Source organism: Pseudoliparis swirei, chromosome 13 (assembly GCF_029220125.1).
Source record: "Pseudoliparis swirei isolate HS2019 ecotype Mariana Trench chromosome 13, NWPU_hadal_v1, whole genome shotgun sequence".
Lineage (NCBI taxonomy): Eukaryota > Metazoa > Chordata > Actinopteri > Perciformes > Liparidae > Pseudoliparis > Pseudoliparis swirei.
Window position 1 is genome coordinate 1,584,381 of NC_079400.1, and position 60,948 is coordinate 1,645,328.

The 60,948-nt window shown below is 43.0% G+C and overlaps 4 protein-coding genes across 6 annotated transcripts; 3 read left to right on the forward strand and 1 right to left on the reverse strand.

Moving 5' to 3' along the window:
- Nucleotides 1-4,659: 4,659 nt before the first annotated feature.
- On the reverse strand, nucleotides 4,660-6,337 carry LOC130204035 (stonustoxin subunit beta-like). Its single transcript, XM_056430518.1, has 5 exons — nucleotides 6,264-6,337; nucleotides 6,010-6,042; nucleotides 5,784-5,846; nucleotides 5,558-5,700; nucleotides 4,660-5,466 (listed from the first exon to the last, which is right to left on the reverse strand). Exons 1-5 carry the CDS (start codon nucleotides 6,310-6,312, stop codon nucleotides 5,053-5,055), a joined length of 702 nt encoding a protein of 233 aa, XP_056286493.1. The 5' UTR covers nucleotides 6,313-6,337; the 3' UTR covers nucleotides 4,660-5,052.
- A 4,539-nt stretch (nucleotides 6,338-10,876) lies between these two features.
- Nucleotides 10,877-14,650, forward strand: LOC130203871 (tripartite motif-containing protein 16-like). Its single transcript, XM_056430310.1, has 5 exons — nucleotides 10,877-10,965; nucleotides 13,034-13,060; nucleotides 13,170-13,232; nucleotides 13,325-13,467; nucleotides 13,772-14,650. The coding sequence occupies exons 1-5, from the start codon at nucleotides 10,932-10,934 to the stop codon at nucleotides 14,198-14,200; spliced, it is 696 nt and encodes a 231-aa protein (XP_056286285.1). The 5' UTR covers nucleotides 10,877-10,931; the 3' UTR covers nucleotides 14,201-14,650.
- A 4,723-nt stretch (nucleotides 14,651-19,373) lies between these two features.
- Nucleotides 19,374-32,721, forward strand: si:ch211-234p6.5 (uncharacterized). Its single transcript, XM_056430536.1, has 24 exons — nucleotides 19,374-19,573; nucleotides 23,293-23,362; nucleotides 23,450-23,548; nucleotides 23,656-23,728; nucleotides 23,830-23,930; nucleotides 24,689-24,807; nucleotides 24,900-25,115; nucleotides 25,231-25,516; nucleotides 25,686-25,745; nucleotides 25,868-26,011; nucleotides 26,708-26,767; nucleotides 26,877-26,957; nucleotides 27,069-27,221; nucleotides 27,398-27,496; nucleotides 27,625-27,733; nucleotides 27,964-28,028; nucleotides 28,518-28,622; nucleotides 28,703-28,772; nucleotides 29,000-29,049; nucleotides 29,535-29,654; nucleotides 29,744-30,100; nucleotides 30,442-30,563; nucleotides 30,676-30,785; nucleotides 30,901-32,721. The coding sequence occupies exons 1-24, from the start codon at nucleotides 19,530-19,532 to the stop codon at nucleotides 32,100-32,102; spliced, it is 3,915 nt and encodes a 1,304-aa protein (XP_056286511.1). The 5' UTR covers nucleotides 19,374-19,529; the 3' UTR covers nucleotides 32,103-32,721.
- A 5,315-nt stretch (nucleotides 32,722-38,036) lies between these two features.
- Nucleotides 38,037-60,030, forward strand: LOC130204023 (liprin-alpha-3-like). Of its 3 annotated transcripts, none has more exons than XM_056430504.1 (31): nucleotides 38,037-38,668; nucleotides 45,037-45,138; nucleotides 45,540-45,704; nucleotides 46,658-46,732; nucleotides 46,836-46,895; nucleotides 47,058-47,186; nucleotides 48,198-48,290; nucleotides 48,643-48,695; nucleotides 49,329-49,422; nucleotides 49,619-49,753; nucleotides 50,000-50,083; nucleotides 50,186-50,317; nucleotides 50,407-50,469; nucleotides 51,224-51,306; nucleotides 51,680-51,860; nucleotides 51,951-52,138; nucleotides 52,251-52,491; nucleotides 52,580-52,719; nucleotides 52,835-52,983; nucleotides 53,122-53,218; nucleotides 53,808-53,889; nucleotides 54,096-54,296; nucleotides 54,408-54,470; nucleotides 54,976-55,002; nucleotides 56,109-56,284; nucleotides 56,372-56,469; nucleotides 56,579-56,754; nucleotides 56,885-56,953; nucleotides 57,842-58,004; nucleotides 58,802-58,864; nucleotides 58,984-60,030. In XM_056430504.1, exons 1-30 carry the CDS (start codon nucleotides 38,342-38,344, stop codon nucleotides 58,846-58,848), a joined length of 3,693 nt encoding a protein of 1,230 aa, XP_056286479.1. In that variant the 5' UTR covers nucleotides 38,037-38,341; the 3' UTR covers nucleotides 58,849-58,864; nucleotides 58,984-60,030. The 3 variants fall into 3 exon arrangements, with proteins under 3 accessions (XP_056286479.1, XP_056286480.1, XP_056286481.1); XM_056430505.1 differs by having other exon boundaries at nucleotides 58,805-58,864; XM_056430506.1 differs by lacking the exons at nucleotides 56,109-56,284; nucleotides 56,372-56,469; nucleotides 56,579-56,754; ... (2 more) ...; nucleotides 58,802-58,864; nucleotides 58,984-60,030 and having other exon boundaries at nucleotides 54,703-56,073.
- Nucleotides 60,031-60,948: the final 918 nt, after the last annotated feature.

The following is a 60,948-nucleotide window of genomic DNA, read 5'->3' on the forward strand; positions in this document are numbered from 1 at the left end:
CTTCCTCATAATGACTACTTTTAGTTTAGCTAAAATTAAATAAATACTGTACTTTTACTAATAGTTTGTATGTAGGGCTTGTACCTATAACGGATTATCGTCATAGTGTATTATTGCAGAATATACTTGTTCCACCACCTCTGCTGTTGTCACGTGTGTGCCGACCATCTCCTTGGTGGCGTGGCAGAGGGTCATCAGCAGAGTGGAAACACCTGAGCCTCCTGAGGTAATTAGCAGCAGTGACAACACCTGGGCCAGTGCACGCTGCTATAAGGCCCTCTCGTCTCAGTGTCTTTCTCTCTGTCTTGAGACCCCGCTAGGTGTCCCGACATTATACAACATTAGAAACACTTTCCACTCATGCACTCACCTCCACGACTGAAACTACTGACTCCACACGCCTCTCTGAGACTAAGTTAAATAAACTATCTTTATTAAACTACTTGCTTGTGTGTGTATCCCCTTTTATGTCATGGCCGTGCCGCCGGGTTCGTGAGACGTGTGATGCTCAAAGCCAGGGGTCCCCAAACTGTTTCCTGTGAAGGCCACATAACTTTTCTCTTCTCTGATGGAGGTCAGTTTGTAACAGAAACAGTGTGACGATCACAGGGTGCCTAAATGTAAACATTTATTGTTTTCCAGAAAGCCACATAACCAAATATTAATAACCCTTTCCGGGATCTTCACACGTTTTATTTGACAGCGGCTAGTCTAGGATGTGCGTGGCCAGACTAAAAAAGAAATGTTAATGTGTCTCTGGTATTGTTCGGCGGGCCAAATGTGGAGGCGGGCCTTAGTTTGGGGACCACTGCTCAAAGCTAACTATCGATCTAAATCAATGTTTAACCCCGCCCATATTAGAGAGTTTAACCAATGAAATCACAGTGGGTGGGATTAAGCATTCGCCGTTGAACCTCCCCCCGCCTTCCAGGCCTCAGACAGGGCCGGGTTGGAGGGAAGGGTCATGCAGCTTGTTATGCTGAGGGCCGTCGCTGGGGGAGACAAATACACGGTTGTATTTACTCAGATGATGAGTGTGGCTCATATCTCTATCACAGGATTACAGACTGTCAGTGACTCTCAATCTCAACCCACAGTTGCATTCTTGTTTCCAACAATAATTTAATACATGGAAACATACATGCATCCGTTTTTAGTGGGAGCCAAAAGCTCAAAGTTATGCTTCAGCTGACATTTTCACAAGCCAGATAACTTCTGTGATTCAAAATAACTCATATACACACTAGTGTGGTTTATGAAAAAATATACAAGACAGAAATGATGCTGAGTATTATGGTCCAAATGAATGTGGCTCGTGTGGGATGTTAACAGTGCTAGCAAAAAAAATGCCCAGGTAAGCCAGAGTAATGTACTGTGTTTGTGCACAGTAGAGTATGGTGTTCTATTTCCTAGTAGAATACAGTATTACATTGAAAATAATCGGGATCAGATGTATGTGGGAATCACAGTAGGGATAACATCCTCAGCAGCACTGTGTCTGCAGTGGAGACCTTCAGGTTTCTGGGATCCATAATCTCCCAGGACCTGAAGTGGGCCTCCAACATCAACACCATCCGGAAAACAAGCCCAGAGGTTGTACTTCCTGCACGAGCTCGGGAAGTACGACCGGCTCAGGAGCTGCTGACCCGGTTCTACTCCGCCACCACCCAGTCTGTTCTCTGCTCTTCCATCACTGAGTGGTTTGGATCCAGCACCACTCCCATAACGCCAAGTCCTGAGGGGGCACCAAAAAATAGGCAACTAAAAAAATCATCATAGTTAGATAATTATAATGCCGATATTATTTCAGTATAGAAATATTAGGCACCTTTTAGGCATGTATATCACAAAACAGGCAGAACAAGAGATATATTTAATTGCTCCAAGTTACGATGGTGCCCCCCCCAAAAAAAAAAAACAAATACACATTCAACTTCCCAAGCTTGCCGTGGGTGCCCTTTCCTATCTCAGGGGGACACCCAGCATAACTTGGTGCCCTAAATTATGCTTAGGGCACCAAAATGGCGAGCAGCGGCACTGTTTGGATCGGCCACCAAACAAGACGGAGACAGACGACAACGGGGAGTCAGGTCTGCAGAGAGAACTATTGGCTCCAGCCTGCCCTCCATCCTGGACTTGCTCACCTCTAGAGTCCGGAAACGGGCTGGAAACATCACTGCAGACCTTCAGCACACCCGCTGTTACACCTCCTCCCCCCCTGGGGGCGCTGCAGAGCACCGTACACCCAAACCACCAGACACAGGAACAGCTTCTTTCCACTGGCCGTCACTCTGATGAGCAGGTAGTCAGACAACTCCATCTGCACTACTTGCTTTATCACCCCTTTCTGCACTAACATCCCCAATGTATTGTCATTGCTTTTTATATTGTATATATTTGAGTCAAATTCCAATAAAGCTGATTCTTATTCTGATTAATTACTGTGAATTAAGGCAATACTTCCTTTGTTGTGTGTTGTGGCTTTATGTTCTGTAGGTTCGCCGTTGTTGATTATATTCAACATGCATCTTGATCCCAACGATGTGGTTGATGTTGACTTGATGCTAAGAAGCTCCATTTGACATCATCAGAGAGACTTTAAGGTCAGGCGGTTCTGGTTGCCCTCATGACGAGGTGGAACATTCTCAACAAATCCTTTGACTGGACACGATTTATCAGCACACGTCCTAAAATGTGCAAAAAACGTAATCGTATTCCTTTGCATTTTGCAATTCATATTAACTCTTTCCCCTCTGTTCACTAACAATATTTTCTTCAGGGTGGGAGTCACTATTTGTTGTTTTAGTCCACCGAGGGGCTCAAGTATAGAAAGTAATAAACCTCAACACACACCAAGGTACATCCCTCGAAGCTCACTATTTAGTATCGGCCACCAATTAATTATTCAACACAACAGAGGTCGCTCAAGGTGAAAACATGTGTATTCAACAAGTCATGTGCATACACAACAATACGCATAGTGGGTTTTTAAATAATTCAAAGTCCATTCCGCAATTAAATTAAAATCATTGTCTTTCTGGTGCAGTTGTGTTCAATTCACACGAGAAGGTGGAACACAACATGAGTGTCGGTAAAAAACAACACGTCTGAATTCTCATCAATGACCTGAGCATTGACTTCAGTCAGGCATCTGCAGGATTATATTCCATCAACTCTCCTCCTCACATGAACCCTCATTGGCATCACGTGGGCTCACGTGAACTTGTCGATGGGTTTGCAGGATCGGCTTTCATGTCACCAGTTTAATCCTCTGGACCACCCCCCCCCCCCCCCCACACACACACACACATACACACACCAGCCCCCCTCCGCTCAGCGTTAACAGGGCAAGGCAAAGGATGAAAGGCCCAGCCCAGAGCAGCTGAAGGTACGGTCGAGTTTGAATCCGTCACATGACGGCGATGGATTAATTTTGCTGCGCCGTGAGCTTGTATTTATAAATCAAAACTTATCGCCTGACGCTTATACTGCAAAGCAATGCAGCGCCGCTTGATCTCTCTTCACAAACATTTGTCACGAACACTCGGTCTGTTTATTTGTCCGTCTCTCAATATCATCTGTTTCTTCTGCTCTGTTCTCTCATACACACTTTCATATTTAATACTCTCTGTGGCGGTGGGTTTTTGGTATATTTGAGATGTTGTAATAGCACTTATCAAGCGACTCAGTACTCCTGAAAACATAAAGAGTTTGTGGATGTTGAGGTTCCCTAGATTTTTAGATGCTTACCCTGATTTGTGTTTGGTTGCAAACATCAAACAGACTGAAATCATGGTGTCGTATCTTCTCGTCGACCGGAGGTGGTTGAAGAAATTGATGATGAAGAATAATCTCGAGTGACACAGCACTTAATAATACTCAGTTTATTCTTTACAAGTACATGTTAAAAACAGGCGCCTGCAGGAAGCCTGGAAACTTTCAGGAGCCGAATTGAGAAAGTCTGCCGATAATGCATTTTACCACAAGTTTTATACACAACAAACAAGGAGGTGTTCATTATTCCCGGCCTTTGTGGTCCAATCACACGCAGGCATAATGACCTCAGTCTGGGACTGATCTCCTACCCCCCCCCCCCCTGCGCCCAGGTGCTAATCTACACATAGGGACGTGGATTTGGACTTTCAGAGGTTCCAACCCAAATCGAGGCACGTCACATAGATTCTCGAACCTTGAGCTCTGACTTGCATGTTTTAGTTAATCTGACATTATATAGTAGATGAAATTACACGACAATGGACTAGTTCATTGTGAAATGTTTTGTAAATGAAGGAAATTCGTTGTAATTTGGGGCAGCATGGTGGTGTCGTGGCTCTCAGAGCAAGAGGGCCGGGGGTCGATCCCCGATCCCGGGCGGTCCTTCTGTGTGTATTGGCACATTCTCCTCGTGGCAGTGTGGGTTCCCTCCGGGTTCTCCGGTTTCCTCCCACAGTCCAAAGTCACGCGGGACTCTGAAGCGCCCGGCCTGTAGGTGTGAATATGAGCGTGAATTTTTGTCAGTCTCTGTATGTGGCCTGCGATAAAACTTGCAACCTTTCTAAATTCGCCTAATGTCAGCTGGGATCGCCTCCAGCCTCCCGCCACCCTGAACAGGTACGGATGATGGAATGGAAAACAGTTTGAATTTAAAAAGTCATTTATTGAAAAAAGATAGGTACAAATTAATGTTCAACACACTCATTTAAAATAATATGACAGTCAGTAAGTTCACATCTGACCTGATGTCTCTTACCATCTCCACTGTTTAATGGAGAATGGCACAACAATTCACACTTCTTTTTTTAAATATTCAGTGTGTTTATTCTATTAAAAAACAGCCGGGTGTTGACAAATTGAACACGTTAATGATCCACAAACACTTAAACAAATAGCAGCTTCTTGATGATAAATGTGTTTCTTGATACAGATATTTCTATTTCGAATAGTTTGTCTAACATTATCCCAAAATGTGCATTGCAGAAACATGCAGGCATATCTCAAGTTTTAGACATGAATTGTAAATGACGTATTCATGGAAATCACACACAATGTACTTTACTCCTCTATTTTAACTATTAAACATGAGGACTTTTCTCCCACCCAGAAACCTGGCAACATGCTCCCCTTGAAGCAGCTCTTAATCCTCCGAAGCAAGCGGATCTCCTTCTCTCCCTCTTCTGTTTTTTCTACTCCGTAAAAATTGAGTACGCCAGCCGGATGGTCAAGGTAGACCCCGAATGTGGTGTACTGGGGAATATTCCAGATGTCTGTATTGATGCCATTGAACCACAGCTGGTAGTGGGATCCACCCCACCCAATACCCCAGGACTGTTCATTTTCTCCCAGCCCACACTGTCCGTCGCATGCCCTCCTCCCAGCCCGTTCATAGGCGACTCCGGCGAACACCCATCCTGAGCTGTTCACCTCCCAGTAAGCTCGGAAGCCCGAGATGCCTTCTTTGCAAAGAACCTTGGAGAACAAAGACGACGGTTGGGTTTAGTTTAGCATAGGAAACAAGTATTATCTATCTCAAATGAACTGTGTCTTGTTTAGAACCTACCTGGGGGGCATGCTCATATCTTTCTGGCGTTTCCAGGACGGGACATGTGATATCATCGGTGATGCGTGACGCCTTGGATCCATCCTCTGTGATCCACAGAGATTTATTGGCTGTCTTGTCATCCAGGGAAATGTTAATCCAGTCTGTGGGATGTGTACAATGTGCCATTCAGGATAATAAACTATACGTCACGAGAGTGAGGAATTTTTTTTGTGTCCGCTCTTACATTTCAGAAGATCAGCTCTGCATGTGGGCTCAGGGATGTTGGGCTCGTAGTCTGGGTGACTTCCTGAGTGATGGGAACAGTTACAATGTGGGTAGAAGATGATAGAATAACAAGCAGAAGCAGAGGCATTGTCCTTAAAAGTCAATTTACACCTTTCAACGATCCCCAGTGAGTTCACAGTGGGAGTTATATTCTGTGTTTTCTGTGGTTTACTTTAACATCTTACCTGCAGGAGTAGCCAGACCATTAGATTGTGTACCTGTAAGTACAAAACCAATATAACTGCCAGCTCTATTTGTTTTATTTGGTTCACTAATAAAAAACGTATACTAACAATATGCTAAATGCTAAATAAGTTTTCATCCTGGCTCATCTTCCGATAAACTTCCCAACACAAAGTGATCCTCCTGTCTGAAGAAGCTGCAGCATTCTCAATGAGCGAGCATCATCTGCCGAGGACAAGAAAGGGAGTTTACTCACCGGGCCCGGAGGCTGGCATCGTCCTTATATCGGGAGCACTGATTGGCATCTTTATGGTGTTGAGGTTTCCTGAATGTTGCCATGTATCAGTGGTGTGCTGCTGCAGCGATGCGAACGGCTGCTTTATATAACCCCAGGAATGGGGGTAGGCGCTAAAGGTTTTGGGGGGCACCGGGGAACTTTTAAGAGAAGTTTTAGGTCAGGTATGTAGAGATAATGAGCTTACTAATTGGCCACAAGCCTTTCAAAGCAGTCAGGCATCTGAACCGCTACCCCATATCTATTAGTTCTGCATTTGCTTTGACGATTTACCTCGTCATCTCTCTGTATCGGTCGTCGATACAGGAATGAGGTCATCCTGTAGAGGTGAAGTTCGGCCGGAAAAAAAGAAGCTTACGGGCAAAAAGAAACCTGGTTCAATGGAGTTCCATCTGGGGAAGAGTTCCTTTGTCTGTGCACTTTAATAAATAAGTAGTTTTAGTAATGTACCTGATCTTGACTGTTATGTTCTTTAATTCTTCTTGTAATAGATGTGTGATTCCTGACTGCAGGGCTTCTGTGTTCCTGAGCATATCAACATACTGCATACTGCCATCTGCCTTTCTGTCGGCACTCATCCTGCTCAAATAAAGTGAATCTGTCATTTACTCTCATTCAGTGTTTATTGATTAGTAAAAGTGTCCTAAAACGGTTTCATTTCAATATTACATTTTCAGCTAAGTACAAAATATGCTTTATTTTTAACTTGCAGTTGACTTTACATTTGGTGTTATAAACTGTATTGTCATGTTACTACAGGTACACACATTACAAATGAAATACAACTTGACAACTTTAAGTATTAAAGCCATTTAAGCCCTTCTAGGAATTTAGGAGCAGTTGGCTGCTATGGACCCGGGGAACAACATAAAGTTTAATGTCTCACTCAAGGAAACCTCGACTTGAGGACAGGAGAAGCTGGCAAAAAAAGAATCTAAAAGAAAATCTAAAAAGTTAGAAACAAGACTTAAAGAACATAAAAGTCCTGCCCATCCCCATGCAGAGCAGCCTCAGGGCCACAGCTCAGTCCTGGCCTTTATGGCGGAGATCAGTTCTCGGTCAGCAATGTTTTGGAAGTCTGTTGCCCCTGGTTTCTGATCGTCGCATGAGAGGAGACTGGAAGAACTCAGATAACCCATAAATCACACTCCCCTTTTTATTTTTAATAAATCCCATTGGCTATGGGATTCCATCACTACCCCTGGTATTTACTGTTGTGAATGTTGGATGCATCCTAGTCACGGCCTCGCTCAGTCATCTGCTTGGGCAGGCAGCAACACAAGAAGGACGGGACAGCCTTGACTAAAGGATCGGCACGGTCTGCTCAGAGCTGTTAACGCCTGAGACACGCCGCTCACAGGCGAGGGCGTACGAGGGTTAACGGACAGGGACGTACTTTTTCTTTCAACCCGGGCAACGGGCGTGAAGGCACTTGTGATCGTGAATGGTTGATATGATAATGGAGGTCAGGTGTGTTGCTCAACCTGATGTGATGAACCCACATCCCTCCAGTCCAGTGACTTGCGGTCGGCATGTTATGTCTTGGATTAGGTTGTTCTCTGTGATATTTGTATACAGTGTGAATTCGGACGTTGCTTGTTAGATTCCCTAAATGTCCTTTCAAAAGTATGATCATCAGATGTGATATGGCTCACCTCATGACAATGTCCTGTGAGTAAATGTAGACAGTAGATTCAAATGTATTCATTTAGTTGTGTCTGTTTACACACGTGTGCAGTTCTATAGATGTCGCTTTTATTGTGAAATCAATTAGAAAACTGCTGAATTATAGTAACCTATTGTCTTTAAAAGAAAGATTTACACTTTGATGTGATTAATTAAAGATGCAGGCTTCATGATTAGAATCATTCCAATTAACTCTCAACGGCTCTTAATATTTTGGCGGCAAGTCGGCGGCTCGTAGCTAACAGCGCTAATAACGCTAACTTTGCAAACTCCCGTTTACCTGAGGGGGGGTCGGAGGGTCTTCAGCGCCGATGCCGTCTGTCGAGATTATAAGCCGTGACCGCCATATGAGCGCAGTGCGGCGCGGCGCCCGTGAGCTAACCGTTGGAGCACGCGGCTATGGCAACACAGCAACGAGAAGCTCTGACAACAACGCGCGCAGATGGAGAGTGACTTCATTCTGTGATCAGCAGGCATTACTCCGCTCTATCTTTACAAAAGAAATGTGTGTGTGCTGCTATATTCATGTTCAGAATGTTAAATGCAGCTCACCTTTTAACTGGTTCTGAAACTATGACCCACATCAGCGAGAAGATATTTGGTAATGCTTGTCGTTGGTGCCGTTGTGTCAGATTCCTTCAACTCAGACTGCAGCTGGGCCTCTGACAGCTAGCAGACATACCCAAACCGGGTTTGCTGCCAAAAAAAGTATTCACCCCATATATATATTTATTATATATATGAGAATCTTTTCTCATATAAATATTTTTTTATATACAGGACTGTCTCAGAAAATTAGAATATTGTGATAAAGTTCTTTATTTTCTGTAATGCAATTAAAAAAACAAAAATGTCATGCATTCTGGATTCATTACAAATCAACTGAAATATTGCAAGCCTTTTATTCTTTTAATATTGCTGATTATGGCTTACAGCTTAAGAAAACTCTAAAATCCTATCTCATAAAATTTGAATATTTCCTCAGACCAAGTAAAAAAAAAGATTTATAACAGCAAAACAAAATCAAACACACTGGATTTCAAGCAACTTGGATTTTGCGCCTCTCCAGCCTTTCTCCAGACTCTGGCGCCTTGACTTCCAAATGAAATACAACACTTGCTTTCGTCTGAAAAGAGGACTTTGGACCACTCTGCAACTGTCCAGTGCTTCTTTTCCATAGCCCAAGTCAGACGCTTCTTCCGTTGTCTTGAGTTCAGAAGTGGCTTGACCATGGGAATACGGCTATTGTAGCCCATTTGCCGGAAACGTCTGTGAACAGTGGCTTTTGATACCTGGACTCCAGCTTCAGTCCACTGTCTTTGAAGCTCCCCCAAATTCTGGAAGCGACTCTTCTTCACAATGCTGTTAAGGCTGCGGTCATCTCTCTTGGTTGTGCAGCGTTTCCTGCCACATTTCCCCCTTCCAACAGACTTTTGTGGATGTGCTTTGAAACTGCACTCTGTGAACAGCTTGCTCTTTGAGAAACTTCTTTTTGTGTCTTACCCTCCTGATGGAGGGTGTCAATGATGGTCCTCTGGACAGCAGTCAGATCAGCAGTCTTCCCCATACTTGTGATTTAGTTTACTGAACCAAGCTGAGTGTTTTCAAGGCTCAGGAAACCCTTGCAGGTGTTTCGAGTTAATTAGACGATTCAAGTGATTTGTTTAATACCCTACTAGTATACTTTTTCATGATATTCTAATATTTAGAGATAGGATATTTGAGTTTTCTTAAGCTGTAAGCCATAATCAGCAATATTAAAAGAATAAAAGGCTTGCAATATTTCAGTTGATTTGTAATGAATCCAGAATGCATGACATTGTTTTTTTAATTGCATTACAGAAAATAAAGAACTTTATCACAATATTCTAATTTTCTGAGACAGTCCTGTACATATATATATTTATATATATTTATATATATATATATATAAATATATATTTATATATATATATAAATATATTTCTATGAGAAAATATAGATCCCATATATAAAAAAAGAATTTATCCCATATATATATATATTTATATATGAGGATCTTTTCTCATATATTTATATTTATATATATATAAATATATGTCTATGTGAAAAGATAGATCCCATAAATAAATAAAGTATTCATTCCATATATATATATATAAATATATATATATATATATATATATAAATATATGAATAAATATATATGTATATATACTGTATATATATATATATGTGTATACATATATGTGTATATATATGTATATATATACACACATATATATATGTATATAATATATACAGAATATATGTACTGTATATATATATGGGATGCATTATTTTATTTATTTTTACATTTGAGTGTTCAATGTAAGAATAAGACAAACCGGTAAATGCAGTCTTTTTATATTTTTCTGCAAGAGGAAAATCATTATTTATCACTTCACAATGATAAAGCTCCAGCGTAGACAAAGTGATATTCATACTTGTTCGATATGTTACACATGTGTGCCTGTTGAACCTTAAACTGCTCGATGCCAAACACCAGGATGTACGTTGTATACATTTCCAAGCCGCATACTTGTTTCTGGATGAGTGTGTGTTTGCATACACCGATCCCCCCTTCAGTGCATTAGTGCTGTCACTGTGCAATGTGGCAAGATCAGCGGGAGTGATGTCGAGGGTAGGGGGTGTTGTTCAGATGGTACTGGGGGGTGTCACATATATATTCCCTCTAAGGAAAAGCACTGCTTCAATTACAAGCCTCCTGCCCCCCCGTCTCTTCTATTGGCAAGTTTGATCTCACACTTAAGTCCACGCCACCGACTCTCAATCCCTCACGCCTGTCCTGCAATAAAGGTATAAGAGTGGCATTCGGCTGTCACACAGTGGAGCCAACAGAGAGACCGGTCACATCCGGGCTGAGCCGGGCTCAATTCAGCAGCTTAAACAGCCGGTATCCAGATGCCTGCTTCCGTCACCCAGATGTCACATAAAGGTGAACTTCATTTTTTATATATTTTACACCATTTAGAATAATTAAGTTGAATATATATTTTAAGAATTTAAGAGTGTTCTTAACATGTGTGAACACCTCCATCTAAATGTGGTGTCAAATTAAGCCTGTCAAGAATATTACAGCATATATTAGTCGGTGCATACAGGAATTATAATCGGCAATAGTTTCGATCAACTGATTCCATAACCCCAGCCGGTCAGTGTTGCAGCAGTTGTTATTGTCCTTTGAGGCAGATCCTGGATTAATGGGTCACTAGAGTTAACGTCTGTGTGGAAAGAGAAATTTTACTCTGGCCGATGCCATGCTTGTCGTCATTAGGGGCGCATAAGGGTCGGCAAGTATCATTATCATATGCACTCGAAAGCATTTTTCATGCCGTATGCATTTACATGCTGTAATTGCATCTTGAAAATGTATGACATTCAGCCGGTTTATAGCTAATCGATGTCTACGGTCCACATATCATGGCATGAAGGATAACATATTTAATGATAAGAATCCAGCTTCTTGCATGTGAAACAGAGCTATGTAGTCCTCGTAAAAACGTTCTTAATCACACTCTTGCATTTAACCATATCACCATGGAAACAGATGCAGTGAGGAGACGATAATGTCAGATCCCGTCCCTTGACTAACAAGCCCTCTGCAGAGGCGTGATTGACCTTAAGTTATTTTGTATGGTCCTGTTGTAATGAGGCCAGAAAAAAGGCAGTTATTTTCATCACCATGTGCGATATATCCAGACAGGTGGCTCATCGCTCTCACACCGTCTCTCTCTAGCTGCCGGCAACGGATCAGCTCATTGAGACGTGGTCCTCTTACAGCGGGGCCTTTGAATATCATAACCATTCAATTCACTTCAGTTTATTTGTTGAGCCCATTTTTACAAATTATAAATTCCCCTCAGAGTGCTTTACAATCTGTACACATAGACATCCCTGACCTTTGACCTTTGACCTCACATGGGATCAGGAACAACTCCCAAACAACCCTTCAGGGTAAAAGGTCAGAACCCTTGAGGAGAGAACAGAGGAGGATCCCTCTCCAGGATGGACAGGTGTCATAGATGTCATGTGACCAGAAGGAATCATTACACACATTAAAACACAGGAACAACACAATGAAGATGACAGAGTGGATGAAGAGTTGGTAGTCGGCATATTCCACCATCCAGACCTCCACCATCCATCAGGTGGAGGTGATACCCGTAAATACCTGTAGAACCTAACGTTTTACTTGTTCTGCTCGACAAGATAAGCTCCTTAACGCTCTGACCTGATGTCGATCAGTTCAGTCATTTTGGATATAAATAAAAACACATCACTTATGATAGTCAACGCTGGCCCCCGAACGCTGTGGGGATCCGGTGTCTCATCTTGTAAATCCTCGTCCTTAACAACAAACTGGATGGTGCATGCTTCCATGAGTATGAGTTACAAAAGCTGGCATCACGACAGAGCTACTTATATTACTGTGATTTATGACTTCAAGGACAGTTATGACATAATACTGCTGCCTGTGATCAAGTTTAATTTGGAATCTGAATACGAGCAGACTTAATTAATTAATCTGTCTGTATTATAAGATCCTCTGATTATTAAATATAGGGATAAAGCCCATGTTACACTTCATTATCTTCACATTAACTCTATTTGAGTGACACAATTCAAATGCAATTAGTAATATTTTGGCTGCTTTTACTCAACTCTCCTGAATATAATGTACCTCAATAAACAAATGTTGGATATACATCCCCAATTTATCAGACTTGTGCGTGCAGGTTTTTTTTGTGAAACGACATGAGCTTTATGAGGACATGTGAGGTGTCTTGTTAATTCCAACTGCATGGCATGACCCAACCACTGGCTCCAGAAGGCATGCCGTTGCTTATGTGATAATCTGACAGAAGCAGATGGTTTTCTAATTATACATCATCATCACCTGTTGAGTCATACCTGACACATACTGTATCTCTGCCTAACAGCTGAATATGCCGATCCTAATATAAGTTGCTCTGGTGCTAAAATGTTTTATTTTATTCCTTTAGCAAAAAAAAACAATAATGCAACCACAGGTAAGACAGCCACCGTATTACGGGCTTTTGCTTTTTACAGCGAAGTACAAATCTGATCTGTCTCCAGTTCCCCTGACCTCGTCTGACCTTGTTGTCTCTCACTCCTCAGAGAAGACCCCGGCCTACGAGCCAAACATCCCGGAGCCAAAATGCAGAAATGATCTAATCAAATGTAGGATTTCCTTTCTCTTAAAAAAACTACACATATTTGATCCAAACATAATTTATTATTGAATCGTTGTTTATCTTTGTCATTTCTTTCAGATTGGTTCAACATTTCCCTGGATGACAAGACAGCCAATAAGATGCTGTGGATCGGAGAGAATGGTACTAAGGTCGCCCGGAGGACCGACGATGTCAAGTGTCCTGTCCTGGATCGACCCGAGCGATACGAGTATTCTCCACAGGTACAGGTTGAAGACGCAGTCACATTATTTCAGACTGACACAATGCTATCTATATGTATTTTATCATGTTAATCAATTATGTAATAAAAAGAGAGAGCCATGAAGTTGTCATGGGCAAGAGATATTTGGAACCAGAGGGCTGTACCCCGGCTTGTATTTAAATCCTGAGGCAGCTAGTTTGGCATTGCAAGTCGGAGAAAGTGACGCCGCTCTAAATCCTCCGCAGTGGCAGCTGTAAAATCCCATTAATCCCAGTTTTATGTGGGACAGCCTCTCAATAACACTCCCATCCATGTTCCAAAAGGTCCTATGCAAAGAAGCCATCTACGGCTTCCGGGGCTACTGGGAGGTGGAGTACTCCGGCTGGATCGTGGTCGGGGTCGCCTACGAGCGAGCGGGGAGGAGGAACAGCGATGGTTCCTGCGGCCTCGGGGAGAATGAGGAGTCCTGGTGTCTTGGCTGGAGTGGCTCCAGATACCATGCCTGGCACAAAGGCCACATTTTAGAGATCATGGAGATTCCTCAGTACAACACGATCGGCGTGTACCTCGACCAGCCGGCTGGCATCCTGAATTTCTATGGTGTGGATGAGGCGAAGGGGGAAGAGGAGTGCACCGGAGGAAAGGAGGTTCATATTCTGCAGCAGTATAGGAGCACCTTTAAGCAGAAGATGAAACCAGGTTTCTGGTTGGCTCCGCAGTCCCACTGTCTGATCGTGAAGAAGGAGGAATAAAGCACTGAATCCACATTTCAATCTCATATCTGGAACGCAGTGATTATGAACAGAACTAAGAAAAGATTGACGCTATCTCGTCTTTTTTTTAATCAAGTTTCAATCATAACACTAATTAGGTCACGTTGACATTGTGCTCCATAACTCTTATGCATGTGACAACACAATGCACATCAGATGTATTCCTTACATATAGCAGCTGTGATGTAGATATACAGTTCTTAGGTTTGCACATTTAAATGCAATCGGGTTGCAGTTCAGCTGGGATTCACTTTTGAGCTTCTGCTCCATATGGACTTTTGTGAAACCACTGGACCACTTACGGTTTATATATTGATAATTATATGTCTTGTTATTCCTCCTTTATTATTGTTTTCTGACATAAAGATAATCCCAGTTTGGTGTGCAGAGTGTAAAGTTTAAATATATAATAAAACACTGAGTGAGACACGTGTTGTTCTGTCTGTTATTCCAAATATCGACGCATGAGAGAAAACATATGAAATACTAAATGTAGGTCTGCACGTGAATTCATTTCCTTTACTGGATAATTTATGAACTACAATGATAACTCTCCCTTTTCCCAGCAGCCATTTTGACCCGTCATGGCACAGCCCGGTTACACTAAATGGTTACGACCCATTAACAATGCGATATGTGTTGGTGTGCACAAAATGTGTTGAAAGTACACTTCAGCTGCACAAAGACAATGGAAAGTCAATTATGATCCATTTTCATGAGAGAATCACAAATTAAATGCATATACACGTAACTAGTTGTTAGGTTGTAATAGTTTATTTTGATTCTTGAGCTTTAAATTAATACATATAGAAAGATATTATAAGAGGAAATATTAGGGAGAATATTGATATTGTTATTAATCTATTATGAAGCATAGGGGGACAGTTTACTCTATGCAAATGTAAATGGCAAGAATTAATATATGTTGCATGAGAGTGAATGTTCGTGAGTATTTCAGATTGTGGAAGCCGGTTGAAGCCGTGAAGTGACTTTAATGCGGACAATAACAGACAGGACTATTATTGTGAAAATACTTGTTTAGCAACTTGACCGGAAGTGACGATTTCACCCGGGGGTCGTGACCTTTGACCCCTCCATTCTGATAGCGGGACTTTGAGCCAACAGGAAGGTGTTAGAGGCTGAACTACCTTTGAGAGGAGCTGATTGGCTGATTCTGGGACTAAGACTCTGGACTGGGGGAACATGGTTCTCTTTGGTCTTGACCCGGGTCCTTCAGGCTGGTTCCTGTTGAGCCCGGATCACCACGGATCCGTGCTGCCTTCCTGAACGAGCTGTCCTTGGGGGGTCGGGTGTCCGTGACTCATCCGTCAAAGTCAAGTGCATTTCCTCACTTGAACCCCGAGACTTGCTGAGCACCTGGTGCCCTGAGTTCAACTCCGCTTTCAGACACTCAAGCCTCCGCTTCATCTTACCTGATGGGGTAAAAGTCATGGAGTACAAAGACTTGGGACTTTTACTCACCAAAGGACTTTGAAGCATCTGGACGTAGATTATTGGCACTTCCAATCAAGTTCATTTATCAGGGACAATGCATGGCACAACTATTTTAGCTAAATAGCTCATTTGCATCTGCAGAAAGATCTTAAGAAACAATCCTAGTGTAAACAATACAAATAATAGAAAAAAAACCATGGAGACTACGTAATGTATTTTTTTCTATGACATTCTCAGATAAACAGTTTTTTTAAGTTTTACAAACTGTTTTATTTTCCCTTCTTTTTTTCTCAATTATTTGTATGGTGCAGGATTGTTTTTCAACATCTTTTTGCCCGGGGACCGCAGATGCAAATAAGCTATTTTGCTAGAATGGTTGTGTTATGCATTGTCCCTAATAAATTAACTAATAATGCGGGGGAATAATATTTAGAATAAACCATAAAGATGACTTTACTATATACAATACAAAGCTTTCCTTTGGATTAAACTGCAGCAGTATAACAATAATTGGGTATTTGTAGATTCACGTCAATACATTCTGGATGCTGCTTTGACAAATGCAAATCGTTTTTCTGGGATTATTGGTCACCTGTGAACAACTACGTGGTCGCGAGCGTTCTTCATTCCACGAGACAACAGCACCACCTGCTGTTCACATTGAGTCGCTGCAGGCAAGACATGCACGCTGGCATCTGAAGAGTGAATATTCTGCTACTACGTAGATATTGTAAGAGCCATTTTGTTTGTTGATATAATTGGACCTCCGACCAGTAGGGGGCGCAGGGCCACTATCAATTAAGACAGAGGCCAATATAATCAGGGGGAGCGCGAGGGTCAGGTGTTGCTGTTTGGCTGGAGCACAGTGTTTGGACCGTGGAGGTGACAACGTGTTCGGATTTGTTGCATTTTTTGGAATAGACGAATGGGTTTGGACAAGGAGCGTATGTGTTGGTTTGTGTTGCAAGCCAAACAACTCTAGAAATACACAACCTCTACATTGCATCTGTTTATTGCACGCATCGGAAAAAAACCTCCAAGCAGCCAGGTGACCTCTTCTGAGAGGCAACGGGTCACGTCAGATATCCTGCCATTATAAAGAATGTCTGTATTTGAGCCACATTTTATATCGACAATACTTATTGATTTGAGTACTTATTGTGAACCTGTCGGTAGGTAAACTATTAGTCATTAAACAGCGCCACCTGCTGGATTCTTGTTGTATCATACAACAACAAGCCACACATTGTATTCACAGTATGGATAATGTATTCCCTTCATATATGACATGTTACAACAGGTTGGAGATACATTTCGAGTGTTTCCTAAATATTTAAATGAAATATAGATAATAATATATATATATTATGACTGTATACAATTGCATTATATTTTGTTTTCCGTCTTGGTTTTATAACTAAATAAATCATTCTTAATATAATAAAATGTTTTTTACATTAAATTGTTATTTCAAATTGAAATTATATTTGGTTACATTTGAACAATTTATTGAATTATTTCACCGTTTCTTGATTCATTAATTAACTTGCATTATTAATGATACATTTTTTAAATGTATGTATATTTTTATTTTATTTATTAAACACTGGGGGCTCCATGCATTGTGGACAATAGCTTGTCTAGCTGAACCACATTTCCCATGAGTCGTGGCGCTACTGCCCCTGCCTGCTAGATAGAGCGCCCCACAGGTTGTTCCGTGTGGAACAGGAGATGTTCAGTCGCCACGCAGCTGTCAGTCAGCAGGGCTAATCGTTTAGGATATGCTAAAACGGATGGCTCGTAAATATTTGAAGCAACTAATTGGTCCCCTGTGAGGACGTCCTGGGTCACGACCTCCCTGCTCCAAACCAAAGGGCCTGGACATGTGAGACACTAATTATAAGATGGCATGAATACTATTTGAGTGAGAAATAGTTTTGGTCCTTTGTGCCTTTGTACGCGTTGAGGTTATCATTATAGCATAAATATAGTCCCACCAACCAGCCAGGCTGCTTCCCTGTGAGCGTATATATTTAGACTTGACGTCTCCTTGTTCTTATCACAGCTCTTAAAATACCTTTCATATCTTCCTCTTGTCCAGCAACAATGCCAGCTCCCCCGGGGCCTCCGTCGTGGCCCCGCTGTTTCTTTGAGAGCTTTTCTCTCCGTCTAGGTTTTTGATATAATTCATGACACTCTTCTCACCTTAAAGAACCTTACACCTGTTTCCTTGCAGCTGGATTAGTAACGCACCCTCTCTTGTGTACTGAAGAACAGCGCAAGACGCTGACTCAGTGCAACAGAAATGCACAGAGCCTACCATCTGGGGAAATGCTTTTGTATGATTGTGGAAATTGTTAAAGCCCTGACTGATTTTAGTTGTTCAAAGATTTCTTTAGATTTCTTAAGATTGTCTTTAGGATCTATCTTCACTCGTATTTCAATCAACGCACGGCAGCAGCTAGTTCGTCTAAATGAGAGGCGCGTTGTAAAATGCTTCGAGATGAAAATGCCACATAAATGTAATAAATGTCAGTAACTTATACATTGCCGATAACGATATCCATTATCCCAAAGAGATAGGAAACAGGTGCACGAGGCTACCTCAGTGATTAACATCCCTGCCAGACAGGAGAGAAGGACACCTGGGTCTTTGCCACCGTAATGTCCAGATAGGCCCTGGTGCAAGATGCTCAGGACGGAGTGAGGCTGGGTGAGACGAGATGTCCTACTCAGAGTCGCTGGCATCAGTCCCTCCGGTAACAAGGACCTGTCCGGTCTGTCCTGTTTGTGGAGGATCCAAGGCCCGAGGTCGAGGGATCAGACTCTTCCCTCTTTGGAGAGACGGAGCGTGGACCTTCTTCCTGACGCTCGACTCGCTGCCCAGAAAGCTGCTGCTGTCGTCATGCTCCTCGTCGCCGAGCTTCTTTAGTTGATGGACATCTAGTGTGTGAGTGATCTCAGCCTTTCGTTTACACCAACACGTTACCATTTTATTACATTTGGCCCAGTTGCCATATTTTTTAAGTTTCAACGTAGCATTTGGCCGATTTGTTGCCCTCAAACCAAAATATCAGTCTTTTCAAATCACTTTTTGTTGACACATTCCTTACATGTTCTGGGATATTTAAGAAATGTCCCTTTAATAATAATTTTACATGGAGAAATCGTCGAATAAATATCTGTTTCCACGTCAAATCTCAATTTTTCCGACATACACAGATCAGACTCAACACAGGTGACTTTAGGTGACTTTTACTAATTTCCCGCTGGGTCTTTAAAATTCAGTTTCTGAACTTACACTTATATTTTATTGAATGTTTATTAGAGGATTTTTTTTGAATAGATGCTTATTTTAAATATATTTAAAAGGAATCTCACCTAAATCTCTCTGATTTGTTATAGTTCAAGGGTGATGACGATTCAAGGCTTGGCATCCACAGTCAGATGGATATAGCCGAGAAATGAAATTTAACTAATGCAATAGCTGTTTTTTTCTTCTTCTAAATTCCTAAGTCACAAACCCACACTCAGCAAAAGAGAGAGAGGCTGTCAAGGACAGGGCGAGGGAGGGACAGTGAAGAGGAAGGGGGTGTGAGGGCGGGGGGGGGGGGAGGGAGGGGGCTCACAGAGAGTGCACTGTTAGAGGACAGAAGAGTGTTAACAGCCAGCGTAGGTAGACCACCGGACAAACACTGCAGCGACGAGTCCGAACGGAGAGAAGGAGTCAGACACAGAGAGAGAGAGAGAGAGAGAGAGGTTCACGCAGAGAGAAGCCGAGTACAGCGAGCTTTGGACCCCAGGAAGAGGGAAGCTGAGACTGAGGAGATGCTGTGAGGACGACTGCCAGGTGATGGAGCTCGAAGCTGCCGCCAGCAGGCGGGCACATTTAGTCAGGTACAGCAGTACGGCATCTTTACTATGGTTTAGGTCTCGTTTTATTATCTGTAGACTTTAAATATAGTTGCACAACTATTGCTACAGAACTATATATGAGTGTATTTTATCTGAATGACATTAACAGTACAGTTTATAATACAAAATGCAAAAATACTGCTGCTTAAAGTTCACATTATTGTGAATAAGGTCCTGATGTGTGTGTGCAGTTAGAAGTATGATTATATACTGTATCTATAATAAAATAACATAACCACTTCATTTACAGACTCACTTTTCCACTGAAAACCATCCTGATTTATCCGTGGCTGAACTCTTAAAGGCCCGCCGGGGGACTGTAACTCAGCTTTGCCAAGAAAGATATATCTGCTTTATTTCCCTGCAACTGTTGAGCCTTTGATAACCCGACTTAAATCTGAAAAGTCGTGTGAAATACGCCGCGTGCAAAGATCTAGTCTCCTCTCGGGGAATCTTCTCGTCGTGGCCGTGCCTGACGTCACGACTTTACGCATCACGGTCAAACTGAGAGTGATGCTTTTGTCGGCATTAAAAGATGCGAGAATGTTGGAGACATGCAAATGTTTTGGTTGATGAAGAGGAGGACATTTTATTCAACATGCCGTGTGTCCAACTTCACATGATGCTCCGGAGTCCTCGGGCACCACAAAGCGCACTCTGTGCGGTACACAGACCCACCATTTGTCCTCCCTCCATCCCTCTTTAGCATTTTATGTCTTCTCCTCTTCCCCGAGCGAGTGACCCCCGCTGAGTGAGGAGGAGAGATTTTCCAAATATTTCCCAACACCCACGTAACCTCCGTAAGGTTGTCTCCGCTCTGATCTCCAACAAAGACGTGATTGTCTTCTCTCTCGTCGACTCCGTATCGCTCCACTCGAGGGTCGTGGCTGACATCGACTGCGGCAGCGAAACCATTTCAGACCTCCGGGTCACCCACGGGTGCTCGGAAGACGTTTCCCATGAATTTTTATCAGCAAGTTCATCTGTGCCATAATAACAATAACTCTACAGTTACGATAATCTGCAAAGCTTTTCTACAGCAGGTGTAACTTCCAGCAACCGGTTTTAAAATCTGACTACGGATTTATTTTGTTTCATAACATAGAAATGTAAAAAAACGCTTTATAGAAAGATATATTTATCTTTCTATAAAGATTTATACAAAATAACATGAGAAAGTATTAGAGAAATCTACTTTGTTGTAATTCGTAAGTAACACGGCATTTTATATAGTACTAGTTGTAATTGATGACAGAAACATGAGGAATTTAAGAAGATATATCTATATATAAATATATCTATATATTGCATTATTAACAAAGCAAATCAATGTCAAATTGTATGCATATATATATCTATATATATACATATTTATATATATGTAGATATATGCATGTATTCTTAATACTTATATATATATTGCATTATTAAGAATATATGCATATATTCTTAATACTTAATACTATATATATAGACTAATAAGTATTAAGAATATATGCATATATTCTTAATAATGCAATATATATATATATATATTGCATTATTAAGAAAGCAAAGCAATGTCTAATTGTATGCATATACAGGACTGTCTCAGAAAATTAGAATATTGTGATGAAGTTCTTTATTTTCTGTAATGCAATTAAAAAAACAAAAATGTCATGCATTCTGGATTCATTACAAATCAACTGAAATATTGCACTTTTATTCTTTTAATATTGCTGATTATGGCTTACAGCTTAAAACTCAAATATCCTATCTCTAAATATTAGAATATCATGAAAAGTATACTAGTAGGGTATTAAACAAATCACTTGAATTGTCTAATTAACAACACCTGCAAGGGTTTCCTGAGCCTTGACAAACACTCAGCTGTTATAAATCTTTTAACTTGGTCTGAGGAAATATTAAAATTTTATGAGATAGGATTTTAGAGTTTTCTTAAGCTGTAAGCCATAATCAGCAATATTAAAAGAATAAAAGGCTTGCAATATTTCAGTTGATTTGTAATGAATCCAGAATGCATGACATTTTTTTTTTTTTGCATTATGAAAATAAAGAACTTTATCACAATATTCTAATTTTCTGAGACAGTCCTGTATATATATATATTTATATACATACATATAAATATATATGTATATGTATATTAGACATGTAGAAATATATTGAACAAGCATCTAAATGGCATAAACTGAAAGTTGAAAGTCAGAAATGTGTTATATAAGAGTATATAAGAGTTATATTGAACCACAGAGCACACATGTAACAATAACACAGTCTATTGTCTTATAAAGGAGAAGTGGGTTCAGTTGATGTGCAGGTGCAACACAACGTGCTATAATGAGACCTGAGCTAATAAACAAGTCGGCATGACTCAAATAACCTGTCACCCAGTACAGCCCACCCTACGGGTTTAGGACATTTTACTTTCCCCGCCCTACACGCTTTTATTTGGTTCCACGTCTCCAGCAGTCCGAGCTGTAGTTCTGCCTTTCTGCAGTTCGGGACACATTCCAACCCTCTCATAGCGGCCCGGCCCTGCTGCCAGATTGGTTTTCACACAGTCCCCGGGGCCCCGCCTGCCACCACGGCGATGCAGCTGTCACCTGTCAGTTTGGTGGTGGGGATGCGCACCGGCCTGCTGCGGCTCAGAATAGAAGTGGGAGAGTTTTCCCTGGAAGTGGGAGAGCCCAACACCCAGTCTCTGGCAGGATGAACAGTTGACTGGGAAACTATCTCAACTGTATGGGAATGTGGCGTGTGTGTGAGGCTGCAGGCTGCCGCTCACGGAAGTGACCGACTGCTTCTGCAGAGGGAGAGCGGTTGACTTGGTAAGGCCGAATGTCACAGGAACTGTTTATTCGTGTGTGTGTAGAGGTGAGAGTCGGCTCAGTGCTGTGTGGCATGAGGGAGTGTGTGCTCAGAGGTGAGGGTAACTTACAACGGTGGAGATCTTTTTTTATGTGTTTTATTTACTTGATTTAGCTTTTATTAAGAAATCCAGTACAATTTAGATATTTTGTGTATAATGGTGTGTGTGTGTGTTTACCATATGTGTGTATGTGTATCACAAAGTAAATACTATATAACCGTGAATGAAGAAATACTTTCTTATCAAAAATCAGTTAAAAGCTGCTCAGCGCTGTACTCTAATTATTATGGCTTGTATTAATTACTTTTAATGGTTTTTATTACTTACTTTTGATAGTGTGTATTACTTACCTTTTAATGGTTTTTATTACTTACTTTTGAAAGTGTGTATTACTTACTTTTAATGGTTTTTATTTCTTGCTTTTAAATGGTATGTTCTTCTTAAATTTAAAATGATGTACTGTAACTTTGCATTGTGTGTATTTATCCTACTATGAACAAATACACTGTGTGTTATTGTGTTATGTGTTATGTTGTAAGGTCTGTTAAGGGACTACAGATGCAAATCAGCTGAAGCTATGGTGACATTTACATTTTAACTGTACATTTTAAATAAAGATAATAAAAACACACGTATGAAATACGTTAATGTTAGCCGTCAGTTTGGGTGAAAACACTATTTTTTTAATGATATTTGCATCCAGCTCAAGTCTCTCACACGTGTTTACGACTGCAGTCCTCTTGTAATGACCTCGTCCTTCTTTCCAAAGTCTACCGGCTGCTTTCAGCTTTAATCTCTACGTATTTGAACATTTGTGTTTCCACTGCAGAATGGATGACCAGGACAGAGTAAGCCAAACCTCCAGTTTGGCCACCATCTCCTACTTTCCTGTCATGCAGGTTTGTTTGAAGTATTCATGTTCTCCCTCGCTCATGTGTGGATGACTGCGGTCCTGTTAATGCATACCAATGTATTATTATTCTCAGGAACGTGATGGAAAGGTGCAAACATTTGGAAAAAGATGCCTGGCTTCCAAAAGAGACCCCAATTGTCCTGTAGTCATCAGAGGATGGCTCAACAAAAAAGTAATTTTTCAAACACAGTCTGCTTAACTCTTAAATACTTCATCACGTCATGAGAAGATTGAGTGAGTAAAGCGACGAGCGGCTCCTAATGTTTCTCCCTTCTGCAGGACAGCTCTGGGTTGAAGCTGTGGAAGAGGAGGTGGTTTGTCCTCTCCAACTTCTGTCTGTTTTACTATAAAGGTACACGGCTCTCAGCCCAGCAGCTTCTCTTGAATGAACTCCTCTCATGTGCTCTGACTGAACAACGCATCTCTTCTTTTGTCCATTTTCCTTTCTGCCAGACAGTAGAGAGGAGTCTGTGCTGGGCAGCATCCCACTCCCGAGTTACAGAATCCTGTTCTGCACACCACGAGAATGCAAGAACAGAAAGTTCACCTTCAAGGTATCATCATGTGGTCACTCGTCCCATAATGCATTGGAAACTTTTCATCTAAAGTCTTACATTTCAAACTTGATCACCAAAATAAACTTGTTATACGGGAACTATGTTTACTCCACTTAACGTCTATCAATATTTACTGACGCTCATCCAATCAGGTCCAATTAATGGCCGACACCCCGTTACTACAACATGGATTGTATTATGCATGATGCACTGGTCAAGTTTTGTGCTTTTTTGCTTCCATAACATCTTCTTTCAGACTCGCGGAAAGAAAACAAACATTTTAGTACACTAGAAAATTCAGTAAAAATAACAATAGAAAATGCCTCATTCGGATTTGTAAACATTTCAGAAAACTTGTAATATACATAATAATTGTCAGAATGTAAGTTATCAACTGGGAAAGTGTAACGGTGATATTTATTTGTCTGAATACAAAAAAATACAATATTCCCCCTAAAAGGGGCAGGCGAAAATAAAAAGGGAGTTTTTTTGTTGAACCTTTGATAAGTCAAGATTTTTTTTTTTTTTTTTTATATTTTAAATTATTCAATATGCAAATGTTAAATTCACCACCTCCGATGAAGCATGGCTCAAAGTTTTTCAGAAACATGTTGAGAAATATTAATTCAAGCAAGATTTAATAGGGGGTCACTATTGTAACTCCGTCTTTATCTAATTTATAACATTCAGTTTAAGTATGGTTCATCATGGGACAAATAATACTGTAACGCTTTGAATGATTTATGTAAAACTAGGTGGTGCACCAGGGAATGCGCTCTTATTTCTTCAGTGCTGACACCCAGGAGGACATGTTGGGCTGGGTCCGGGCCCTCAGCCAGTCTGCTGCCATGGAGCCCAACGGCTCCCTGAGCAGGTACAGCACATTCACTGTGGACATGAGCGGTTATGCAGTAAATATTAAATATTTCTGAATCTTTATTCTCTGCATCTCTTGTATCATTTCAGGCGTTGCTCGAGTTATCAGGATTTCACACATATAGGTGGCAGCAGTGAGTCGGTGGACTTCCCTAAACCCCCCTCCGGGGGAGCGGCTCCCTCCCAAAGACACAAACACTTCAACAGGACTCTGAGCGAACCGACTCATCTCACCGGCGGGAGGACGGAGACGTCGCGCTCCTCGGAGCCGAGGGGGAGGCGGAGCGTGCGTCAGAGAAACAGCAGGTTGTCAAATCACCTTTTGTGTGTGATTGGCACATATTTAATCCCAGTGCGGTTTACATCCTCAACCACAAAGATCCCAGCTTTGACAGTTCTGTTCTGTTTTCCCCACAAACAGAACGCCGAGCCCTGCTGACTTCAGCAGAAGACGAGCATGCGGCCCACAGCGCGAGGAAGGCTCTCCTTCTGGCCGAAGCACACCACCAGAAATGATGGGAACTGGTTCGTTGACCTCCAGAGACTCGCTGGGGTCACGACCTCACACGCCAGTAGGAAGGGTAGACATTCGACCTCACGATGACTCGGCGCCACACACCCTGTACTACGCACCTGCCTCGCCTAAACTGGAGTTCAAATCCACCCCAAATACTCCCGTCACGGAGAGGTGGCAAAACATATGCAAGGTGTTTTTATTCATCTTAATCATAAACTATGCTCGGGGTCGATTGTTATCATAATGTGTCGGTTCCCACCTTTATTGAAGTGCTATATGTAATTGCTGCAGTAGGACTTTAAGGAAATGTTGCATCACCAGACACCTCATGTTATTCTAATCTTTGTGATTGTTTACAGCCGACACCGCTCTATGGGTCAGTCCATCATATCGCGAGCGGGAGGCGACATTTAGGAAAGGTGATTCTCGTACTAACAATATATTCATGCAAACATCCAGACGAGCGTTCGGCGGCGTGAAGTCGCATCGTGGCCGTGTGTCCTCTGCTCTCATTGTCCACGCGCTCGCTCTCTCCCTCCAGAGCTTCTCCACAGGGCCACATGCAGACTCACTGCCCCCGTTGCCCCCCTCGTCGAGGGCCCCCCTACACCCAAACCACCACCATCACCACCATCACCACCACCACCGCAGCAATGTGTCTGTGTGTGTGCTCCCGCCCGTCATGGTACAGCCCTCTCTGCTCCATACGCTGTCCTGGGGATTTAAGTTTAAACCTCCGTGTGTTGTTTGTGTGTCTCCTCTAACAATAGTAATCATAATAAAACCGTAATACTGTTATATCTAAGCATGGGGACTCATGTGTTCATCAATGTTTTTGCAGATCTTGTATTATGGTACGTGTAATGTACGTCACTGACTTGTTTTATGTCGCTGTGCTTTATTGTCAGTTCTTATTTGTGATTAATACATCATATGATATCATATCATATCTTTCTTTTTCTTTCTTTTTTAATTTTCGTATTGATTAATCAGGATTGTCTGGTGTGAATGTTGGACTTGTTTTTATGTTGATTTTCTGTTTTAATGTCGTTTCTATCTTTCATGCTTTCATCTTTTATCCTGTATTATTTTATTGTAAGGTGACCTTGGGTGACTTGAAAGGCGCCTCCAAATGAAATGTATTATTATTATAGTTATAATAATTATTATTATTATTATTATGATTATTATTATTATATTGTTCAACTCTACTTACATGTTGTGTTTTATATCATGTATATGTAGCAGAGGGCTGAAGGTTGTGCTTTACTGATCTGAAAGAGAACAGCTTAGTCTAATATTCAAGCATTAACCCACATTAACCAACACAACTAATAAGAATAGCACTATTTAACTAAATTATTACCTGGATGCATTTCAGGCAACAAAGCCTGACCCCAGGGACGTCCCACCAATCAGGCCTCTTGACAGTGATGCAGACGTGAGTGTTCTCATTGGTGCCATATGGCTCTTAACCAACAATAGAATACGATGCAGTTATTCATCATCCTATAATATGTTTTATTATTCATTTGTTTTTCCCTCTTCAGATCGTGTTGACACGGTTATGTGGGTGTGACAAGCTGCTCCAGTCTCTTTCGGTAGAACTGGCCCAGCTACAAATGGATAAAGTGGGTAATAATAAGAATACTCATTTAAAGCTATTTCTAATTATTAATTGCAAAAAGCATATTGTGACTGGTTTGAGAGTTAAAAGGAAGCGTTTTTTTATCGTGCTGCAGGACAGCGTCCAGTCTGCGCTAGAGGTGTCCAGACTTCAGCTGGAGGAGTTGAAAGGCCTGGGGCCCAGGGCCCAGGAGGAAGCCCTTACCCAGAAGGCTTTGCTCCAGGAAGAGCTGGTCACAATCCGGGCAAGAGTGTGTGATGTATCGTTGGTGTGTAATAAGCAAAGGGGACATGGAACCATCATGAAATAAATAATGACATTACATAAGTGTAGTTTATTACTAGCATGACTCATTTAAAAGGGATGTAACTTGATCATAAACAATTGATTTACTCGTTGAATCATATTCATTAATTTCACAAATCTTCTCCCCTTTTGATGCAGGAAATGGAGAGAGTGTGGAGTCAATATGAGAGGATGGAGAGTGAACTGTCGGTTATCCGCTCACACCTTCAGCACGTCTGTAACTTTGGAGTGCCACAGGTATTAAGAACTACACACTTGACTGTGTGTTTTTATCATATTTAGCGATTTACCTGACACAAATCTCCAAATCCTACATCCTGAAGACACTTCATGAGTATTATCTTTGGTTTCTTTCTGTTTCTCAGGACCAGTCTCAGGCCCAGAGAGAGCTGTGGATGATGGAGGACATCCTAGCTGGACTAACGATCAACAGGGATCACTTCCGCTTCCTGCTGGGACTCCCGAGGCACCAGAGTACGCACCGCCTTCCTTTCACTGTCACGCGCAGGAGTTTAGGTTTGATTATGTGTCAGGCAAATACGGTTCTGTGTCGGTGTTCTGTAGTGGTGGGTTTAGTTTTGAAGCCCCGAAAGCTTAAATAATTACTCATTTTCTCCATGTTATGCCGCCAATAAGCAAAGTGACTTGGTTCATGTTGATTATGCACGACGTGACGACGGGTGACCTTTTCTGTCTCCCCTCAGTGTTCCAGCCGACATCTCCACGTCCCGGCTCTCCCACCGAGAGGCTGCCGAGTGGACTCCCGGTGGTACGGTGCTCCTGTCCATTGGTTCTTTGTCAGGGACGTTTTCTCTCTGCTTACGAACAAACGTGGAATTGTTGTCCACTCAGTGCAAAGGTTAAATCCATCCGCTGGCGTCTGCGGAGATCTTTCAGTCCCACGCGGTGTTTTCTTACAGTATTTCCACGACATTTGATTTTTTCACTCACAAAATTGCAAATACATACAACTCCTTTATATTTATTTGTGATGTGACTCTTCGTTTTAGAGTTGGTTATGATCATACACTACGTTCCATAGTGGATCAACAGATCAACGGGATTAGCAAGCCAACATTGTCTGGGCCATTTTCTCCCTTTAGATATTAGTGACTGAATGTGTGAATATAGTCTGACAGTTGGGATGACGGGATTGTTGTCCGTCTAAATTATATCGAGGCACGCATCAATCTGGATCAATCTGGTTTGGATGCAGTGAGATCTTCTTTCATATCGCTTGTGACTATGACCCCTGCAGGATGTGGAACCAGAGCCACCACTCCGCCCACCATTACCCCACGAGCTGCAGGAAAGCTTCCACAGCAAGGACCACAGCCATGGCTGGACAGAGTCATCGTATGAGGTGTGACATCTGGACATTACCAATGATAAACATCACCCGGTTAGAAAGGTTTTTACAACTGTTTATTATTTATGTTTCAGGGAGTCTACGGCCACACTGCTGATCCTGGACAGAGAAGAGGAAACGGGAAACCACCAAAAGACACATTTGGTTAGTGCACATATACAAATAGAGTACATGGAAATATTTTAAAGATATCTAAAATATTAAAGATCTTTAATAGATGTTTCATGCAAATGGACATTTTTTTCAGAGCCCTGTATTTTTTTCCTTCTTTTCACCCTCATATTTACTCTGTCCACTCTCTCCTCCCACCTATCCTCTCTCACTCCCTTTGTCCTTCTCCTCTTCCCTATATATTTGTATTTCATCTTTAGAATCAGGTTCAAAGTGGATCCCACCAGATACATCGAATCAATCAACCAAGGTGTGATTCTTCATAGTTTCCTATTTGTTGGTCATAAATATTTCCGGATGCTCGTGATCCAAAAATTCCAAATATAGAAGCAGTCAAAGCTGATTTTTCCTCATTTCAGGCACAGCCAAATTCCAGTTCTTTGATTCTCTCGTCTTCCTTGCAATTAGGGCATGTTGCAGTGCTTGTTGTCGGCGGGAGGGGGAGGCAGAGGCACATGTCTCAGTGCAGTAGCTCAGTCTTCTAACATTGGCCACCCAACCCCCTTTCTCACATGCTCACACACACACTCACACACACACACACACACACACACACACATGTACATGCAGATGCATAGGAACATACGCTATGGACACATACGCGCCTGCACAAACACACAGCTGTAGCAATATTGATTTTGATATAAAAATACATGGTTCTTGCTTTACCTTTTCTCAATGCATGTCGCCGTGGCGTGGGCTTCATTAATGACTCACTCTACATATTTTTTCCAGAAGACGAAGATGACCGAAGAAGAGCAGATTGAGCGGATGCAGAGGAATCAGGACAGGTTAACTAATAAGAAGAAACCTCCCATACCAACTCCAGGTCAAAGTTCAGAGACAAGAGTGGAGGTCTGCCAGATCATGAATCAGTATAACGGACTGAACCACTACAATATATACCGATACACATGTCCTCATCTATCTCTGTATTTCCTTAGGCCCCGTTTCCTTTAAGAGTGACGCGAGTTGTTACAGCTGTGCTGCCATCCTCTATTGTGGCCCGACGGGTTTCTGTGGAGGACCCTCCGCCTGAACTCGACACCCCATTGCCTGAGCAGATTCCACCTGAGATGCACCAACGATGTTCAGGGCGGAAAGGGTCGAACAAGCCGCCCTGGGCTCTGTTGCTGGAAGATCAAAACCACCACGATGAACCTGCAGTCGGGACAAACAGACAGCAGCATCAGGGAATATTGAAGTCTTCCAAGAAGGAGAAACATTCAAAGCTGAACAGAGCCGAGCCGAGGAGCCGGGTTCAAGACGGAGCGGCTGCCGGACATGGGAGTGACGGCTTGGTAAGAAACAATGAAATACATTGAAAAGGAATCAAATACTTGTATAGAGCGTAGCATATTGAGAAAGATGATACCATACCATGCATTGTGTAGTCCATTTCAGTATATTACCCAGCATCGGGAGGTCACTTACAGGATGTTTGCATCAATCAGAGCTTAGACAGGTTTTAACTGATTGTACACTCACATAAAAAAACTACAAAACTCAAATTACAGAAATTCTAAAATAAGTACTCTTGATTCATTAACACCTGTGGTCTCTAAAGTGATGAAGTGATATCTGAAATCAGTCAGTTCAAAAGGCACCATCGGTGTATTTTAATGTGACACTGCTTGAACAGGCAGATGAACAACAAGCTGCCCTCCTGACCCCTGACCTGGAGCCTAACCTCTGTCTGACCCTGGAGCAGCGAGAGGCCAAACTCCGTCGTGTGGAACGAATACGGGAGAGAGTCATAAGGAGGTAAGAATTAGTTTTGTAATTCTTATATTTAAATGAATGCACATGCATTTGACATAATACAGTATGAACGTCTCCGTGAATGTGTTGTTCTATCTATCTGTGGAACTCTCAGTGCAGTCAGACAGAGAGCGGCTCCACGCGACCAACTGGCCATCAGGGGGGAGGGGCAGGAAGTTCATCAGGTGCCCCCCGACACAGCTAGAAAACAAAGGATCAAATCAGGTATATGTTTACCAACATCAACAAGTAAATGATTAGGTAAAAACAATTATTCAAAAGCTGCTTCATCAGCAGAAGTGTCATCTAAAAACACATACATGCTCTGTCCTGTTTTCAGAGCATAGATTCTATGGAAGCTGCGATCACATCCGAGGCTCTGCAGAACTTCAGCTTTGCAGTGGAACAACACAGGAGGAAGAGGAGAGAGAGCGCCATGTGAAAACATCTAAGAGTCAAGTCAAAGACGGGGACAAAACACAGCTCAAAGATCACAGTGTGAGAACAGGGGTTGCCAAAAATAAAAGCAAACGTCCAGCTTCGCCCCATCACATCTCCTCCATGACCGTCTATCACAAAGATGGAGGCAAGGGAATCACAGGTTGCGAAGCTGTAGAGGCGCAAAAGCTGGAAGAACCCGTCACTGATGACAATGAAAGTGATTTTTCTTCGGCCGATCTGAAAGCCAAGTGGTTCCTCTCCACCGACCGGTGTCTCGGGTTCACGCCGTTGCAGATCCCCGGCATCGACTCGTGCAGCGAGGAGATATCAGACGCCGAGAGCCAACCGGCATGCGGCGACGACGCGACGGACTCCAACGAGATGTCGTCCACATTCAGTGAAAGCTTGCAGAAAATGAGGGAGAACCATTCACTCTTCTACAAGATTACATGTGATCTCACTATTTCTGACACAGATATTACAGCGAATGATGTGAATCCGAACGCCCCAACGCCATGCGGGCCAGAGGAAGAAGACCTTCAGATCACTGAATCTGAGACGGATGACGCGACCCGGAATGTCGGGGGATCCTCTAACCAAGAGAGGAAAGGTTCTAGCCGACATCTCTCATCAGACTTTAATGAAAATGTTCACTCAATTAATAATGTACTCAAGGATTCAACCAACGCGGTGTTAAATACCTCAGCCAGTCCAACAGAGGAGGCTTGTGTTTATAATTATAACCCTCAAAAAGAATGTGAAGACACCTCAAGGCAAGACAGACAGTCGGGAGTTAGAGAAGCTGTCCACGGGGCGTCGGTCCAGAGCTCTGCCTCTGATCAGCCACCGGTTGATGAATATGGAAAAACAAGAGAAGGAAAAAGTGTGACGAAGGAGTCCGAGAAAAGGAAGGTGGACCAAGAGAGAGCTAAACAGCTGAGGAAACGTCATAGTTTAAGTGAGGAGAACAGGGAGGCGGCCAAAGGAGAAGGCAACATCCACTCCATCACTCCAGCCAGCTCTCTGAATGAGGGCGGAAGTGTTATTCGAAGTTCCTCTTTTGGGAAGGCTCGAGTTACAGTATTACGGACAAGTTTGTAGAGACAAGAACAGCAAAGGTTTAATGAGCTTGAATCAACAAACTTGGGAAGGAAAACTACTTTTTGTGTTGAGAAAAATGCCTGAAGAAGAGGATGTTAAGGAATCTGCTCCAAATTTTGGATTATATACATGGTAACATGGGAACATACAATGTCATAAATAGTCCTAATATTCTGTAAACTTGAACAATTCCATTATTCATAATATTAGGTGTGAAACGGATGCAGATATAATAGAAAGTCTTGAAAAAAAAACTATCTATTGAAATAATAATAATATTGGTGTCGCACAAATACCTTATGTGTGATTGAAAACATGTCCAGTATTATTTAATTCCTCTCAAAACATGCATCTAACACATATTATAGACGATCGCTGCTCATAGATGGCAACATAACCCTTTTATTGTCACTGTTACAAGGTATGTTTTGTATCTCAAAGATCCTGATTAATAAACATGAGTGCTACGTCGAGACACCGATTCCTGCTCCGTATGTGCAAGAATAACACGAATAATGTAATGTAATCTGTCTTCTTTTTTTCCACGCCATCCCTGGCTGCTTAGGTGCTGCTCTCTGACAAACCCTGATGCAGAATTAAACAGAGACGGTAAAAATGCCTTTGTCACTTTAAATCCTTGCCGTGTCTCAGTCGATGACATCATTGTCTGAGAACACATTACATCACCCCTTCCCAGGCCCTCGCTCTCTTAAAGACAGCACCACCTTATGTTAACTGGGCTACACACACACATGCACACCTACACAGAGAGAAAGAGAGCCGCTCATCTGTTTACAAATATCAATATCAACACGCATATTAATTTAGGACAGCATCTTTAGATTTGGCCAATTTCACAAATGTATTCAAAGGCTACACTTTGGGTATTTCGATGTAACAACATTCACTTTAAGCATTCTCTCCTAAACCAGAGACAGTGAAGGCATTCCAGATAGCATATTAATAAGAGCTTGCGTTTTTTTAATATGCATTATTCATATCTGATGCTGCATGCAGCAGGATTGGGAAAATATAAAGCCAAAATAGGTTATACTCTATGGACGATTTCCATACAATTATTCCTCATACAGTTGGAGTAATTATTTATTTTTCAGATCAGAATATTGGATATTATTATAAATATCCACCTGAGGTTCTTCTCATGGTGGGAAGTTGGGCCTGCAAAGCATCACCCCACACACATGTGTAGCTTTATATTGAAGGAACACATCAATATAGCACTGCTGTGATATCCTAAATAATCTGAATGCATATGTTGTTATGTTTATCATAAACTGTATTAATTAAAATCAGTGATGTGCAGATAACACATTTTAATATTTGGACAATTCCAATATCTGTCTGTCAGTTTATCTCTGACACACACACGCGCTGTATAATTAATCAGGTGTTTGATTGACCTGCGAGTGCGCGTGAATGCGTGGCGCGCGCGTAAATCACAGAGATGCGGAGAATGCTGAGAGAATGTTTCTTTAAGACCCATTACCTTCCAATCCGACAGAGGGGGAGTCTGTGGTAAGGTGGCGTATCATCTCTCTCTCCGCGTCCCCCCCGTCCCGTCCCCCCCCTCCTCCTCCTCGCCGTTTACATGTGGAAAAAGAGAGACAGAAAGAAAGAAGGAAAGAAAAGAAACATACTCTCTCCGGTTTCGGATGAGGGGCACGGAGACCATCGCGATTCGTGGGGATGGAGCTTAAGGAATATTTCACATCAAACATGGACACTACGGGCTCCCCGCGATGACTGTGGTAAGGATGCAACTTCACACCGCCCCATCGAAACCGGGCTTCCATTGAGAGGGAAGAATCACCATCGGGGGACGCGGAAGAGAACAATATGAATGTGATGATAAATGCATGTGTGCACGTGCACGAGTGTGATAACCAGAACCGAACATTGTGTTGTGAAGGATTCAGGGTGGTGGTGGTTTACGTGTACGTGTGTGTATGTGTATTTGTGTGTGAGGGTGTGTGTGTGTGTGTACGCGCGCTCCCGTATGTGTGTGAGGAGAACGAGAGGGGGGGGGGATGTACAATTTTGAACCCAAATATGCTTATATTAGATATACTATGTCAGTGTCGGGCATTGACAGGTGTGTGCACGATTCATTTGGGGCGCGCGTGCTCGCTCCCGTGTGCATAGTGGCGAGGTGATGGAGGGAGGGAGAGACAGACGATAAGATGCTTCTGTAAATTGACCTTCTATGTGTTGCTGGTAATTCATCGCGGCTGTGTAACTATAGCCCGTTGCCGTTAGGAGCTGTTGTAGTGCAACCTCCCCAGCTCGGCAATACGTGCCATGGGGCAATGGAGTTGCCGACAATTCCATACGGTCTTGAGCAAGGCAGGCCCAGCACTGAAAATGTGCGATGTGCATTTTGAGCCATCTCCCTGACGTGATGCTTTCCACAGTCACAGTCGATCTCTGAAGAACTTCGTCTTCCTGCTGTTTGCTTCAATGCATTTGAAAACACGAAGAGCCAATGCAGGAATGAAACCCCTTCCCACAACCACGAAGGTGTTTCTATTCTCTTTTTCTTTCTTTCTTTTTTACTATACGAATGTATACATCTGCTCGTGCTGCGCTCTGGCGCCTATATCAACGACTGGTCTTCCCTCCATACATCCAGAGATTGAGGTATACAGCCACAGAGCTGTCATCTGGAGAGGCTCGTTTCCCTCATCCGCCCAGTGCGCCGGGAGGATGCCAGCGCGAATAAAGCGCGTTACCGTCCAGAGATCCCAGAGCCTCGATTCCCTCTCTACCCAGCTGCCGACAATCACTTATCGATTGCAATGATGCGTTTCTTGGCCAGGGGGTACTGTTTCATGGTATTAGGAGAGAGAGAGAGAGGAAGAGAGGAAGAGTGGGGCGGGTGGGGAAGGGGGGGGGGCGGTCATTATGGGACGCTATATGCTCTGCTGCTATTTAAATGCAAAGTCTGTTATGCATCCGGCGTGCGTGCATTATTTCGCCGTGTGTGTGTGTGTGTGTGGGGGGGGGCTTGACCAGGTCGTCAAACCGGATGCAACAAAAACGATCGCAAAAAGCCTTTTTTTTTTTTTTTACAGTTCTTTTTGTCGGTGGCAAACCACCTTCTCCCCCGCCCTGGTGTCTGGTGGAGGAGAGCGGTGTGTTACTGCTCTCTCCACCTCTGTCTCTCTCTCACACACACACACACACACACACACTTTACCCTTAATGCTCAGTGTATTTTGTTTTAGTTACATGATGCACTAATTGGTGCCTTGTCCTAATCGGTGATGTAGAAACCGTGTGAAGCCGGTCCGTCCACTCCGGGTTCGGTGGCTACAGGCAGGATTCAGTGTAGCTGTGATGATGATGATGATGATGATGATGGAGATGGTGGTGGTGGTGGTGGTGGTAGTGATGATGATGATGGCAATCATAATATGAAACCCCCCCCCCCACACACACACACACACACTCAATCGATTCCAGTGTGTTGACACTGTGACATGAGTCCACCCATTACACCAATGAATCCAGTGCAGCTGCAGTGTAGCTCTACGATAGAGAAGCGTGTTATCGCAGGCTGGCTCATTGCTCCTCCGCCAGTGCCCATGCTCACTCCGCTGATTTCTATGGGAGCAAGAAGGGCAACCGCTCAAAGAAACGGTCTCAATAATGCTCATAAAGCTGTAGTGTTATGGCGTAACACGTCTACGGCGGCATCGTGATGCACCAGACATGTTCTGAGCTGGGTGGTTCTCTAGTTGACTCTCACACACACTCATAAATACACAGGTCCTGCAGCCCAGTGACCCCTCAGCTGACGCTTCAGTCAAAACTGCAGGTTGCACAGTTATGTTTCCTGAACCAGGACTCCAGCACTGAAGGCTTCTGTTTTCCCAGCACGGACTCGTCACGTGACACATAGGAACACAGTGAACTATTACTGTATATACAGTAGTCTGCAGTAATTGTTCTGTGTTGCCCCTGCTGAGCTAATAGAGCTGCTGGTAATGGCGAGTATCCCAAGATGAGTGGGAGAAATACGACTATTTCAAGTGTTTCCGCGGTCCTGAAACACATGCACTTCAGGAGGATATTTGGGGTGTATTGTGATCACATGACGTCTTCTTCGTTGCTTGAAATATGTCTTAACTGTGAGTTAAAAAAAGAGATCAGATTGAGGAACTCTTGCATCCGTTATTATCCATCAGTGGAGGGGGAAAGGAGGGGGGTTGGCTTTCAGTGGGACATGCAGTGAGGTTCGCCAAGTACGCTAGCCAGCTCACCAGCATGAGGAGCTCATTTAGAGCTGAATCAGGCCTCCAATTACCAGCAAGCAGTCCCCATCTCAAGTCCTGGGACGTCCATGTAATAACAAAAAGACCACTGGCAAGACTTGTTTTCAGTGTTGCTGAAGGCTGTTTGCTAAATGTGTTTGATTCACAAAATGGATGATATTTTGATGGACAAAGACGTTCCTTATAGCTCTGCCCCGTCTCACTGACGTCCAGAAGCCTGCACGAGGCTCTAAATCAGTCCAGACCACTTAAAAGTATAAAGGCCAGTGCGAGCCCCTGAGTATCGTAGACTAGACAGTGAAGAATATGGTCGGAAAGAAGAGGCACATGAGGCGCTATAATAATGCTGATTGCCTGAATCCATACCATTTTGGCAAGAGTTTGCAGTCTGAGACACAGACCGTATCCAGTTAAAAAGGCAATTTAAAAAAAACAGGACAATTATAACACAACTGAATCGCAATGATATATCTGTAAGAAAGACAAAGAACAAAAAGAAATGTAACTTGTTTTCTTACTTAAATAATTAAGATGATATTTTTTAAACTCAATTCACATCATCTGACGTTTTGGGAAATGCACTTTTCCCTTTCTTTCCATGAGTTGGATGGGAAGCTTTTCCCTCTCATATCAGTCTGTTGAATATACTCAAAGGCTACAGCCAGGATTGATTAGCTTAGCTTAGCTTAACTCAGCTTAGCCTGGCAACTGGAAACAGGTGTAAACAGCGATCCTGGTTTTGTGCAACGTTGACACAACTTTATCCGTCATTTTTTGAAAGAAAACCATAACTGAGAGTAAATGCGACAACATGTAGTCTTCCGGGGGGTAGCCTATAGCCTACTATTGACGTCTCATCGTGACTTGGAATTATTCATAAAGTCACTGCTCCTGGCCAAGAAATAGTCCGGCCCAAAGCCACCTGTTCAACCACATCACACACAACGTTAATGAGATGGAGGCATGTTGTGTGACCTCCTCACAGAACAAGGCTAGTTTACCTGCCTGGTTCTATTCTTTGTGCTAAGCTAACTGGTTGCTGGTCGTATAGCTTTATGTTTAACAGACAGCCATGAGAGTGGTCTCAACCTTCCTCTGTCGACAAGAAATATAAATATATATCCTTAAAGAACTGCGTGCAGCAAGTTGAACCGTTTGCTTCTTGTCTCATCAAGTCATAGGCTACTGTATCTCAAGTTGCATTTCTCACTATGTATTCTACTCAAACACTTCTTTCATTTCATTCACTGTCACCTGATATCTAAAAGTTCACAGTGGATGTACAAGCAGAGATGCAGAATTCCTAATTCATTAGATTTGTGATCACAATATTGTGTTTTGAGTTGAAATATTCTTTATTCAGTCAGAAATGCTACTTGGAAACGTTCGACGGGAATTACGATCACATTTCTCAAACTACTCGCTCACTCTTCTCATTTCCTACATGCACGCTGATGTTTATCGAGGGGGATCTAACGCAACGCTCTGCTCTCTTTTTCAGCTCTCACGCCCGGTGCTGTGAGGAGCTCTGCCTCGTGGAAACTATTCAGGAGCTTCGGCCCTCTCTCATCCCGTCCTTCCCCCATAACCCCTTTCTTCCCTCACCCTCCGCCAGTCGCAGCCGCCCACAGCATGGCGTCCACGAAGATGCTCCTTCCTCTTGCATAACACAGGAACACACAAGCACTCTGATCATATAGCATACAGGTTGGGATGTTATAAAGGAAGGCGAGTCAGCAAAGAAATGACATAAAGGCGACAGAGGACGATATGCAAACCAAAGGAATGATATTTTTGGAAAACCGATGATGTAAAGATTTATATTTTGTAGATCAAACTTTTAATACGAGCTCATAAAACCCCAAGGCGCGAGGACAGACCTTTGGCACACGCACAATCCAGTCGACTTTTCTTCATTAACTCGACACACTACGTCAGGGTCTCATGATGATGTGTGAGGTGATGCCCACCATTTCTGAGGATGGGCGAAGTGGGACCGGCGGGGGCCCTTCCTCGCCTGCCGGGGCAGGAGGCGACGGCGCAGCAGGAGCAGGAGGGCTCAGCGGGAGGGAGGCGAAGACCGGGGGAGACGAGGGAGGCAGCACGGGGAACCTGGAGTCGCTCATGGTCAACATGCTGACCGAGAGGGAGAGGCTCCTGGAGAACCTGAGGGACACGCAGGACTGCCTGGGCACGGCTCAGCTCCGCCTCCGAGAGCTCGGCCACGAAAAGGAGTCGCTTCAGAGGCAGCTGTCTATCGCCCTGCCGCAGGTACAACTGTGTGTGTGTGTGTGTGTGTGTGTGTGTGTGTGTGTGTGTGTGTGTGTGTGTGTGTGTGTGTGTGTGTGTGTGTGTGTGTGTGTGTGTGTGTGTGTGTGTGTGTGTGTGTGTGTGTGTGTGTGTGTGTGTGTGTGTGTGTGTGTGTGTGTGTGTGTGTGTGTGCAGAGGAATCAGCCTGGGTTTGGAAGTGAAAGTGTGTTTTTTGGCTGATGGAAGTGTGTTAGGTGGAACGCTCTTCCGTTTGAGATCACATTGTGTATCCTCTGTGCTCTCGGCGTTATGTACGAGTGCTTTATTCAGAGTGTGTGTCATCGTGAAGCCGGCGCACGGTAAGCCTCGTGCAGAGCGATGGTAACACGTGGAGGTTAAATACCTCTCCATCTGCATCTTCAGAGATGTCCTCACTCATCAAGGTTCATGTTCCTCTCATCTTCTGGCTGTTTAGTCTAAGTTGCATTTATTGAGTTTATTCTCATTGAGTGGTCAGATTTTATTTTGTTATGTTCTTAGTGCTCATATGTTAAGGGTTTCAGCTTCATTTAAACAAGTACTTGACTTTCTATGAATTATCTTTACTTTTATGTTGGAAAATTGCTTATTATTAATAATTGGAATTTTAAGAATTTATCCTACATTTCTAACACAAACAGCGTAACATCTGTAAAATGTGACAAATTTACCAAATTCAGCCAAATTCCTTCTTTACGTAGGCTGCTTTTTGATAAAGATTGTGACTCGCATGAATCCAATATCAGGAGATATTGTCATTGTCATAAGTTCAAGCACATTGTGCCTACATACTATCATTATAATAACACATGTGTGCTCATTACAAGAAGTATTTACTATTATAAAACCCCATGGAATTAATTAAAATAGAATGTATTATTGTGGTCTATATTTTCTCCTAAAATACCAAAGACAACAAAACAAGAACCAAACGGACATTTAATTTTCACCTGGAGTGAAACAAGTGGTTGAATAATCCAGATGATTGACAGGAAAAAGACAGCAGCTCTTTTGATGATTGATTTATTGTTTAAGTAATTTGTTATAAGAAAGTTGCTGCATTTCTTTGTCTTGTCTAGTTAACTGAACATGTATATATGTGTTGCACTGTTGGTGTAACTCAACAAGTCATTTGAAGCTTCCAAGTATTTATGAATATTCTTTTTATATTTGATAGACTAACTGTTAATAATTTACTCAATCAATAATACAAATAATCATTATGTGCAGCTCTAATTACCTGTGTGATGCTATTTCAACAAAGAGTAACATCCGTGAACTCCATCATTTTAGTATTTGTACAAGAGGTACATTACTGAATTTCATTTGAATGTATTTCTGATGATTATGTACAAAACCTGCAAATAATTTTCCATGCAAACTTTTACAACATAGAGTAATAAATGTATTTAAAATAAGAATGAAGGCCAATACAGAGAGAGTGAAATAACAAGGACTCAATAATGGGGCCAAGAGCAGCCCAGTGAGAAGCTGACCCCTATCCAAACAAGACACAATCCCATACGGCCGGCAGCCAAAGGCCGACTGAGTAACCATCTGCATAGATCTCTTTCTGGCTCTTTCTCTCTCCCATTCTCCAGGCAAACAGATATATAATTCATATGTCTTCTTTCAGCTGTTCATGAATCAAAAGGCAGGTAATCCTGACTCTAAACATCTGCACATCATTGTCACTCTCACAAACAACAATTGTCTCACACTCGAAGGCTTCAAAGGTGTTTTATGGAGACATAAAGAAACCACCGACCGTGGATCAGCGTTCCATCCGTCACTGTCTCATCAGTGTTGTTGGAGAACGTCTTGGAAGACGCTCCATCCAGTCTGCGTTCCTTTTAAAGCGTTACGCTGGACTTGCAAATGATATGGCGATGATGTGTTTTGGGGGTCTCATTGTGTAACAGCGGGATGTAATCCATCCACAAATGCATGTTCACACATAAATATGAGCGAGAGAGAGAGAGAGTGGCGTTGGGAAAGGTGTCAGTGATTTACATGGTTGTTATGGAGGTTTACGTCATCTCTATGTTTCCCTGCAACCTGGTCTCACATGTTCTACCCAATGTGTTCCTGGAAGGCGGTTGGTTATGCATATAAGTGCAGCCAACTCCATTTCATGTTCACAGTAACAATTCAATTCAATTCAGTTTATTTGTAGAGCCCATTTTCACAAATTACAAATTCCCCTCAGAGTGCTTTACAATCTGTACACATAGACATCCCTGACCTTTGACCTTTGACCTCACATGGGATCAGGAACAACTCCCAAACAACCCTTCAGGGTAAAAGGTCAGAACCCTTGAGGAGAGAACAGAGGAGGATCCCTCTCCAGGATGGACAGGTGTAATAGATGTCATGTGACCAGAAGGAATCATTACACACACATTAAAACACAGGAACAACACAATGAAGATGACAGAGTGGATGAAGAGTTGGTAGTCGGCATATTCCACCATCCAGACCTCCACCATCCATCAGGCAGATGGAGGTATGAGGTCTCATAGGGTCCGACGTGTATGTGGGTCTAGATGTGTGGGTCTAGATGTGTATGTGGGTATAGATGTGTATGTGGGTCTAGATGTGTATGTGGGTCTAGATGTGTATGTGGGTCTAGATGTGTGGGTCTAGATGTGTATGTGGGTCTAGATGTGTGGGTCTAGATGTGTATGTGGGTCTAGATGTGTGGGTCTAGATGTGTATGTGGGTCTAGATGTGTATGTGGGTCTAGATGTGTGGGTCTAGATGTGTATGTGGGTCTAGATGTGTGGGTCTAGATGTGTGTGTGGGTCTAGATGTGTATGTGGGTCTAGATGTGTGGGTCTAGATGTGTGGGTCTAGATGTGTGGGTCTAGATGTGTATGTGGGTCTAGATGTGTGGGTCTAGATGTGTGGGTCTAGATGTGTGGGTCTAGATGTGTGGGTATAGATGTGTGGGTATAGATGTGTGGGTCTAGATGTGTGGGTCTAGATGTGTGGGTCTAGATGTGTATGTGGGTCTAGATGTGTGGGTCTAGATGTGTGTGTGGGTCTAGATGTGTGGGTCTAGATGTGTATGTGGGTCTAGATGTGTGGGTCTAGATGTGTGTGTGGGTCTAGATGTGTGGGTCTAGATGTGTATGTGGGTCTAGATGTGTGGGTCTAGATCTGTATGTGTGTCTAGATGTGTGGGTCTAGATGTGTGGGTCTAGATGTGGGTCTAGATGTGTATGTGGGTCTAGATGTGTGGGTCTAGATGTGTGGGTCTAGATGTGTATGTGGGTCTAGATGTGTGGGTCTAGATGTGTATGTGGGTCTAGATGTGTGGGTCTAGATGTGTATGTGGGTCTAGATGTGTATGTGGGTCTAGATGTGTGGGTCTAGATGTGTGGGTCTAGATGTGTGGGTCTAGATGTGTATGTGGGTCTAGATGTGTGGGTCTAGATGTGTGGGTCTAGATGTGTGGGTCTAGATGTGTGGGTCTAGATGTGTATGTGGGTCTAGATGTGTGGGTCTAGATGTGTATGTGGGTCTAGATGTGTATGTGGGTCTAGATGTGTGGGTCTAGATGTGTGTGTGGGTCTAGATGTGTGGGTCTAGATGTGTGGGTCTAGATGTGTATGTGGGTCTAGATGTGTGGGTCTAGATGTGTATGTGGGTCTAGATGTGTGGGTCTAGATGTGTATGTGGGTCTAGATGTGTGGGTCTAGATGTGTGGGTCTAGATGTGTATGTGGGTCTAGATGTGTGGGTCTAGATGTGTGGGTCTAGATGTGTATGTGGGTCTAGATGTGTGGGTCTAGATGTGTGGGTATAGATGTGTGGGTCTAGATGTGTGGGTCTAGATGTGTGGGTCTAGATGTGCATGTGGGTCTAGATGTGTATGTGGGTCTAGATGTATGTGGGTCTAGATGTGTGGGTCTAGATGTGGGTCTAGATGTGTGGGTCTAGATGTGTGGGTATAGATGTGTGGGTCTAGATGTGTGGGTCTAGATGTGTATGTGGGTATAGATGTGTGGGTCTAGATGTGTGGGTCTAGATGTGTATGTGGGTCTAGATGTGTATGTGGGTCTAGATGTGTATGTGGGTCTAGATGTGTGGGTCTAGATGTGTGGGTCTAGATGTGTATGTGGGTCTAGATGTGTGGGTCTAGATGTGTGGGTCTAGATGTGTATGTGGGTATAGATGTGTGGGTCTAGATGTGTGGGTCTAGATGTGTGGGTCTAGATGTGTGGGTCTAGATGTGTGGGTCTAGATGTGTGGGTCTAGATGTGTGGGTCTAGATGTGTGGGTCTAGATGTGTGGGTCTAGATGTGTGGGTCTAGATGTGTATGTGGGTATAGATGTGTGGGTCTAGATGTGTGGGTATAGATGTGTGGGTCTAGATGTGTGGGTCTAGATGTGTGGGTCTAGATGTGTGGGTCTAGATGTGTGGGTCTAGATGTGGGTATAGATGTGTGGGTCTAGATGTGTGGGTCTAGATGTGTATGTGGGTCTAGATGTGTGGGTATAGATGTGTGGGTATAGATGTGTGGGTCTAGATGTGTGGGTCTAGATGTGTATGTGGGTATAGATGTGTGGGTATAGATGTGTGGGTCTAGATGTGTGGGTCTAGATGTGTGGGTCTAGATGTGTGGGTCTAGATGTGTATGTGGGTATAGATGTGTGGGTCTAGATGTGTGGGTCTAGATGTGTATGTGGGTATAGATGTGTGGGTCTAGATGTGTGGGTCTAGATGTGTGGGTCTAGATGTGTGGGTCTAGATGTGTGGGTCTAGATGTGTGGGTCTAGATGTATGTGGGTCTAGATGTGTGGGTATAAATGTGTGGGTCTAGATGTGTGGGTCTAGATGTGTGGGTATAGATGTGTGGGTCTAGATGTGTGGGTATAGATGTGTGGGTCTAGATGTGTGGGTCTAGATGTGTGGGTCTAGATGTGTATGTGGGTATAGATGTGTGGGTCTAGATGTGTATGTGGGTATAGATGTGTGGGTCTAGATGTGTGGGTCTAGATGTGTGGGTCTAGATGTGGGTCTAGATGTGTATGTGGGTATAGATGTGTGGGTATAGATGTGTGGGTCTAGATGTGTGGGTCTAGATGTGTGGGTCTAGATGTGTATGTGGGTATAGATGTGTGGGTCTAGATGTGTATGTGGGTATAGATGTGTGGGTCTAGATGTGTATGTGGGTATAGATGTGTGGGTCTAGATGTGTATGTGGGTATAGATGTGTGGGTCTAGATGTGTGGGTCTAGATGTGTGGGTCTAGATGTGTATGTGGGTATAGATGTGTGGGTATAGATGTGTGGGTCTAGATGTGTGGGTCTAGATGTGTGGGTCTAGATGTGTGGGTCTAGATGTGTGGGTCTAGATGTGTGGGTCTAGATGTGTATGTGGGTATAGATGTGTGGGTATAGATGTGTGGGTCTAGATGTGTGGGTCTAGATGTGTGGGTCTAGATGTGTATGTGGGTCTAGATGTGTGGGTCTAGATGTGTATGTGGGTCTAGATGTGTGGGTCTAGATGTGTGGGTCTAGATGTGTGGGTCTAGATGTGTGGGTCTAGATGTGGGTCTAGATGTGTGGGTCTAGATGTGTAGATGTGTGGGTATAGATGTGTGGGTCTAGATGTGTGGGTCTAGATGTGTGGGTCTAGATGTGTGGGTCTAGATGTGTATGTGGGTCTAGATGTGTGGGTATAGATGTGTGGGTCTAGATGTGTGGGTATAGATGTGTGGGTCTAGATGTATGTGGGTCTAGATGTGTATGTGGGTCTAGATGTGTGGGTCTAGATGTGTGTGGGTCTAGATGTGTGTGGGTCTAGATGTGTGTGGGTCTAGATGTGTGGGTCTAGATGTGTATGTGGGTATAGATGTGTGGGTCTAGATGTGGGTCTAGATGTGTGGGTCTAGATGTGTATGTGGGTCTAGATGTGTGGGTCTAGATGTGTATGTGGGTATAGATGTGTATGTGGGTCTAGATGTGTATGTGGGTATATATGTGTGGGTCTAGATGTGTGTGTCTAGATGTGTGGGTCTAGATGTGTATGTGGGTCTAGATGTGTGGGTCTAGATGTGTGGGTCTAGATGTGTATGTGGGTATAGATGTGTGGGTCTAGATGTGTGGGTCTAGATGTGTATGTGGGTCTAGATGTGTGGGTCTAGATGTGTGGGTCTAGATGTGTATGTGGGTCTAGATGTGTGGGTCTAGATGTGTATGTGCTGGATGATCCTGTGTGCTTTTTAAACTCTCGTGGCCGCTCAAGCAGCTGATTAGAGACCGCTTACGTGTAACTATTAAACCCGTACGTTTGAACGGTGTGTTTTCGTTGCCCCTGAACGCAGCTTGTGTGATCCGCAGGAGTTTACCGTGTTGACTAAAGAGTTGAACGTTTGCCGGGAGCAGCTTCTGGAGAGGGAGGAGGAGATTTCTGAGCTCAAGGCGGAGAGGAACAACACACGTGTAAGATGTTTTTGCTTCTTAGCACTGTAACAGCCTCTGTGTAATCTTCCTCACCCTTTGTGGTTGTGTGGGTGTGACACTTTCCTTTGCTTCTGGACTTCCTTTCCCCTTTTTCTCTTCCTCTTTCTACTCCACATGATCTCTTTGTGACTCCTTGTTTTTTGTGACTCCCTTTTTGCAACCAGGTGCTCTTTTCTCTCAATGTTATCTCATTGTCACTCTTAAAACCGTTTACTCCTCTGCATCGTCTCTGGACCTTCCTTGTCCTTCTGACTTCTCTTACCTTGTCCTCTCTGTTTCTGTCTCTTACTCTCTTTTCTCTCCTCATCGTACGTGTCTCCATCCTTCAAAACATTCTCCTGCCGCCTGCCTGTCTCCTTCCAACCCATTGGCTCCTGTAGTTGTTGCTGGAACACCTGGAGTGTCTGGTATCCCGCCATGAGCGCAGTCTGAGGATGACGGTGGTGAAAAGACAAGCCCAGTCCCCGGCGGGGGTCTCCAGTGAGGTGGAAGTCCTCAAGGCCCTCAAGTCTCTGTTTGAGCACCACAAGGCTCTGGATGAGAAGGTGGGTCAAACTGGCGTCCCGTGCTTTGCACATCAGGGACTTATCAAACTGCTAAATGTGACAGTTTAGAGAAAAAAGGTAGCTTTATATCAGTGAACTAAAAAAAATGGGCAGACAGACCCAAGTTAGCAGCTATCTGGTGGAAATAGTCATTATTTACGCACTAATGCTCGTACTTGAAACCCAATGATCGTAAGTCGTCGTTTACCTGAAACAATTCTGCTAAAATACAAGGACATTTCCAGCTTTACACTAATCTACATTGGCCAAATATTCATGAATAACATCTCTTGAGTTCACATGGAACAGCCTGCCAATCAACATGTGAAACGTGAATGTTCAACCATAGGGTCTGACTCCACATGAGCAAACATATGTTGCGCAATTGTTCAATTAGCAATAAAAGAGCCACAGTTGAGCCGTTCTGTGACGCCAACATAGAAGAGAGGCATAGCAAGAGTGTGGGAGGAAGACTGGGAGGAGGAAGACGAGCAGGGCCAAGGAAAGTATAAGGGTAACTGAAAACTATATGATTTTATGACATATTGCCTCACAATACTTATTATCTAACCAGTAGTTTACAAAGGATTAAAAAATCGACTCCATTATTAAAATGCTCTTAAACACAGACGTAGGTGAATATATTCCATCAGCCTCATCATCAGGATGATCACAACCAAAATACTGCAGGTGGGATCAACGAGATGACAATGCAGTGCACAGAAATACCGTATGGACCTTTTGTCTAGAAGTTCTGTACACATGTGAGTGTGTTGGCCTCGTATGAACTGTTTGATGACTCTATCGCCTTCAAATGTTTTCTTGCTCTTTCTATCATATCAGGATGGTCAAGAACAGTTTATGGAGTCTGAGCAGATCCGATTGATCGGCACATGCAGCTTTAATTGTAAATAATAACCAACATGATGGTGATTCGTTGCTGTACCCCGTAGGTGCGTGAGAGGCTCCGCGTGGCCCTCGAGAGGGTGTCCACGTTAGAGGACCAACTCGCTGCCTCCTCTCAAGAGGTGAAGTTCAATGCAAATGGTTTTCTGGCCCTCGAGGATGCTCGGTGTGACGCAACAACATTCATTTGTGTTGCGTTTGTCCATTTTGTCTCCCCTTTTCCAGGTGATCTCTCTAAGAGACCAAATTAAAAGACGTCAACAAGGGGCGGACGGCGGGAAAGATGTAAGAGAGGGTTTTATGCCTCTTGGTTGTTTTGGTGAATGTTTGACTTTAACTTTAAGAATGATCGGTTCTACACGCCATGTGTTTACGCTACAACATTAATTTCATTCTAACTGGTTATCCTTCTTCATCACTCTCTTTATTATATTATCATCATTCCAGCGACTACCCAATGGTCCCTCCACCGGCCTGGAGGACAGTGAGTTGGAGAGGCAGCGAGAAGCAGAAATAGAGAGGCAGAGATCTGAGCTCTCCCAGCTGAAGGAGAGGTTGGCCCTCATGTGCCGGCAGGTGAGTGTGTGGTTCTATACACCTGTCTGGTGGCATTTGTGCTATCTTTATTATACGTTTATAGCTAAGATAAGCGGTGAAGGGAGGCTTTGAGGTAAGTGCTGATCGATACAGGAACAGTTAGCCTCCTGCTTTGGGGAACACAACCTACTACACTTTGGTGTTTGAGCAGAACCGGCCTCGCTCTTTCCCGCTGTTTCCAGTCTTAATGCTAAGCTAAGCTAATCGGCTGCTGACTGTAGTAAATATGAAGCTACAGACAGCAGCTGTTTAGCCTAGCTTAGCATCACGACTGGGAACAGAGAGAAATAGCTAGCTAACGATAACTATTTCTCACTATCAATCAGCACACTTGCACAAAGTGTGATTGATTTTCTTAAGATTCGGGTTGTATTTGCACTAGATGTAGCCATGAGGATCTCCTCAAGTATAGGAATACAAGTGAATGTGCTCAGTAGTATCATCACAAGTTTATATCATGAACTCTTGCTATTATTCAAAAGAATATTCTGTGTATTGAGTCAAAAATGGACTATGGTGAATCTATTTCTCAAGTATTTCCAGCAGTATAATCCCAAGAAGGAGGGGATCTATGTACAGTACATTTACTAGTCTCCCTCTTCCCTCTTGTGGTCAGTTAAGTTATTGCATGTGCTTCAAATAGCCTCCATTGTATCTACCACTGTTTGACATGTGGTACATACAAAAGTATTTATGTCAAAATAACACAAATTAAACAAATTTGACTTTCTGTTCAGATGATTACAAACAATTATGAATAAAAAACTGAAAAGAAGCACATTCTGTCTTTTTACTGAGCTCTAGAAGCCTCAGACTCCCAACATGTTACGCTTAAGTCAGTGCTGCTTTTTAAGAGTCTTACATTACCCAGACAGACATTTTCAATGAATCACTTGTCGTGTGTATTTACACTTGGTGCTGTGGCCGTGAACACGGACTCACGCAGGTTCAATCTGTGTCATCTCGTGTCCCTTCGTGGTCTCATGTCAGGTTGGGGAAATAGAGGAGCAGCTTGCGACCGCCAGGAGGGAGGTGACGAAGTCAGAGGAGGCCAATCAGAAGCTCCAAAGGGAAGTGAAAGAGGTCTGTAGGGCCGTTCTGTGTCCTCCTAGCCAAGAACTGTGCTCCCTCAATTCCCCGGGCTCTCAATATATATTTAAGCACAATGGTTATATGTTAGGTTGTTGATGTATTTTGATAATGGCGTAACTGCAGATACAGAAGTCTAAAATAAACGCAGACAACATTTTAAGTCGACTCTTGGAGTATTTAAATACTATATGCAGGCCATCCACAAACTCTGATGTGCTCCTCTTTCTCTTATCCAGCCATTAGTTATCACATCAATGTGTAATAAGAACCGTTATCTCATCTATGTAATGAAAGCCTGAATTGCACATCCTCTTGTTTAATGACACATGTGTGCTTCCTCTAGGCCCTTTGCCAAAGGGAGGACATGGAGGAAAGGATCACAACACTAGAACGCAGGTAACCGTGGCTGAGTTTAAGGAATCTATTCTTAGTTTTAGTAAAGAGTCAAGACTCACACCTTTTTTTCATTTGGAAGCAGAATGTCATACATCAGCTGTAATGAATAGAGCAGAGGAAGCATATGTTCTTTAGACAGTACGATTATTTTACATAATAACATTTGCATTACTTTCTTATTAAGAATGCAGCTGAGCGAAAAGCAAACAATTTGACTTTGTGGCACAGTTTGTTGGAAAGCAAGGATTTAAGATGGGAAATTAGTAGTTCGAGTCACATTTTTCATTTTTATTACGTGTTATATTATATACCGGGAATTGCGAAGGAGCAAACCCTGACTAATGTGTGCAGGCAGGAGCAATAGAACTGGTTCTGTTTTACCTCAAGGGGGGAAAACCCTTGCTGCTGTTTGTAAAAATGAAATGTTGTGAGCTGAGTTATAACTGAAGGGAACCCGGATGAGCAATTTAAAATGATGGTTAACCCAGAGTATCCTCCATCTGGATTTTGGATATTTTGACAGTAAGAGAACAACTGAATTAATCAATTGCCACTATCGCGTATAATCACATACATATTTCTGTATTGATCAAGAGCTCTAATAATTAAATGGTGTCTTGGTGTTGAATGCAGGTACCTCAGCGCCCAGAGGGAGGCGACTTCTCTTCATGATATCAAAGACAAGCTGGAAAATGAGCTGGCAAGCAAGGAATCACTGCACAGACAGGTGAGGACCAGGGCAAATAAAATATGAACAAAACAAGCCAGCTCTTGTGGATGAAGTGTTATTGTAATATTTAAAAATACCCAAATGTATTTTGCACGCAAGTGCCATCATAACAGACATATAGATGTAACACATATTTTCTATCAGACCTCTACTCACATAAACTGTACATGTGTGTTTTTGTGTGTGTCTCCAGAGTGAAGAGAAGAACCGACAGCTGCAGGAGCGTCTGGATGAAGCCAAGCAGAAGCTGCAGCAGACCCTGCAGAGGGCAGAGACTCTGCCTGAGATCGAGGCCCAGCTCGCCCAACGGGTTGCTGCGCTCAACAAGGTACTCTGAGTCTGTGCGATCACTTCCTGTTCCTTCCTGACCAGAACCCCTGATGGGCTGATCGTAACATTTAAAGACGGTGCTCATTGTACAGTTGCCTTAACACTGTACAGTTGCTGCCATAGCCTCTATTGATCACCATGTCTTGTTTGAATAAAAATCCTCACGCTTCTATGCAAATATATTCTCAATGCATCAGAAATAAACTTGTGGAATCATCTGGAAATTCTGTTTCTTCCTATTTAGGCCGAGGAGCGCCATGGAAACTTTGAGGAGCGACTGCGGCAAATGGAAGCTCAACTGGAAGAGAAGAACCAGGAGCTGCAGAGGGTAACACCGTCCATGTGTCCTCTACGAGGCTACAGCTCCCACGGGAAGCAGGAGGAGAGTTTGTTATCCGTTTCTGAGCTCCTCTCTTATGTTTCCTTCTAGGCGAGGCAGAGGGAAAAGATGAACGACGAACACAACAAACGCCTCTCGGACACGGTGGACAAGCTTCTGTCTGAGTCCAACGAGAGACTGCAGCTCCACCTCAAAGAGAGGATGGCGGCGCTGGAGGAGAAGGTAACGAGGAGACGGATTAGTATTTTTTAATATAATGAAAAATAAGAAAAAGTGGCGGAAACTTTGTATATATTCTTTTGCTCTGTTAGAACGCTCTCTCCGAGGAACTGTCCAATATGAAGAAAATCCAAGATGATCTTATAGCTAATAAGGTATGCACCTTTTGTTGTTGTTGTGTAGTTGTTGTTGTGTATTTTATTCAGTCAATCAAATCAAATAGAATACAATATTATTCTATATAATATACAAAACAGAAAGACTGAAAAGGTATAGGTAGAAGTAAAAAATGCTTATATATTAATATCAAATAAATCAGAAAATTAATATCAAATAAAGATAAAAGAAAAAACTATATATATACATACATACACATACATATATATATATATATATATACATATGTATACACATACACACAGACATACTTCCACATACATCTTCCATATAAATACGTTTCAATCGCATTTATAACTCAAGAATTGTTTTATAAATAATTCCCTTGAAAACCAAAAAGGAGTTCTCCATTCTTACATCCATTTCAACATTATTCCATAATTGGACTCCTACAACAGAAATACATCTTCTTTTAATCCCTTTTTTAGCCTTTTGTACCGTAAACTTACAAACATCTCTCTTTCAGCTATTTTAATATTTTAATCTCATGTCCTGTGAGTGAGAGCTCAAGGCCATTTGTATTGTTATCTTGTGCATGGTCCAACTTTTAACAGCTTTATTTATGCGTAACATTAGATTCTCATTCTCATCGTTTCGCTAACGATATTGACTTTCAATCCAGTGTCACAATTTGCTCAGTTCGTAAAAGTTCTGCTTATTCATACAAACAAGAAACGAGATGTTTTGCAAACGATGTGTTCCAAGTTGTGTCTGTTTTCCTCCGCGCTTTAGGAACAGCTCCTGGCTGAGCTGGAGCGAATCCAAGTGGAGCTGGATCAACTGAGAGGCCGGCCGGGCTCTTCTTCATATTCCAGGTGAGCCACACTGAACACACATTTAGTAAATGCCCAAAAGAAAACAAATACTCCCATGGGACACTTTATGTACACAGACCTTTCGGAGCACAAACGTGTGTTTACAGCCCATTAAATTGTCATGTACTTTCACTAAAATCTATTTAAAAAAGTCATTATTTATACGACACCTTGAGGGTGTTTTTCTGGCTAACAAGAATGCAAGTAGCATACGTATGCTTTATTTAATTTAATAACATTTCTTAATGCATTTTCTTTCTTTTTTTCAGGAAAACCTCTGTGTTATAATGTCATGATTGTTCACCCGGGAAAAATGTGGACATTGTCATCTTCAAGTGCTAACGCAACACATTATTTGTGCATCTCGCCGTAGGGCCGGCAGCGTGAGCTCACTTCCCTCCACCCTTTTCCGAAGATCTCTCCCAGGGAGCGCCTCGGAGCTGCGCTACCCCCAGGGCGGAGGCTCGCTCCCGTCCGGCTACAGCAACTCCAGCGGCGTGGTGGTCAGGCGCACGCACCGAGGCCGCTGGGGGGCTCGAGACGACAACAACAAGGTGTGGATTTCACACTGCGATAACGATGATGCCGTCGATATGATTTGGTTATTCGGAGGACGAGTCCCCTGAATGATCCCCTCTTTCCAGTACGGAGAATGGGACAGCGGCAGTATGCTCGGCCCCGGCTACGACGGCGGGGACGGCTGCTCTGACGATGAGGACGACAGAGAGACCCTGTTCGGATCGGAGCTGCTCTCTCCCAGCGGACAGACCGATGTCCAGACGTTGGCCATCATGCTACAGGAGCAACTGGAGGCCATCAACAAGGAGATTAAGTGAGTTTTATGAGCCTTTTGGACAACTCATATTTGATCCTACACCTAACATGATTGAGTGAGGCATTCTGATCACCCTGATGTATACATATCTGTTCTCCTTTCCTCCAAGGCTGATTCAAGAGGAAAAAGAAAGCACCGAACTCCGGGCAGAAGAGATCGAGAGCCGGGTCAGCAGCGTGGCCCTCGACGCCCCTCTCCCCCCCTCCTCTCTGGGCGGACGGGACAGCGTCGGCAGGGGGTACATGACTCCCTCTCTCACCTCCTCTACGTTGGCGTCTCCCTCACCGCCCAGCTCTGGACATTCCACCCCCCGCCTGCCGCATTCCCCCCACAGGGAGACGGACAGACAGGTACTGTGTCGAAGTCTCATGTGCGCTTCAAATGAGGATCATTTACGAAGACCCCGTGCAAATTCACACATCTCTTTTCACCCTGCAGAATAGCAAAGATGGAGAAGAATGCAGAGCACTCGCCCTGATTGACTCCAACCCTCCTTCTGTCCCTCGAGCCCTACGATTGGACCGTATGACGCACACTCACCCGGGGGCCGGCCTCGATGACCTCCGGGAATTTCGCAGGTACTCTCAAGAAGGTTTTTCTCAGAAATAGTTTATTTGGCGAACAAACTAGCCCTCGGATTCGCTCAGTGTCTGTTGATTTCACTTCCTGTTTCTCCTTTATCTGTCTGTTTAGTCTCTCCGGGGACGGTTCTACCACTGCTAGCCAGGATTCCCTCCACAAAGCCAGCAAAAAGAAAAGCATAAAGTCGTCTATTGGTCGTCTTTTTGGCAAAAAGGAAAAGGGGAGGATCGGCGCACACGGGCGTGAATCTTCCTCACTGGGTTTGTGATTGAACACTACTCTTTCACTTCGCTATTTGTTTGTCGCCGACTGACAAATATATCTGTTTAGAGATAAAATAATCAACAGTGAGGTGGATTCACGAAATCATTATTATATTTAACCTTTGACCCTTCCAGCCTCCACACCCTCCGACGACCTGGGTTCAGCTGACCCGCTAGGCCTGCAAAAACTTGGGACTGGAACAGTGGAGAAAGACCGCCGCAGCAAAAAGAAGTGAGAAGACTCATTTATTATTATATATATATATATATATATAATATTATGATATTCACAGATTCTTGAACCCACCATTCAGCCAGGTGCCGCTTGTAGAGCAAGGCACTAACCAGGCCTGGGCGGGGGGCTTGTCTACCAAATCATTTAATAAAGATTTGCCCTTTTGGTGCTGCAAGGTACAAAAATGATGGTATTTAACATCTCAAGTACAATTCAATTCAATTCAATTCAATTCAGTTTATTTGTATAGCCCAATTTCACAAATTACAAATTTGTCTCGGAGTGCTTTACAATCTGTACACATAGACATCCCTGCCCCAAAACCTCACATCGGACCAGGAAAAACTCCCAAATAACCCTTCAGGGGGAAAAAAAGGGAAGAAACCTTCAGGAGAGAACAGAGGAGGATCCCTCTCCAGGATGGACAGAACAATAGATGTCATGTGACCAGAAGGACAGATTTAGAGTTAAAATACATTCAATGAATATGACAGAGTGTATGAATGTGATTTTCTATTACAAAAGAGACAATGGTAAAGTGAGATATGAAAACATTTATCGTTATCTTTTCCACTTTCCTTGCAAGACACGACCTGTTAGAGGAGGCGTGTCGCCAGGGGCTTCCCTTCGCCTCTTGGGACGGCCCGACCGTCGTCACCTGGCTCGAGGTACGTTATTGCCCCCTGTCACTGATGCGCTGACATAGACACCCAGCATCTTCCCAAGGATAACTCTCCGGGGTAGGGGTGTGATCGTATGAATGCCATCGGGTTAGCGGTACGGCTACATAGTCTGTGTGCAACAAGAGTTACACTCAAACACTTGCATATTTGCTCCGGGTGTTGCCGTTCACATCTTCCCTCTGCTCGTCCAGCTGTGGGTCGGGATGCCTGCGTGGTACGTAGCAGCGTGCCGCGCCAACGTGAAGAGCGGCGCCATCATGGCCAACCTGTCGGACACGGAGATCCAGCGGGAGATCGGCATCAGCAACCCGCTGCACCGGCTCAAGCTCCGTCTGGCCATCCAGGAAATGGTCTCCCTCACGAGTCCATCGGCACCTGCAAGCACTCACTCTGTAAGTGAAAGAAATGGCATGATGTCATTCTGAACATCAGCTCATGAATCATTTGCTCACACAGGTGAGACATTAACAAATTCACAAGACTAATATTATATTTGTTTACAGTCGACCAGTAACATCTGGATGACCCACGCTGAGCTGGAGTCTCTCGCTGCGACCACCAAGCCAGTAAGAAGAGTTCACTTCAGGACAACAGATAATTCAATATTTGAGGGATTTCATCTATTTTTATTGGTGTTGCACTCAATAACTGTTCTGATACAAACACGTTGACATTCATTTCTGTTTTTAGGCATGTAATATAATGCTTTGTTTATGTTTTAACGTCATAATTCTGAACAACTTGACCAAAGGTCTCACATTGATAAGCTTTTGTTTCTTTTTCTTTGTCTCTGATTAGGCATGTTTGGCTACATCTTTCCCTGACTGCTCCCTCACAATCTGTTTTGATGTAGTGTTTTTCCAACTAATTCTCACTCACTAACACAACTTTTCCTCCCTCTGCCTTCCCTCTCTTCTTTCCATTGTTTCTTGATCCATCTTAACACACAACCACACACACACACACACACACACGCACACAATCACACTACCTACCCCCTGGTAATCTGTCCTCCACTTTGCAACTCTCTATCCCTTTTCTCTTCCATTTCTTTTCTGCCTGAAACACAAGGAGCAGAACGAGTTTAGCTGGGACCAGGTGAGTTGTTCTTTTAAACATATTAACTAGTCCTGTGTTCGGTCAAGTGGAACGGATTCAAACACTCAGGATAACACTTTGGGATCTGAAGAAATAAGAAAACTATCCACCAACCTAAATTATTATTATAACACTATTATTGCACAAATGTGATCCGATAACTCGTATGCCCACATAATCTATGATTCCGTCACGCGGATGTAAACTGGTTTCCTGATATGAGAAATAGTTTTCTAGGTGTAGTCGTGGATTCAGAGGTCTGGACCCAGGCAAGCAAACTGTGAACTTGTTCCACGTGTAGAATATTCCTCTTGAAGAACCAAGGGTGCATACTGCGGCTCAGCCTGTTTCCAAATATGTAAATATGTCCCTCATCAAATGGTTAAAACGAAAACCAGAAGGTTTAGCACAGAGAACAACTCAGATAATATTACCAACGTTTTAATTGTTAAGGCTGATCCTTAGCTGTGACTCTGTCTGAGTACTAAGTTGGAAATGCCAGGTACCCAAAAGTTGCTCATGCTTTATAACAACTTTAATGTCAGCATGTAGACATTTCTTTCTCTATTTAGATATTGCTTTAATGCACCTGGAAGTCTCTTAAGTGGTTTAAACAGTCCATCACAGGCTGGGTGTTCAAACACTTTAATGCCTAATAAAAATGACAAAACAATTTCATATTAAAAGAGGATTTTCTATAATCAGGCAAACCCAAAGTTGTTCTTATTAATGGTTTATAACTAATCTGTGAAGCATTATTACATTTATTCTACCTGCCAAGGATAGAAAATAGCAGTTTGCTAAAACCCAGCACATTACATCCCTCTTAACTCTTAAAGTTAATGTTTAAATAAGGAAACATGATATAATATGTATTAACACTATAAAAGGCATTATGAACTGCTTATGAACCCTTTCTAAAGGGTGCATTGTTAGAAAGTGCTACCAATCTGTCATAAAACACCATTATGGTCCAACTCTAACGTACAGTCTAACAATTATGAATATCTCTAAAAAGGAACCAGCAGAGATCTCCAGCACTGTGGTGTCTCTGGAGAGCACAGTGAGGACAGCGGGACTCTCCTCACCTCTCCTCTGTCCTCCAGATCCTGGCCTATGGAGACATGAACCACGAGTGGGTGGGCAACGAGTGGCTGCCCAGCCTGGGTCTGCCCCAGTACCGCTCCTACTTCATGGAATCGCTGGTGGATGCCCGTATGCTTGATCACCTCACCAAGAAAGAACTGAGGGGCCAGCTGAAGATGGTGGACAGTTTCCACAGGTCTGAAAACCGGACACTTATACACATTATCCCTCTACTTCTTCGTTGGTATATAAAACTAGAGCCATGTGTCCATCTCTCGTACAGGGTGAGTCTTCACTATGGAATCATGTGCTTGAAGCGCTTGAACTATGACAGGAAGGAGCTGGAGAGGAGGAGGGATGAAAGTCAGCAGCAGAGCCAAGGTGAGGCCTCTGTTTTTAATCACCACATCTTATTTTTATGGCATGATATCAAAGCTTTTGGCTCGTTTGTGTCCGTGGTAATAAATGCATTTTGTGTCCTTCTCCAAAGACGTAATGGTGTGGTCCAATGAGCGAGTGATGTGTTGGGTGCAGTCTATCGGTCTGAAAGAGTTTGCTGACAACCTGTTAGAAAGCGGGGTGCATGGGGCCCTCCTGGCACTAGATGACACCTTTGACTACACAGACTTGGCCCTCCTCCTCCAGATGCCCAACCAGAACACACAGGTACTCCCCAGCACACCATCATCATTCTCAACTTGTCGTGATCCCACAACTGTTGTTGGAAGTTGTCATTGCCACGCCTTCTGTTTGCCTAATGCCAAGATAATCCTAATCTTTAATTGTGCCTCTGCAGGCAAGGCAGCTCCTAGACAAGGAGTACAATGCTCTCATCACCATGGGAACCGAGAGGAGACCAGATGAGGTATGACAAAGCAGGCCGTCAGTAGAGCATCACTCCTGCCAGGAGGCGGGGATGTGTGACGACCGTAACCACCGTGGATAAGACGGGTTCACTTAATCGAGCTTTTGATCCAAACTTTTCTATTTTGGCCTTTTGTAAAGACAGGATAATGTCCTCGTAGTTGTAAAATAACAGACTATCTGTCTTTCTTATAAAGAGAGCCATGACGTCACTGCATGCACCACTGCTGGCGAACTGTTGGCATGCCAGACGTCTTTGTCATTTTCTCGATTTTAAAAACAATTTTAAATTCACCTTTTAAAGGCTTTTGCATATGACACATACCCATGTGTTTTACATCAAAATTCCAAAACAATCTCAGCTCTCTATATAATGAGGCACAATTGTCCTCAGGCACAAGTGTAAAAAAAATATGGCCCTAATGCTGAAAATTGAAGTTCGATTTTTTTTTATTCTTCATATCTCTTGTGAAAACACACCTTTACTCATGTGGACGAACTGTTTTGAAATTGGTTTACCAAAAGTCATAAGTTCACAAAGGCATTGAAATATCTGAATACAATGCTAGATACATGTAAATAAATGTCTAAAACCAAATTTAGTATTATAGTTTTTTGAGTAGAAATGATGTGGTCTGTCACACCATTCACCAAAATGATAAAAATGGGACTGAGAAATGACTTCATACTGCAGATAACGTTTCATGGGGTGTGTGCAAATAAGAAATGACAATTACATTTGTTTTTCTTCAAATAAATATGTATTATAGATTTTAAAAAATTAAAGATTCTACATAATATATATGTTGAGAAATAGAAATCCACTCATGCATAATGAATAATAATATCCTCCACTGAGAAGGCGGTCTGTATCGCTTTGTTTCTACAGGACGGCATGAAAACCTTCACACGGTCACCGTCCTGGAGGAAGATGTTTCGAGAGAAGGACCTCCGCGGCATGACTTCAGACTCCTCAGAAACATTACCTGCCAACTTCCGCGCCTCCGCCATCTCGACCCCCTCCGTCACTCTGAGAAAAGTTCAGAGCGAAGGTGAGGAGATGTCTCAACGGACATGGCCGACGCTCCGCCGGGGGTTCTAACTGTTTCAACACGTGTTAGAGAGAAGAAGTGCATTGTGAAATTATGAGTCACACCATGACACGAACAAAGTCAGAATATTTAAATTGAAATGTGTGACGCAGAAGACGGTACTGCATGCACATTTGTGTTACGTTATATATTTTTAAGTGAAAATAGTTAACATTTTAGGATTTAGTTAAAGAGCCACTGCTGACATTTAGCATGGAGAATAAATAAGGCCAAAAATCACCGCAAAGCAAGACAATAACCAGTGTCTTATTTCAAAATAAACGTCCAAGCTCAGTATTTATACAAATCTGATCTTCCACTCAAATTAACACAAAAATATAAATTGCAGATTTAAATTTAAAATATGTGACAAATGAGGGTGTTATTCGGGTATGGTTACTGTTGAGGGAACATGATGTATAATGCAATATTTTTTCATTGGTGTCCAAATCAGTGGTGATTCTACATTCGCAGTTTTTTCATCTGAGTCCCAAAGATAGAATAGTGTTTGTTATTAAAAATAATGTCCTCAGTGAGCATACGATGGGCTTTCAGTAGCAGATCTCAACACTATTCCCCCCAATAGTGAGAGCTAAAGGAGCCATCTGGAAAAATGACAAAATATATGGAATTAAATTTGCAGTTTTCCAGTGTTTCAATGATGTGATCCAGTTTGAACTACTGCACTGACATAGAAATGCTTGTCTCATAGTTCCACAGTGAGTTTTATTTACGAATGACCTCCTTTTCTCGTTCAGTAGGTCCTAGAGGAGAGTCGGGGTCCGTGAGAACATATTCCTGCTAAAAGATAAGCACACCAGGTGAGGAAAAATAACCTGACTGATGATTGTGTTTGTGGTTAAATATAGCCTGTGTGAACACATCTCATATCCGCGGGAGCTTTCACGGTTCTTCTGTCTTTTTATTCCATTTCTTTTAGAGCCACACCTCTATTCTAATCCACGGGAAGAAAAACACATTTTTGGAGAAAAAACCCGAAGGATATAAATATAAAAAATGGATACTAAAAGATGATCTAAGAACATCTGAGAGAGATTTCTCGAAGAATCAAAGACACTGAGTAAATGGTTTCTTAAAAAAAAAAAAACATAATGAGTGAATGTGTGTTAATCCATCTCTCTCTCTCTCTCACCCCATCTTGATCCATAGTTGTGGCATGATGCTGTTTGACTGTAGAAAGTGGCCTGTAGAAAGTGACCATCACCTATTGTGAATACATCTTCTGTTTTTGAGTGTGAGATGGCAATATTGACACAATGAATTTATAGTTTTTAAAATGTAAAACTGCATTCCTGTTGAGATCAAGAGAAAGAAACACCGTCACACATCATTTCAGGTGACCTTACTATGATTTCGACTGATCATCCTCTGGCTAGTACAACAATACATTAGAGTCTGGGTAGAGCGCGGTGCGAAGGGAGAATACGACTGTACACGGGGAAATTAATTGTATGTTCTTAAGCCATAACAGACATGAGATGCACAAATGTGAATAGAATGGACGATGAGACGATGAGCAAAGTGCTTTACGACGAAATCCTGTTTAAAGTGGGAGAAAAAAAAAGAATTAAGCATTTCTGTTAATATGCATGCCAAAATCAACCAATTTAGAGTGAACATCATGATATCAATCATCTAATGATGTGAAAGCTTGGGTCAGCACTTTGTAAAATGTGTGTGTTTTATTTTTATCATTTTTTATGATAACTGCTATTGTATGTATGTATGTACAGTATGTATGTGTGTATTAAACGGTATGTTCATTTCATACTCAGTTTTAAGACTGACTGTAATTTCATTTTAGGTTGAAAAAGGAAATATGTTTTAAATTATGGACATTAAAGATATGCTACTTGTATGTGTACATTTTGAAAGTGTTATGATTTAAATTCCTATTATTGGAGAGTAGTGATGATAATTGAATATAATATGGTAATATTGATCATGATTGTAAAAGCTGTAATTAAAAAAACATACCTGTAAAATGCTACTGAAGGAGTTATTTGCAAATCCCCCTCACAGTGACGCAAACTCTGCAGCAAGGGAGTAAACAGGAAGTGACACAGGACATGTACCTCACCTGTTAAGAGAGACGCGTACGTGAACCGATTCGGTCGCCTCGGGTGGGAGACGGAAAGAAAAGGCACGCCGCAGTCTTCTCGTGTAGGGGAAACCGGGGGAGGAGAGGAGCGGGGGGGGGAACGAGACGGGAGAGGAGAGATGGAGAGGGGGGGAAAGGTTTGAGGTGCGAGTCGGCTCACACCGGGTACTTTATTGAGGGAAATAATCGTGCTCTAATGACAGACGTGTAGCAAACTGTCGTAAAAGCACGTCGGCGCCAGGCGCAGCGCGTCACCGCTGCTAATCTGTCGCACTGGAGAGGACACGGGTCCACGGGTCACGATGCCCGGCCTCTCTTCTGACGAACGGCCCCGGTCACGGTATCCTCGCCTTACGCTTGAGGGGAGAGGAAACTCGGCGGGCGAGACCGAGTTAAGGGGAGAGGAGGCGGAGATCAGTAACTCCTCTATATGATTCTGCGATCGTTCGGGCCTGATGAGCGACGCGTGCACCTAGACAGTGGTTGCTGTTTGGCTCGGCACGCGACACCTAGATGATGTCAGATCGATCTCCGCGGAGAAACGCTGTGTATTCAATTATCTAGTCTCCTCCCAAACACGCTCGAGGGTACAAGGCTCGTGAGCGGCTGGCGGGACACTTATTAATATTCTTATTCTTAGGACAAACTCCATGACGAGGACTCAAGTGTTACGAGTCCTCTCTTGGTCCCGGAGCCAACCACGGCTCGGCCGAGCCGGAGGTCTACCAGCTGCAGCGATTTCTCGTCAGTACAAAATGTCAGTGGAGAGTGTGAGGGCTCAGA

What these genes read in the sequence shown, in the direction of transcription:
- LOC130203871 (XM_056430310.1), top strand. Translation starts at nt 10,932, where the DNA reads ATGCCTGCTTCCGTCACCCAGATGTCACATAAAG. An exon ending in AAACAATAATGCAACCACAG is followed by an intron (nt 13,061 to 13,169) that starts GTAAGACAGCCA and finishes CTCACTCCTCAG; the next exon opens with AGAAGACCCCGGCCTACGAG. An exon ending in CAGAAATGATCTAATCAAAT is followed by an intron (nt 13,233 to 13,324) that starts GTAGGATTTCCT and finishes CATTTCTTTCAG; the next exon opens with ATTGGTTCAACATTTCCCTG.
- LOC130204035 (XM_056430518.1), bottom strand. Translation starts at nt 6,312, where the DNA reads ATGCCAATCAGTGCTCCCGATATAAGGACGATGCCAGCCTCCGGGCCC. An exon ending in GATGCCAGCCTCCGGGCCCG is followed by an intron (nt 6,043 to 6,263) that starts GTGAGTAAACTC and finishes TTGTACTTACAG; the next exon opens with GTACACAATCTAATGGTCTG. An exon ending in TGGTCTGGCTACTCCTGCAG is followed by an intron (nt 5,847 to 6,009) that starts GTAAGATGTTAA and finishes CCCATCACTCAG; the next exon opens with GAAGTCACCCAGACTACGAG.
- LOC130204023 (XM_056430504.1), top strand. Translation starts at nt 38,342, where the DNA reads ATGATGATGTGTGAGGTGATGCCCACCATTTCTGAGGATGGGCGAAGT. An exon ending in TCCAAAGGGAAGTGAAAGAG is followed by an intron (nt 48,291 to 48,642) that starts GTCTGTAGGGCC and finishes TGCTTCCTCTAG; the next exon opens with GCCCTTTGCCAAAGGGAGGA. An exon ending in AGAACCAGGAGCTGCAGAGG is followed by an intron (nt 50,084 to 50,185) that starts GTAACACCGTCC and finishes GTTTCCTTCTAG; the next exon opens with GCGAGGCAGAGGGAAAAGAT.
- si:ch211-234p6.5 (XM_056430536.1), top strand. Translation starts at nt 19,530, where the DNA reads ATGGAGCTCGAAGCTGCCGCCAGCAGGCGGGCACATTTAGTCAG. An exon ending in CCCAACGGCTCCCTGAGCAG is followed by an intron (nt 24,808 to 24,899) that starts GTACAGCACATT and finishes GTATCATTTCAG; the next exon opens with GCGTTGCTCGAGTTATCAGG. An exon ending in GGAGGCGACATTTAGGAAAG is followed by an intron (nt 25,746 to 25,867) that starts GTGATTCTCGTA and finishes CTCTCCCTCCAG; the next exon opens with AGCTTCTCCACAGGGCCACA.